General features: G+C 35.6%; 5 protein-coding genes across 10 annotated transcripts; 3 read left to right on the top strand and 2 right to left on the bottom strand.

Annotated features, from left to right (window-relative positions):
• Positions 1–27,527: 27,527 nt before the first annotated feature.
• Positions 27,528–30,274, bottom strand: LOC129237961 (N-alpha-acetyltransferase 30). Its single transcript, XM_054872963.1, has 4 exons — positions 29,888–30,274; positions 28,564–29,812; positions 28,241–28,486; positions 27,528–28,080 (listed from the first exon to the last, which is right to left on the bottom strand). Exons 2-4 carry the CDS (start codon positions 29,581–29,583, stop codon positions 27,916–27,918), a joined length of 1,431 nt encoding a protein of 476 aa, XP_054728938.1. The 5' UTR covers positions 29,584–29,812; positions 29,888–30,274; the 3' UTR covers positions 27,528–27,915.
• A 413-nt stretch (positions 30,275–30,687) lies between these two features.
• LOC129238982 (smad nuclear interacting protein 1) lies at positions 30,688–32,578 on the top strand. The gene is made up of 2 exons (XM_054874234.1): positions 30,688–31,567; positions 31,628–32,578. Exons 1-2 carry the CDS (start codon positions 30,894–30,896, stop codon positions 32,388–32,390), a joined length of 1,437 nt encoding a protein of 478 aa, XP_054730209.1. The 5' UTR covers positions 30,688–30,893; the 3' UTR covers positions 32,391–32,578.
• A 3,614-nt stretch (positions 32,579–36,192) lies between these two features.
• LOC129237127 (protein maelstrom 1) lies at positions 36,193–38,932 on the top strand. 2 transcript variants are annotated; one of them, XM_054871598.1, is made up of 6 exons: positions 36,193–36,347; positions 36,463–36,601; positions 36,694–36,895; positions 36,965–37,114; positions 37,181–37,572; positions 37,634–38,932. In XM_054871598.1, exons 2-6 carry the CDS (start codon positions 36,485–36,487, stop codon positions 38,315–38,317), a joined length of 1,545 nt encoding a protein of 514 aa, XP_054727573.1. In that variant the 5' UTR covers positions 36,193–36,347; positions 36,463–36,484; the 3' UTR covers positions 38,318–38,932. The 2 variants fall into 2 exon arrangements, with proteins under 2 accessions (XP_054727573.1, XP_054727574.1); XM_054871599.1 differs by having other exon boundaries at positions 36,460–36,601.
• Positions 38,933–43,623: 4,691 nt separating this feature from the next.
• On the bottom strand, positions 43,624–58,449 carry LOC129237128 (1-acyl-sn-glycerol-3-phosphate acyltransferase alpha). Of its 4 annotated transcripts, XM_054871602.1 has the most exons (4): positions 58,263–58,449; positions 55,055–56,170; positions 46,140–46,273; positions 43,624–46,086 (listed from the first exon to the last, which is right to left on the bottom strand). In XM_054871602.1, exons 2-4 carry the CDS (start codon positions 55,363–55,365, stop codon positions 45,299–45,301), a joined length of 1,233 nt encoding a protein of 410 aa, XP_054727577.1. In that variant the 5' UTR covers positions 55,366–56,170; positions 58,263–58,449; the 3' UTR covers positions 43,624–45,298. The 4 variants fall into 4 exon arrangements, with proteins under 4 accessions (XP_054727577.1, XP_054727576.1, XP_054727578.1 ...); XM_054871601.1 differs by lacking the exon at positions 58,263–58,449 and having other exon boundaries at positions 55,055–56,301; XM_054871603.1 differs by lacking the exons at positions 55,055–56,170; positions 58,263–58,449 and adding an exon at positions 54,721–54,775.
• An 11,850-nt stretch (positions 58,450–70,299) lies between these two features.
• LOC129238902 (uncharacterized) lies at positions 70,300–71,706 on the top strand. Of its 2 annotated transcripts, XM_054874130.1 has the most exons (3): positions 70,300–70,598; positions 70,701–70,860; positions 70,925–71,706. In XM_054874130.1, the coding sequence occupies exons 1-2, from the start codon at positions 70,319–70,321 to the stop codon at positions 70,718–70,720; spliced, it is 300 nt and encodes a 99-aa protein (XP_054730105.1). In that variant the 5' UTR covers positions 70,300–70,318; the 3' UTR covers positions 70,721–70,860; positions 70,925–71,706. The 2 variants fall into 2 exon arrangements, with proteins under 2 accessions (XP_054730105.1, XP_054730104.1); XM_054874129.1 differs by having other exon boundaries at positions 70,300–70,860.
• Positions 71,707–72,089: the final 383 nt, after the last annotated feature.

Raw genomic sequence — 72,089 nt, 5'->3', positions numbered from 1 at the left:
GCATACTTCAAGAAAGCTGCAAGACATAAAATAATTTTTTATTATTAATAAATCAGCAATGTCTCTAATACACGACAATTTTTCTATTTCGTCTCTGAAGGTGGATCGAAAACTTAAAATTTCTCTGCCAAATGATTCAGATATGTCTTTTTTATAAATCTCAACAAATTCTAGAGCATTTTTTAATAGATCAGTGTCATTTAAAGCTTTTAACGTGGAAGGCTGTAAATCAGTGGTCGCCAACCCGTCCGGTAGCTCGCGATAGGCAATTCTGGTAGCTCGCGCTGCTCACGTTGCAAAAATTCCAAAAGTCTGAAAATCATACCAGTATTAGCAAATTTCAGAAATTTTCATAATAAATAGATAAACAGCGGCAACACTGCGGTAAGCGATTTCGCGCCGACAAACACGACGCGAAGTCGCGTCTCCGTTCTAGGATCGGCTGGAACCGATTAGCGTGTTCGAGAGTTTTTTGACTTTATATAAACGCAATGCACGTCGACATTGCGCTCAGTTTAATACTGAACGGCATTATCAACGTTCTGCGTGCAGCGGTTGGGTTAGAGTTCGAAACATTAAGGCAAGCAGTAGTAAGAACGCGAAGACATACCATTTCCATTCGGAATGGGAAGAACAATACTTCTTCAAAGAAGTTAAAGGCAAAAGTGTTTGTTTGTTATGTAATACATCTGTGTCAGTTCCTAAAAATGGAAATATTGAGAGGCATCATATAACTGTACATTCGAATTTTGAGAAGGCATTCCCGTTAAATTCTGCCACCAGAAAAGAAAAACTGAAACATTTAAAAATCCAGTTAATTGGACAACAGTCAATATTTTTGAAAACAATCGACAAAAATAAGGCTGCAACTGAAGCATCTTATCGTGTTTCCCAGATAATTGCACAAAAGAAAAAACCTTAGAAATAAATACGAAATAGTGTCTGCTATAAAATCTATGCAACTTTCTGCTAATACAGTAATGAGGCGAGTAGAAGTAATGAGCAATGATATTTTTTTACAGTTAAGAAGTGACTTAGATAACTGTATTTATTTTTCACTGCAAATGGATGAATCAACAGATGTAGTTGACACCTCACAGATGGTCATATTTGTCAGGATGGCTTTTAGTGATTTTACAATTAAAGAAGATCTTTTGAAGTTTATTCCACTCAAAGGACATACTACTGGGCTAGAGCTGTTTTCTCATTTAAGAAATCTCATTTCTTCTGAGAAAATTCCAATATCAAAAATGGTAGGCCTGACAACTGACGGTGCTCCAGCTATGGTGGGTTGTGATAAGGGGCTCGTGGCGCTATGTCATAAGGATGAAAGTTTTCCACAATTTCTAAGTTACCACTGTATTATACATCAGCAAGCATTATGTGGAAATTTTCTAAACTTGAACAACGTTATGAAACTGGTGGTGAAAATTGTGAACAAGATTAGAGCTCAAGCGTTAAAAAGAAGATTATTTAAAACTTTGGCTGATGAAATTGACTGTCAATACGGAGAGCTACTTCTTCACTCTGAAGTGCGATGGTTAAGCAGAGGACGAGTGATCAAACGTTTCAATGATGTTCTGCCTGCTATACTCCAATTTTTCAAAGAACGCGATGAACCGATTCCTGAACTGGAAAATTCGACTTGGCTCAGAGATTTTGGTTTCCTTGTGGACATTACAGAGAAATTAAATGAGCTTAACTTGCAGCTTCAAGGCAGGGATAAGGAATTAGCGGAAATGATTTCTGATATAAATGCATTTATTACAAAACTTGAATTTTGGGAACAAAACCTAAAAAACCGCGATACTAAGCATTTTCCTATTCTTTCCGAAAACATATCCAAAAATCTATTAGAGCCCTATGACAGTAAATATCATATGGAAATAGTTTCTAACTTGAAGGAAAACTTCAAAAATCGTTTCAAGGATTTCAGCAAAATTGCTTTAGTGACGCAATTTGTTGTTTCACCCTTCATGGACATTGATATACAACAATTTGCAACTTTTGTTATGAACAACTTTGGCGAAGACATTGCTGTGACAGAAATGGAACTGATTGCTTTTCAAAGTGACTTGACTTTAAAATCTTTAGTTTCAAATACAAAATGTATATGGACTTTAGTAAGTAAAGATAGGTATTCAGTTTTATGTCGTGTTGCGTTGAAAGTGAAAGCCTTATTCAGTTCAACTTATTTGAGTGAATCTTCTTTTTCCAATATGAAATTTATTAAAAATAAATACCGCAATCGGCTTACAGATATACATTTGGATAACTGTATTCGAATGACTGTATCAAATTATACTGCAAATATTAAAAAAATTTATCGATGAGTCAGAATGTCAACCTTCTCATTAAATATGCTCTTTTTATCTGCCCATATTTTATTTATATAATAATGTACTACAGGGTGGCTGATGAAAGCCGCTACCAAAAAAAAAATTGAATAACTTTTTTTCTTGTTAAGTTATCTGTTCCATTTTTATTTTAATTTGCAGATTGATCTTTAAAATTTATTAAAATGGATAACTGGGACACGCAAACAAGAATTTGGATAGTCCGCCGCTATCACGCACTGGAGTCCGTAGTTTTGGTACAGAGAGAGTACAGGCGGATGTTTGGCGGTAATCCCCCGAGCAGATGGACCATAATGAGACTGGTGAATAATTTTGCTGAGCAAGGAACAGTCGCAAGAAGGCCTTATCATCGAAACCCACCAGTTCGGACGGAGGAAACGATCGCTGCTGTAGCTGCAGCTATACAAAGCAATCCAAGGGTTTCAACAAGAAGCTTATCTGCTCAACTTGGTGTCAGCCGACAATCTTTGCAAACAATAATGCACAAAGATTTAGACTTATTTCCCTACAAAATTCAAATGGTTAACAAACTGAAAGCAGCAGACTTGCCGATTCGCTTGGAATTTTGCCAGAAGATCCTGCAAATGATGGAAGAAGACCAAAACATGTTAAACTGCCTTTTCATGTCTGATGAGGCCCATTTCGATTTAAACGGCAATGTGAACAAACAAAATTGTCGAATATGGAGTACTTCTAACCCACAGATACTCCACGAGACGGAATTGCATCCTCTTCGCGTGACAGTGTGGTGTGCGGTTTCTTCACGCTGTATTGTCGGGCCTTATTTTTTTTGAAGAAAATGGTCACACCGTTACGGTTACTGGAGACCGTTATTTGAAAATGCTGAAAGAATTTTTCTATCCAGAATTACGCCGAAAGAGAATTCCTTTCAACTCTGTGTGGTTTCAACAAGATGGGGCAACGTCTCACATAGCCCAGACTGTTATGACAGAGTTGCGACGAAAATTTCCCAATAAACTGATTTCAAGAAACTCCGAATTTCGTTGGCCCCCCAGATCGCCTGACCTTACTGCACCTGACTTTTTCTTGTGGGGTTTTTGTAAACAAGAAGTTTATAAAACAAAGCCAACAAATTTGGATGAACTAAAACAATCCATTCGGGCAACAATTGCGGCTATTCCTGTCGCAACTCTCAAAGCAGCAATGAACAACTTTTTACTAATATGCCGCCCTGTTGTCAACGAGCATGGGGGGCATTTAAATTCAATTATTTTTAAAACTAGTTAAGCTACATTTAATAAAATTTAATGACCTTCAACTTGAAAAAAAAATAAATGAATTCCATACACTAAAAAAAAAGTTATTTGAGTTTCTTAATGTAGCAAAATTCATCAGCCACCCTGTATTACTGTTTTGTTGTTTTTTTAAGTCACTTGTGATTTGCCATTATGACTGCAAAAAATTTTGTTATGATTGATAGGTGTGAACATGGATGTAGTTATGCATAAGTATAAGCACTATAAGTCATAAGTTTATTAATTATAATATACTATATACGTATATTAGTAAAATAAATACATGTATTGTATGTCGAATATAACTGTGTATTATTTAATTTATGTTGGCTTGTGCAAGTAGCTCGCTGTTTATTTCAAAATCTTGAAAGTAGCTCAACACATTGAAAAGATTGGCGACCACTGCTGTAAAACATTGAAATTTTAAACAATTTCATTCATTGGAATGAAATGCGATTTCAGTTGGTTTATAATGATGTCCAATACTCGATAAAATATATTCACTCTGAACAAGCTTTCCGGATCTTGGAGGCGCTCATCTTCGCAGAGCTCGTCAAAATGGCGTCTTACCTTCCTCTGACGAGTATTAGAAAATTCAAGGGTGATGGACCATTTTTCAGCTACACTATTTGCTTCCATCTTCAAATTTTTTAAATTCATGTCGATACCTTTCCAATACTTCTAGGCAGATTTTCAAAGGTTTTACGGCATTTGAAAGATCGGTGGCTTTAGACTGAAGTGCTTTAGAGGCTGCATCGATAGTAAGTAGGATTTTCCAATGGAAAACCAATAACATAACAAAATTGTAGTTTTCGATCTTCTTTTTGAGTGAAACAGCTTCATTTCTTTCATCTGATTTGCAATTTAACAGGATTGTTTTCGTTAGTGCTTTTTGCACTTCAACAAACCGAACTTTTAAAGCAAAAACGGTACTAATACGTTTCATAAGTCCATGTATTATGTAGGTATGTGTTGAAGCGAGATAGATGTAACATTGGATTTAATAATTTGCTTAGACATTGCTAAGTCAGTTTGCTCCTTAACTTCATGAAATCCCAAAAATGTTTCTTCAATGACAAGTGCCTTAGGGATCCCATTATAATCTTTTTCGATCATACAATAACGGTAAAGTTCACACATTTGATCAATTTTTGAAATATCTTGCGTTGCATCGAATATGATAGAGTAGAATGGCTATATTACATGTTGAAAGTGTCAGAGTAACATCAAGAAGTCTAGAAAGTACTTGTCGCCAAAAGGAGTTTTCTTTTTTTGATTATAAACTCTTGCTCTTCATCGAGTGTTCCATGTAGTCGCCACTGTTGATACGTAAGACAGGAATCCAGATGAATTTTTGATGTCTCGTGTCTTTTTATGCCATCTACAATATGTTTCCAGTCATCATAGCCCTCAATCCAAACATTTTGTATATTCTTAGATGCCCGATTTGCGAATAACCAACACGGTTCACAATACGCACTCTGAAGTATTAAAGAATAGGAAAGCCATGTACGTTCAAGCTTGGCACCAGAAAAACAATATAATAATGTTGTTCTACAAAAGATCTATTGTTACTATCTTTTAAGAAAGGGCCATTCGGTTTGCAATGTCCGTTTTCAATCACGAAGCTTTTCACTTGATTAGTTACCTCTTTAAAATTACCCTTATCAGTAACATATGGCGAAGATATAATATTTTTCATGGTAGAATATAATTCACTTTGATTTTTGCCGGTACCTTGTTGTGGTTGTTCTGGATCTGGATATTCACTGATGTTGGGTGCTGCATCTGATAACACTGGTGTACTTTCAGTAAGCTCCAATTCTTCACTTCTGGAGCACTGCTCAATCAATTTCTTATTATTTAAGTCATCATTTTTCAAGTACTGACTAATTTTAGGTAGCTTTTTATTTTTTTCTTCAGTTTCCTTCTTTCTCTTTCGTTTTTCGCTCCCACTTAAATATTTTCTGGAACTAGATACAGGGTGGCTGATGAAAGCCGCTACCAAAAAAAAATTGAATAACTTTTTTTCTTTTTAAGTTATCTGTTCCATTTTTGTTTTAATTTGCAGATTGATCTTTAAAATTTATTAAAATGATAATGAAATGAATTTGGATAGTCCGCCGCTATCACGCACTGGAGTCCGTAGTTTTGGTACAGAGAGAGTACAGGCGGATGTTTGGCGGCGATCCCCCGAGCAGATGGACCATAATGAGACTGGTGAATAATTTTGCTGAGCAAGGAACAGTCGCAAGAAGGCCTTATCATCGAAACCCACCAGTTCGGACGGAGGAAACGATCGCTGCTGTAGCTGCAGCTATACAAAGCAATCCAAGGGTTTCAACAAGAAGCTTATCTGCTCAACTTGGTGTCAGCCGACAGTCTTTGCAAACAATAATGCACAAAGATTTAGACTTATTTCCCTACAAAATTCAAATGGTTAACAAACTGAATGCAACAGACTTGCCGATTCGCTTGGGATTTTGCCAGAAGATCCTGTAAATGGTGGAAGAAGACCAAAACATGTTAAACTGCCTTTTCATGTCTGATGAGGCCCATTTCGATTTAAACGGCAATGTGAACAAACAAAATTGTCGAATATGGAGTACTTCTAACCCACAGATACTCCACGAGACGGAATTGCATCCTCTTCGCGTGACAGTGTGGTGTGCGGTTTCTTCACGCTGTATTGTCGGGCCTTATTTTTTTGAAGAAAATGGTCACACCGTTACGGTTACTGGAGACCGTTATTTGAAAATGCTGAAAGAATTTTTCTATCCAGAACTACGCCGAAAGAGAATTCCTTTCAACTCTGTGTGGTTTCAACAAGATGGGGCAACGTCTCACATAGCCCAGACTGTTATGACAGAGTTGCGACGAAAATTTCCCAATAAACTGATTTCAAGAAACTCCGAATTTCGTTGGCCCCCCAGGTCGCCTGACCTTACTGCACCTGACTTTTTCTTGTGGGGTTTATGTAAACAAGAAGTTTATAAAACAAAGCCAACAAATTTGGATGAACTAAAACAATCCATTCGGGCAACAATTGCGGCTTTTCCTGTCGCAACTCTCAAAGCAGCAATGAACAACTTTTTACTAAGATGCCGCACTTGTGTCAACGAGCATGGGGGGCATTTTAATTCAATTATTTTTAAAACTATTATAGTTAAGCCACATTTAATAAAATTTAATGACCTTCAACTTGAAAAAAAATGAATGAATTCCATACACTAAAAAAAAGTTATTTGAGTTTCTTAATGTAGCAAAATTCATCAGCCACCCTGTATTTTAATATTTAACTTTCACAATAAACTTTACTTTGCCACTATTTTCATATTCAAGAAAATAACAAAATCAAACATACAAATCACCAATCGTTAAAATACTCGCACAAAGAATACACAGTCTGTGAAACCCTCATAAAAAAATATCAAATCCGGGATTCCCCTAACATAGTGTGGCCAACTCACCCCCGCAGTAGCGATACGAAAAAAAACTAAATAGGGAATTCCCCGATTATTAACGCTCACCCGCGCTGCCAACGTTCCGCTCCAAAATATGTAGGAACCAATGGATGCATTTTAAAATGAATAAGAACCTGCAATTATCGGTATTTTGATTGACGGGTTTTTGACGGTCATAAGTAAGTAAAATTACTCGTCTCGCGTGCTTCTCTAAAAATGAATAAACATCTTTTTGTTTGTTCGGTTGAAATGCTTAACGATTTATTGATTGGATTTTAAGCAGAATTGATAAAAATATACTTTTTGCATAAAATAAATTACTCATGTACAATATAAAAAAAATTCTTGAGCTCCGGGCCTGTTGGCCTGCGGCCCTCTTGGGTCGGGGGCCCGTGACATTTTGCCACCCATGCCACCCTATTGTTACGCCACTGCGATTTATTCAACAATTAACAAAGGGCGCTCGGGCGTTCCGGAACCAATAGCAAAACTTTAAATGCGTTCTTCTTAAAACTATGTTTTTTGAACTGGTGATCTTACTTACTTACTTAATTGGCGCGATAACCGCTTACGCGATTTTGGCCGAGATTAACAAAGCGCGCCAGTCGTTTCTTTCTCGTGCTAACCGGCGCCAATAGGCCAAAAATCTTACGCAGAATCTTTCTCTCGAACACTCCAAGCGTCGCTTCATCGGATGTTGTCATCGTCCAAGCTTCTGCGCCATGCGTTAGGCCGGGCATGATGAGAGTCTTGTAGAGTGTTAGTTTTGTTCGACGAGAGAGGACTTTACTGCTCAATTGCCTACTTAGTCCAAAGTAGCACTTGTTGGCAAGAGAGATTCTACGTTGGATTTCAAGGTTGACATTGTTATCGGTGTTAATGCTGGTTCCTAAATACACGAAGTCTTTTACAACCTCAAAATTATAACTGTCAACAGTGACGTGGGTGCCGACACGCGAGTGCGCCGACTGTTTGTTTGAAGACAGGAGGTACTTCGTTTTGTCCTCGTTCACCACCAAACCCATTCGCTTTGCCTCTTTATCCAGTTTGGAGAAGGCAGAACTAACAGCGCGGTTGTTAAGGCCGATGATGTCAATATCACCGGCATACGCCAGCAATTGTACGCTCTTATAAAAAATTGTGCCTGAGCGATTAAGTTCTGCGGCTCGTACGATGCTCTCCAACATCAGGTTAAAGAAGTCACACGACAGCGAGTCACCTTGTCTGAAACCTCGTTTGGTATCAAACGGCTCGGAGAGGTCCTTCCCAATTCTGACGGCGCTACTGGTGTCGAGCAACGTCATCTTACATAGCCGTATTAGTTTTGTGGGGATACCAAATTCAGACATAGCGGCATACAGGTAACTCCTTTCCGTACTGTCGAATGCAGCTTTGAAGTCGACGAAAAGATGGTGTGTGTCGATTCTCCTTTCATGGGTATTTTCCAAGATTTGGCGTATTGTGAATATTTGGTCGATGGTAGACTTTCCAGGTCGGAAGCCACACTGATAAGGTCCAATCAGTTTTTTGACGGTGGGCTTCAGCCTTTCACACAATACGCTCGCTAGAACCTTATAGGCGATATTTAGAAGACTAATCCCGCGGTAATTGGCACAAATTGCAGGATCGCCCTTCTTATGGATTGGGCAGAGCACACTTAAATTCCAATCGGCAGGCATGCTTTCATCCGACCATATTCTGCATAGGAGCTGATGCATGCACCTTACCAGCTCCTCACCGCCATGTTTGAATAGCTCAGCCGGCAGTCCGTCGGCGCCCGCGGCTTTGTTGTTCTTTAGCCGTGATATTGCTATTCTCACCTCGTCATGGTCGGGTAACGGAACGACAATTCCGTCGTCAACGATTGGGGTATCGGGATCTTCACATTCTCTATGACAAGCGCAGCTGTCACCGTTTAACAGGTTCGAGAAGTGTTCCCTCCATAATTTAAGATTGCTCTGTACGTCAGTCACCAGATCGCCGTCTTTGTTCATACAGGACAACGCCCCGGTCTTAAAACCTTCTGTAAGCCGCCGAACTTTCTGATAGAATTTTCGGGCGTTGTTCCTATTGGCCAGCATCTCAAGCTCCTCGCACTCACGTATTTCGGCCTCTCGTTTCTTCTGTCGGATAATACGTCTCTCTTCCTTTTTCAGCTCTCTGTAGCGATCCCACATGGCTCGCGTTGCGCCCGATCGCAGTGTGGTGATCACTGTGACTTAAAAACTGCTTGGTAGATTTCAATAAAGTTTATATTGCTTTTGAAAAACATAAAAAACTCGTTCCTGATCGAAGGATTTTTTTTAATTTCTATTTTTTTTTTTTAAATTAACTGTCGTTTTTTTCTCGAAAATCATATTGTTAATTTTGAAAAAAAACTTCGATCAGGCACAAGATTATCTATTAATAAAACTAATTTCTCTTGTCCGATTGATTTTAGATGAATCTCCAAGGATTTGTGATGGGACTTCTGGAGAAACGGGCTCCACGCAAACAGCGATAACTTTTACAATTATTAATTATTTTTTTGGAAATTTTGCTACAGTCAAGTCGAAACATGTTGTATTAATGCTATGCTTTTAATTTTTGTAAAATAAAGCAATTGACTGGCAACAAAAAAATTATTGAAAATCATCAGTTTTTCGGCCCCCTTAAACAACTCTAATATGGCTCATAGAAATATTGTGAGCTCGTTTATGTTAAAATATGCTTAACTTTCCAATAGAAACGTTAAATGGCGTCTTAGAATACTAGGCGGGGCCGAAATCGGAAATATGTGTAGCAACCCTCGTATATATATTATATAAATACATATTTATGTTCATAGATAAGTTGGTAAAAGATGAAAATACCAAGTCACTATGACCGAAATGGAATCAGAAGCAATCACAAAGATACTTACACTGGCAATGGAACTCCAAGGAAGCCGAGATGTCTGCCTAGGTGCACCTTCCGGAAGATGCTGCAGTAACTATAAGTAAAGGGTTTCCCAATAAGAGGTGTTATTTTGATATTCAAAGAAAAATGCTATTTTTTAATATAAATGATCGGATGTTTATTTCATTATAAAGAGGAAGGTGTGCCGTTAATTTGGAAAATAACATCAGGCAAATGACCACCATGACCACGCTTACAAGACAATATCCTTTTCATGAAATTTTCCATAACCGAATTGCAAAGTGTATCCCCTTGTCCTCGATAGCCTCACGAATTTCAACTTTGAGGTCTTGAACCGACCCTGGGCTGTTGGCGTAGACATTCTCTTTCACGTGGCCCCAAAGAAAAAAGTCACAAGGTGTTAAATCACAAGATCTCGGTGGCCAATTGTGATCACCTCTTCGAGAGATAACACGGTCCCGAAACTTTTCCCGTAAAAGATCAATGGTTTCGTTGCTTCAGTGGCACGTAGCGCCGTCTTGTTGAAAATAAACGCTGTCGAGATCAATACCATCCAATTTCGGCCATAGGAAATCGTTAATCATCTCTCGAGAGCGCATCCATTCCAAAATAACACCTGTTATAGAAAACCCTTCACTATGGAAGAGAGGAAACGATTCTGCATCTTCTGAATGCATCTAATTGTGGCATCGTAATTTTATTTTGGTCTGCGGTGGCCGACAACCAATCCAACCTACCTAAGTAATATAGTTCATTAAAATATTGAAATATTGAAGAAATTCCAGCTTTTCACGCTTGGTAAACAGTAGCGTGCAAGGTAATTACATACGTACACACTTCACACCATCACACTCGATTTACTTTGGACAATTCACACTGGGGTCGCCGCATACAAAACATCGCTCAAAACTATTATATATTAACAGATAAAAGTCGAATAAGATGTAAATTTTATGAAGTTACGATATTTTTTCATTTTTGTATTTATTTATTAATTTTTTTGTTTTGAAATTACACAGTCAACAAAAAGAATTTTTTTCTACTCCCGAACTAAAAGGTATATTTTTTTAATAAAATCAATGAAAGGTTTGCACAATCGTAATCTAATGTTTCCCACAAATAGAGGGGCCTACAGTTTTACGCCGCCTCCTAGCGACAGTTGTTTTACCACTCGGAGGTTTGACATTGTCTGCTAAGCACCTACCGCCATTAGAAAAAAATGCCTATCAATTGGTGTTTCGTACCCGGGGTTTCAAAGCCATACATTTTCGAATGGTATTCACGCACCAACTCATTCTGCTTGGCGCTACTAAGAGACCCGGTCTAATTGGGAGCTCAAAAAAACCACAGCTCACTAATTCCTTAGCGCTTTTCATTTCCTTAAACACCACTACGTCTCAGCACCCGCGTATGTTCAAGCTCAAACCACCTTGCAACGGAAAATAGATTCAACTTACTTGCATTCTTGGTCTATTTTTTTAGAGGAGCGAGCGGTTTATAAGGCATCGCTGCAGACCCTAATTTTTGTCCTCGCCACCTTTCGCCAACTATCCAGTCTGCTACCTGAAACAGTAAAGCAAGTTACTCTCCAAATGCCATCCAGCTCCGGTACCATTTTCAGTCATGAAGAATGCGATGTAGAAAGTTTTTACCGAATGCTTAGACATCGCCATTGCGCTCCGTTGCAGGAAAACTAACGATAACTAACGAGATTTCTTTAAAAAAAATCGAAGAAGATAGTGAGTGTGTTTTTTTCAGGTTGAGAGAAGAATTGAATAGGAAAACCCTACAAATAAGATAACCTTTTTGCCTAAACTTTATCTCTTCATCAATTGAACTCAAAAGCGGTACAAGATATTTAGCCGTTAACGAAGCACAGCCACTGATCTCAACAACAAAATGCTGATTTTGGACATGTAGGGTTTCCGATCTTGGACGATAACAGCATCTGATGAGGCGTCCCTTGGAGTGTTTGAGAGAAATATTCGGCGGAAGATTTTTGAACTTTTGCACGTTAGCAACGGCGAGTATAGCCGGCCATAGAACAATGATTCAATTGATCAGTTGGAACAAAGCTTTTCTAATTACAGCAAATACGGCTTGTAAACTATACAGTGCCTCAACAGTCGGAAGCTCAGTTTAAGAAGAGCTCCTGCGTGTATAAGCCACTCATTGCTTTTGAATTTAATTTTGAATCGTCGCTGCAAATGGCTCAGATTCAGTAGTAAATCACTTTCACATTCGGTCTTAAAGGGTATTCGGAACGAGAAACCATTTCCGAAAGAAAAGGCCCTGCTGAAATAGTCTGCAGATCTGTTTTTTTTTTCTAGAGTGACCAGACTTTAATACCCACTTTTTATTACTGTATTGGAATTGATTGTACTACAGCTTGTCTGGTGTTTTTTCCAAGCAAAAAATTTAATTTGCTTTTAACCCTCGTTGGACACCATTTTTAAAACCTTCGGGTCTGGCTTTTTTTTGTGCTGTTCGAAGGTCCTTTTAAAATAAATTGATAGAAAATTAAAGTAGTAGTCTGGTCAAATACTAATTTTTTATAGATATTTTTTAGGAGTTTTTTTAAGAAAGTAACATTAGATCGTTTTGGTTTTATAGTATGTTATTATTGACATAAAATACTAGTATATAATACAAAAACAATTTTTTTTTACATATTTTTTTGTAGTAGTGTGGCACCAAAGTAAGCGTCTTAAAAAAAAGATAGGTGGCTTATCAACAGGATTTTGGCTCTTCAGGCCATCTGAAACGAAAAAGTTAAACTGATTATTATTCTGTAGGCTTGCCATTCTGGCAGATGCTACAATGGGAAAATGTTTTCGAAAAATAACAAAATGGCGGACATACCTTTTTCAAAAGTCCGCCATTTTGTTATATTTAGATATAATAGAAATTTGTTAAAATCACGTACAAATTCGAAAAGGCCAGTCTGGCCAAACTCGGGTGTCCAATAGAGGGCTAACGAGCACAATTTTCACAATTTTCCATTTTTATGAAATTACTAGTTGATATCTATTCCAAATGGCTATCACAACAAAACGGCTTAACAGATCAGTGAGAAAATTAGTTATTGAAAAGAGCTGCTTGATAAGCAAAATATTGGACTTGAAGTGGCAAGGGCATATTTTTTATTTATTGTTTTATTAATGCACTCTCGTATGTTGTAACAAAGGCAAGACAATTAAAACAGTAAATATATATTTATTAATATATTTATAGTAATGCCAGAGTACTAACTTTGGAGTATAAAGAAAAAAATTAGTTAAATAAAATTTCCGCCTCTATAACTCCACCAAAAATAAAACTAGAAATTTGATATAACTTACGAAAAATGCACCCTGTATTCATGATTAATTTTATTTAATAAATTTTATTATTATTAATAAATTAATTTCAATTAATTCAATTTTTAAAAATCGATTTTTGAGCACTCGCGGGTATGGAAGGGGCCCAGTGTGCATTTCAGCCAAAAGTGTGAGTGCTTACAGCAGAAAAATTAAATTAAAAAATTAGCCAAAACACCATCAGCGCGCTTTTAATTACGAGTATTACTGCAATTGCTTGATAAAAACAAATGTATGTATCTGCAAATTGAGGCAATCAACGCAATAAAAGCAAAAATGCAAATTTTTCCAATTAACTTCATTTCCCCTTTAATTGCACTATAAAACTTTAACATACAAATTTTATACGATTTCAACTATACAAAGGAGCAAATAAGTATTTATATAATTAAATAAACATTGATTACAAAATAAATAAATTTTGAACAAGCTCAACAAATAACGCCAAGGCATACCCCCAAAGCTTAGGATAAGTATTATATTAATCCGGACAAACGAATGTTTTCTGGGGTGGTGCACAGATATCGCAAAAATTTGCTTGTGTTGATCAAAAATACATACACACATATGCACGTATATATCGTCCCCTTAGTATTAAAATAGCCTATAAATTTTTTGATGTTTTGAGAAAATGAATTTCAAACTTTTTGTCGAAAGTAGCTCTCACTGAAATCTCGTTATGTCTGTAAATATTTATTATTTTTTGACTGACGTTTTGACCTACTTTGTGGAACTAGAATTTGACAAAATTTTGACCACATATAAAATCGACGATGGAGAATCCAAAAATTCAATAAAAAAATAATAGCCTATGAGCACATAGGCTATTGTTATACTAAGGGTACGATATATGCATTTTTCCAATAACATGTAGCAACAAAATTGGCAAAAGTAAAAATGTGTGGTCCTATACACACAGTCAACACATACACAAGTGTGTGTACTCGTATGTGCAAACCACCTTGATAAAAAAGTTCCCGGAACAACTGACAGGTGACGTACTAAGTCAACTGATTTGAGTTCAGCCTTTTGTTTTTTTGCTGGGTTGCCACATCTGTGATAAGGTTAGGTTATGGTGGTAGTCGGCCCGTATGACCAACTCACTTAGACCTTACAGGTCCACTGTGCGACACGGGAGCCTTGTTTATTTATTTTCATGAAACCATTTTGCGGCTCTTGAAGCGCAGGATTGGCCTAATCCCCGCGCCAGATAGTTCTGTAAGAGAATTAAAAAAGTGTTTACCTAGACAACCTGCTCTGATTTCAGCTAAGGCTGGACAATTGAAAAGGAAGTGCTCAACTGTTTCTTCCTCTTCCTCATCTCTACAACTTTTACAATATTCATGGGAGAATACTCCTAGTCTCAAGGAATGCCTGCCAAATAGCCAGTGACCGGTGACACAAGCCACGACCTTCGAGATATCTTCTCTTGAGAGGCTAAGCAATTCCTTTGACCTTTTATTGTTTATTTGCGGCCATAGTAGCCTATCTGTTACGCATGTATCTTCATCTTCCCATGACCTATTGACCTCTTGGGTAATGTTGTTTTTTATTATTATTTTACTCGTGGCCAAAGGTATTCCAATGGTACTTTTATCACGGAACAGTTGCAGAGCAGCACCTTTTCTGGCTAGCTCATTAGCTCTACAGTTTCTCTCAATATCTCTGTGTCCCGGAACCCAAATAAAGCTGACTTTGAATACGACGCTAATATCATTTAGGGCTGCTCAGCATTCCTGTGCAACCTTTGATCTTAGTATAGCCGCATTCATTAATTTAATGGCCGCTTGGCTATCCGAGAATATATTTATAGTTGTTTTTGTTACGGCATGCGTATTTAGGTATGTAGCCACTTCTTTTATGGCTGGCTGATAAACGCTGCAGTAGTCTGATAGTCGGACGCATAGTTCCAGTCCTAGTTCTTTCGAAAATACTCCATAGTCAACTTTATCGTCTAGCTTGGAACCATCTGTATGAAAATTTAATTTCCCCTTTCTCCATGGTTTTGGTGGCTGCCACTCCCTTCTTGACATCTGTGATTAACATACCTACTAAAATTTTATCTCCATTGCTTGACATTTGTAAAAGTGACACCGTCTTGAGTAAATCTACACCTCTTCACGCGCTTTCGATTTTTCGCAGTTTTAAAAATGCATTTGAATTTGCAACAACGAGTTTATACTCGTATTAAATATTGCGTTAAACATGAATTCAATGGTGTGAAAATCTTAGGAATGTTAAGAAACTGAAACGATACTCTAAAGGAAGCAGATGTTTACGAGTGGCATGAACGCTTCAGATCGGGAGTCTATCGAGAAAGGCGAACGCAGTGGCAGAACGTCAACATGGAAAGCTGTTGCAAACATCAATAAAGTGAAAGAAAAGTTGATCAATAACCATCACAGAGCACTTGAACATTGCTTATGCACCCGTTCAGGACATTGTAGTTAATAATTTGGGTTTGCCCGAGTTGCTGCAAAGTTAGTCCCAAAGGAACTTAATTTCATGCAAAAAAGAGGCCGCCAAAGACTGGATTTCCAAAGCTGAATTCGACCCGACATTCAACAAACTCATCATTACTAGAAACAAGACGTGGACTTATGAGTACGACACGCAATCTAGATATCAAGAGAGTGAGCCGAGAGCTTCGATTGAACCAAGCCCAAAAAAACCATGTCATTTTCACTCAAAAAAGAAAAGGAATGCTCACGGTTTTTGTGGATTACATTGAACCACGAATTTTTGCCAGAAGATTAGACAGTTAATTAGGAATTTATATAGGCATTACGAAGAAGGCGTTTATGTGAAGAAATTCGCCAAAAAAGAAAGTATTTATGGGAAAACGACTCGTAAATTTTGCACCATAATAATGCACCGTCGCACAGTTCAATCATTATCCGTGAATTTTCGACGGAGAACAAAACGAATACCAGCCAACAGTCATCGAATTCACCTGCGATGGCTCCCTGCGATTTCTCTTCCGTTTGATCGAGTCAAAAAAACCACTACAGTAAACGGCGAAACGTAGCCGAAAGAAGTAATGGGAAAAATCGTAGGCGGCTCTGATGACTATACTGAAAATAGAGTTCCAGAAATATTTCGTGAGTTGTATCAAACGCGGGCATAAGTGCGTTGCAGTTGATGTGGAGTACTTTGAAGGCGTTAATATCACTTTTGAGTAATAAACTTTTATTTTGAATTTTCTATACTATATTCCGGAAACTTTTCGATCAAAGTGGTATGTATGTATGTGCGTGCTTATGTTAATTGTGTTGCAAGGCACGCGCAGCTATCATTACTGGGTAGGAAGTGCTTGTGCGAGCGAAGAGACTTACTCGTATGTAGGGTAATGTAGCGCATGGCTCTATGCATTTCCTTAAAGTTTGATATGAAATTCAAATTCAGGTTAGTGGCAGTTTTTTGTTTTTTTTTGTTTTTGCTTTTGTATGCAAAGTGTTACACTTCCGTTATTTTGCAAATTTCATAATTTTGCGCATACTTTAGCTTTCCGTGCATATTTTTTATGCAGCCTGATAATAAATTGAATCTTCTGAAATAACGGGTGTTTTTTTTCAGCTGCATGAGAACTATCGATATCGCTTACTATGGTTTGACAGCTGAGAATGGCGCACTGTGTTAACGAATTGAGTAGCGGATATTTTAGCGCATATTTCGCCGCAATTGCTTTTAAAGGTGATTTGTCACAAATGCCGCCGGTAGAAGTAAGATGATGTGGGTGACTAATTCGCTAGACATTTTTAAATAACAAAAAATACATGCATTATATTTTTGCAAAGTGAAAAGATTCTCGCAAATAAAGATTTTAATAGACACTTTACTAAAGCGGAATTAAAAACTAATTAAAAAATTATGTTCCTGGGAAATATTATATTTTTTTATTTTTTTTTTATTTTTTAAAAGCTTAAATAACAATAGAATTGCTAAATAAACAAAAAGATAACGCAGCGCTAGCAACGGAGGCTTTCGGCTGGGATATTATATATTAGGTGTTTTTTTTAAGAGCTTGGCAACTCAAAATGATAATACAAAGCAGAAATATGAGTTTGGGAAAAATAAATTTATTATTTTTGCGTAAAATTTTTGCGATTAAAACGGTTTTATGGTCGAACTTTAGTTCCTGAGCGATGTTACGACGACTAAAATGCCGGTCAACTTCGATTATTTCTACGATTTTATCGACATTATCGACATTTTTTTTTAACAGCAAAAATGCCTGAACGTAATCGAACGTCGCGGCTACGAGTTATAGTATCTATTAGGTCAGTCCAATTTTTCACTACTTTTTCCAAAAAAATCTGGGCGTATGGCGTCAATGGTGGCTTGAATATTGGCTGCCAATGCCAAAATATCGTCGATGTTTAGCTCCTTAAATTTTGGAAACTAAAATTCAGTCAACATGGCTCGATAGCGATCGCCATTCACCGTAACGGCAGCTCTTCCGCATTCCGAAAGAAATAAGAACCGAAAATGCCAACAGTATGCAAACTGCACCCCGTAAAATGCACAAAGAACTCTCTATGAACTTCCCCGAACAGATTAATTTTTTTTTTAACAAATTTCCCCAATCTGGAAACGTTGTGTTGGCGTTAAACGCGTAATGATGACTTGCCATTATCAGCGGTCAGCCCATACTTATCGATATCGCTAATATGCATCTAAAGCAACACCCGGTATGAGAACTGAAGTTTGGGACACCTAATTGTCTCTCGTCAGTCGGTTCTACGTTATCGGAAAGTGCCGGATTTACTTAGTCCTACCACAAGTTCTGTTACAAGTTAAGCCCGTCATATAAGTAAATATAAAATTATAATACTTCAATGAAGTTAGTTTTATTTAAACATGTAAATACAAAAACAAATTTATTTTCATTCGAAATGGCCACTATTTGCTTTTACACAAACCTTCAAACGATTGGGCCATTCAGGGGACAGATACCTGTAAACGGCCATATTTTCCCTGATTTTCATTAAAATTATTTAAAATGAAGAATTCAATATATTTTTTTAAAAATTGGCATACAGTTTATTTATACATTTTTTTTTTTTTAATCATTTAAAATGGCGCCTTCTCAATCGGCGGGCATTGTAGCATCAGCGTCAGTGACCTGAATACAAGAAACTAAAATTTTTTTTGATTGCTAATGTCATAATTTCTATATGAATTAAACAAAAATGGAAAAAAAATCGCGGAATAAAATGCTTAAAAAAATGAATTTTTTGGGCGAATTTTCCTACTACTTTTGCGTTGAAAAAATTATTTTCATCTATAATATAAGAAATACTTAAATTTACGTTCTAAAAATTTTTGACATATTTTTAAAGGATTATATTAACATTTTATGAAAAAAAATTTTATTTTTTCGAAATTTTACAGGTATCTGTCCCCTTCAGCTATTGCAGCACTCACGGTTTCCATGGATATTGACGTCAATGCGCCTATCGAAGATTGTTTGAGACTGTCCAAATTTCTGTGGGATCTTCGACAGGCCATGTTCTCCAATTCTGCCCACAAACTGCAGTCCAACGGATTCAAATCTGGACTTCCAGACGGGCAATCTTCTGCGGCCAGGAATATTTTGTTTGCCGCTGCCTGATGATTTTTGCCTTGGGGGCTGGAGCGGAATCTTGCTGGAAGATCAAACGCTCCCCATTGAAGTGAGTACTGCTGAAGTGCTTTACTATGCCTTCTAGGACATCATCCTGATACACTTTTGCCCCGGTGTTAACCCGTTTTTCGCAGAAATGAAGAGATATAACATCTTTACAAGACACTCCCCACCAAACCATTACGGAGGCTGGATGGTGGCCAAGCTGAAACCTTGGAGCAACATTTTTTGCGTCTTTACAAGTTTTAGCACAGATTTTGTCGTTTTGCTTATTAAAAATTTATTCAACAGTGAAAATTTTCTCATCTGTGAAACAAATATTTTCATGGCCGTTCACTGCGTGCCACCAAAGCAGCTGCTTGCATCTATCGAGTCTAATTTTCTTCAAGCGCGCTTTGTCAAAAGATTACCAGTTGAGCAACGGAAGGCTTTCATGTGGGAATCATCTCTAATTAGTCCTGACATGGATCTGGTCGAGACATTCATTGCCCTGGACATGATTTTCTGCTTTCTAAGGAGATTTCTTCTTGTCGAATTCTTTCTCGGACGACTTTTATGGCTGCACTGGTTTGAACCACGTGAGGACGACCACTTCTTTTTCTGCTTGTCACTTCAGATGCTTGAGGAAAACGATTGATGCTGTAGTAACCAATATCGAAATATTAAGTTTTTGCAGCAATTCGTAAATTTCACTTGCACTTCTACCACACTTTTGTAATGCAATCACTGCAATGCGATTTTCCTTATCTCCCCACTCCATTGCTAACAAGCGGAATTTGCCACGAATCTGGGTATAATTTATGAGTAGTCAATGCATACAAATAAAAGCAAAAATAACGGAACTCTTGCTGCGAATTCGTTCGCGTCGTATGATTGTAAAACTGTAGGGCTGTTCATGAAGCAAATAGTTTGTAAGAATTGCTACAAATTATCACGTGTTGGTGTTCATGTACCCAAAAAAAACTTGCAGAGTAGGGGAAAGTGAGAGAGCAAAGTGGCATTTCATTTTGAGGGTAAGTTGCAAGTTTTTACTGAATAAATTTTTACTTGTAAGATTTTGCAAGTGAGAACAACAGCTGATCGCAAAGTGAAACGAAAACGAATTAATTTGCGAATTGCAATTGCTAATGGTTTGTTCTTCATCTGACAGCGATGATGAGATGGAACAAATTATTGTGGACAAAATGAAATCATGTGATTCCGAAGCTCGTTGCTTCGCATTTTCTTTACTTTATTTAGTTTTGTTTTCTTATTTATTACGAGGTAGCTCATGTGAAAAAATTTTAATTTCTGTGATTTTTCCTGCCAATAATTTAATCAGCTGTTCGTCAAACTTGCAAATTATTAGTGGTTTGGCGTTCATGTACTTTTTGGAATATTTTCCGCTTTGCGATAGAATTTTCGGAAATTGAGTTACTGGCAAGTTACTGAATAATTTTTACATGAACACATCTTGTGTCACAGTATTTACAGCAAAACTAAGTATATACGGCCAAGGACTGTCAGCAGCATTCCTTACGCATGTATTTATGCTGGCTACAACAACAAAAACAACTTACCTGTTTGTAATGCATAATAACTATGTTGTTTTTTATAACGAATTTTCACGAGTTTAATTTTCATAATCATTGCTTGAATAATTATTATCATCAACATTTCTTTTATACACCCATTGCTGTAAATATGTAGCTCATTGATATATATATTTATGTATGTATATGTACTCATGTATGTATGCCATTATTATTATATTATATTATATATTATGCATTCACATGATTCTATAATATGTATTTACTACATTTGGATTTATTAAATAATTTAATACGTTTATATGTACTTTTATCGTATTTCCTAATACCAACTTACTTTACATTGCTACAAAAGTTACATTTAACTTATACATATATATATATATATATATATTTAAATATTTATATATAAATGGCGCTGACACCCTTTATTGGGTGTTTGGCCGAGCTCCTCCTCCTATATGTAGGGTGCGTCTTGCTGTTTTTCCGCAAATGCGGGGACCGCCTCGGAACAGCAGTTGCTTTTTTATGCGCTGCGGAGCGCACACTCAGAGGTGTGCCATTGCCTGCCGAGGTGTGACGACTATTCCGCTTTTTGTATAATTTAGTACTTCATGTTCGGAGTTTCGAACCCGGGCTGTGACGAATAGTAGTAATGCATCAACCCCATCGTCTACGGTGGCCGCCTTATTTACTTATTTATATTTAACTTACATAAATAGGTGTTGATTTTAGCTACATACAAATGTTTATGTTACATACAACTCACTTGGACTTAAAGATTATCAGTAATGCTAAGAAAAATTATTTAAGTAAAATTGTCTTAACAAATATGTATATGTATATATAAGTATGTGTATGTGTAACTAAGGAGAAAATTTAATTTATTAATTTAATCTATTTAATTATGTGTCGAATTTCGTTTCACTCTCATTTTATCTTTTTTTACATTGCATTTATTTTATTTATATTTTACTTTATTTCATTTCAGTGTTAATTAACCCCTAGCAAAATCAAAGGTTTTAAAACGCATCTATAATTGTGCAAATTTATTATGGTAAGTCACTACATACACAGCTAAGTCTTCATATTCTTGCGCATTCGTACGCAAATTCATGTAATTCGGCACTTTCGTCGTGCACAACTATGCACAACAATCAGCTAATGAGAATTATTTTAAATTATATTGATAAATGAATAAGCGTTTCTTAACAAAAGAACACATACATTCAACTACTTCGTACTCGACTCATCTGTATTCGCCTCATCTGCGTTCGGCTGCACCACGATTTGTACAAACTATACACAATTCGGTTATTTGCAAAAATTAAGTGCTAATTATGTACGCACGTGTGTGTTTATGTGTATGCCTGTATATATGTGTATATTAGTATGTATAGGAAAAGTAAAGCTCTGCGCCTTTCCTGCTAGACGTCTTTAATGATCCGTAACTCTTCTTGAGACCACCCTTATGTGAATGCTTCTAAACGGTTTTCTGGTTAATCTTCAGTATCTTTACAAAATTTGTGCAATAATTTAGACGGCTATTTAGTATACACGTTCCAACATGATATACAACGCGTTGTCAACTTTATTATTCTCATATGCGTGGTGTTAAACATTTCGCAAAATGCAGGAATCGAGTGAAATTTGTTTAGTAATAATAATTGCAGAAACTTTATTTTATTTATAATTTATTATTTATCATTTCTTGTTTCTTTAATTTTTCTTATATTTATATACTTTTTTTATATTTTTCTTTAATGTGTTTTTTTTATTATTTTTATTTATTTTTTATTTAATTTTTGTTTTTTATTTCATTTTTCTTATTTAATTCTATTTAATTACTTTTTTATATTTCTTTATTTTTTTCTTTAAGGATTTTTTTATTCTAAATATAATATAATAATTATTTAATTATTTTTTTAATGTTTTTTTAATTCTTTTTATTTAATTTCTTTTATTTAATTTTTCTTATATTTATTTTCCTTTTTAAATAGTTTTTTATATTTCTTTAACTTTTTTTTAATGTTTTTTTATTTTAATTATTTTTATTTCATTTTTTTGTTTGTTTATTTTTTAATGTTTTTTAATTCTTTCTATTTAATTTTTGCTTTTTATTTCATTTTTCTTTAATTTTTCTTATATTTATTTAGTTTTTTTAATATTTTTTTATATTTCTTTATATTTTCTTTAATGATTTTTTTATTTTAATTATTTTTATTTAATTTTTTTATCAGTTTATTTTTTAATGTATTCTTTTTATTTATTTTTTGTTTTTTATTTATATTTTCTTCAATTTTTCTTATATTTATTTACTTTTTTAATATTTTTTTATATTTCCTTATATTTTTCTTTTATGTTTTTTTTTATTTTAATTATTTTTATCTGATTTCTTTGTTTATTTTTTTAATGTTTTTTTATACTTTTTATTTAATTTTTTTATTTCATTTTTTTTTTTATTTTATTTTTTGTTTTTTTATTTCCGTGTATAGACAATAACTAAAAGTAAAAATGTGTACAAATTTGATTGCACAATATGCGTATACACGTTGCAACTCATTGTACAACCGCTAACTACGCCCACCGAAAATTAAAACATTTTAATTTTCATGCAACCGTTAGACCAACGTCCAAATCGCTTGTACAACCAACATGCTCGTGTTCGTACAACACAGTTGGAGCGTGTATACTCTGCATAAGAGCCACCACTTTGGTGTTGCATTTGCATACTGTATTGACTCCATTAATAGCACACATTTTTTTGGCCGACTCCACCGTCTTTCCACCTTAGAACGCACTGAACTCATAAATCTTTTCGTATAAAAATATTGGACAAGAAAAAATGTTTGAAGTGGAATTCGAAAGTAAGCAAATTTGTTCTATTTTTCCACCATTTATGAAAAAAAGATATGTAAGTATTTATTTAAAGTGGTTTAAAAACAAAAACAGCAATTAAAACAAAGATGTCGGCACTGTCTCAAAACTCTTTTCACATATCAAGAAAATAAAAGATCAAATAAATGTGCATGACTATTTTTATGTTGATATTTGGTGTGGCCACCTGCAGTATCTATTCCTTTTTTTTTGCGTCATGTTCCTATGGAATCCTTTCCCATTGCTCTTCGATGCACTGCATCAAGTTGTTTGTTTTGTTTGTGAGCGTATTTGGGCAGGAGTATCTAGCGCTTTTGAGCAATTACGTAGCAATCAAGACCTGCTACTTGGGATCATTACAATTGGTATAATGGGGTTTTTTGGATCAGTGAATCCAAATTTATGCACACTTCGTTTCTAATTGTTACGTAAAATGTCTAAATAGATTTCGTTTGCCATGTTGTCTTCAATAATTATAATTTCCCAACAACTTTGCTGCAAATGCAACCCCATACCATTACACTTAGCTTCCCAAATTTCACTGTGGGAATAGTGTTCTTGTTTTTTAGAGCTGCCAGCGGCTTACTCCAAACTCCATTGCATCCATTGAGCTTATAAAACATTATTTTTGTCTCATCACAAAAAAATAAAAACATAATCCTAATATTCCACTGAGTGCGCAACGTGAGTTAGAGCAAAAGAAAGTAGTTTGTCAACATTAGCATGCGCTGGTAATTACTTTTTTCCTGCACTTCTTAATGAAAATTTTGATTATAAGAGAACTCTTCGGACCTACTGTTTCGTGACCTACTTTCACATCCTAGCGAACTTCCAAATCTGCGGCTAACATACTAAAGCTGTACTGCGTTTTTCGTGAATTTGTTTCACTATTGAACTTTCCATCCTTGGTGTGAGCTTTTTTGGTCTGCCACTGTAGTGTTTTAGATCAGACCGATTTTTGTATACTTTACGATTTAGAATATTGTGCGCTATCCTCGCATTAGGGCTGTTCATGAAACAAATAGTTTGTAAGAATTGTTATAAATTATCATGTTTTGGTGTTCATGTACCCAAAAAAAACTTGAAAAGTAGGGGAAAGTGAGAGAGCAAAGTGGCATTTCATTTTGAAGAGAAGTTGCAAGTTATTACTGGATAAATTTTTACTTGTAAGAATTTGCAAGTGAGAAGAACAGCTGATCGCAACGCAAAAATAAACGCGAATTAAAATTTGCGAACTGCTATAGCTAATGGAATGTTCTTCATCTGACAGCGATGATGAGACGGAACAAATTATTGTGGACAAAATGAAATCATGTGATTCCGAAGCTCATTATTTTGCATTTTATTTGCTTTAGTTTTGTTTTTAATTTAGTACGAGGTAGCTCAAGTGAAAATCTTTTTAATTTTTGTGATTTTTTCTGCCAACAATTTAATCAGCTGTCCGTAAAACTTGCAAATTGTTAGTGGTTAGAGAACTGGATAATTTTTACATGAACAGACTTATTAATAGAAAACATTTCAGCCATTTCTTTGGTAATTTACCTTTATGATAATTATAATAAAACAATTGTATACTATTTTTACTCGTGCGATAACCCGGCATTATTGCAACAACTTTTTTTATTGATGCGATGTAATGAACAGTTATAAATCACTTGGAAGTAACTGACCCATCAACTTTAAGTGCAGAAGCAACCAAAAACATACTAAAAAAATGTACACCGTTAATCCTGCGTTGGGTACCCGTCCATCGATTTAAGCAAATAACCTTTTAAAAACGATCCTCGAATAGGGCGAAAAAAAGCCAGACTCGGGTGTACAACCGAAGGTCTCAGATGTCCAACGGAGAGTTAAATTTATGATGTTTGTTTATTTTTCTTCCAGTTTTGAAAACAATTATGAGAAAATGGAAAATATGACGCATTTTGGTTCGTTCCCACGACAGTCAGTTCTACGTAACCGGAACCACCCGAATTTATATTGTATTCGGCCAAGCACTCTTACTTCAGCAGCATTTCCCGTATATGTATGGGAAATGTTTATGCTGCTACAACTACAACAACAACGACGCATTTTTGTTTTTGTTGTTGCTTTTGCATATTACGCGATCAAATAACTATTTTCGTTTACAGGAAAAGGAATTCAAAGTAATATCCCGGTAGTGTAGAATTTTGAAAAAATCGATTTTTTTGATATTTCGAATATTAAGAATATACTTTTACAGCCGTTTTAGCAGGTAGAGTCAGATTCGTCACGCGGCTGCATCAATGGTCGCATTATCCACTCTCAAAACTTTAAACTCAGTTATCTCAAAACTTTTTTTCGGCCTGGTGTTGTCAAATTTTTTTTTTTCTAGTAGCGGGGCATAGCTGCAGTCATACTGATTAATAATTTTTTTAGTTTTTGTGTTTCAGATAAATAGAAGAGCCAAAATGGACAACGCCGTCCAAGTTCAATTTTTCGGAAAGGTCAGCTTCAGCGTCATTTTTAAAATTATTAAAATTAAAACAAAAATTTGTTTTTTTAATTTTTGTAAGTAAAAGAAGTTAAATAGAAAGCCTAAAATATTTAAATATCGTTTTTCATTTTTTTATTGTAAAAAAAATCCTGGAATTTTTTTTTTCATATTTGTATTGTAAAAAAAAATCCCGCAAATTTTTTTCCCCGGAAAATTTTTTTTTTTTTTCATTTTTGTATGTAAAAGAAGTTAAATAGAAAGTCTAAAAATTTTAAATATAATTTTTCATTTTTTTATCGTAAAAAAAAATTCATGAAAATACCCTAAATTTTCGAGCTCTAGACCACCGGGACCCCTTAATTGAATCTACTAAGAAAATAATTCTACTACTAAATATTACATTGTGAAAAGAATTATGAGCCAGACTGTATATCGAATTTTCTCTTTTTTTTCTTTCCATTGCAGAATTTATTTAACGTATTATACACAAACTGTCGATTTTTTTTTTTGCTGGACCCGCTTTGATGTATACCCCGTGAGATATTTCTCACTAAATTCATCTAGTGGCAAATGTTCAGAACTTTTTACTTCACCTAATCTAATATTTCCAACTTTTTTTTAAGCTGATGATTTCATTGTTTTAAGTACACATACAAAATTGTTCAGAAGGCGCGTTTTAGACATGATTTTGCATTTTTCCAACAAAAATAATGAATCCATATAAACAGTTACATGATTTGATCTATTACGTAATATTCACATTCTCAATAGACATACTATTTTTTATATTTTTTTGTTTTGGTGTTTACTTTCAAATATTTTCTTGCCTTAAATTTAACGATTTTCTTTTATTAGACATATTTTTTATCTTACTACTGACACAACTAAATATTTTTAATTACACATGCAAATGTAGCTTATTTTTTACAAAAATTTGAATTGCTTTTGTGTTGTCACATTTAAGTAGCATTTTATTTTGCTTATATTTGCAATAAAAATAGTTTCCTTGTTATGAGAATTATCACTGTAAATATTTAGACTTCACACGGTTCCTGCAGGGTATTGCAGCGGAAGTTTATTTCTCAAATAGTAACATAAAGAGAGCGCCTAAATGTACACTTCATTAAAAATAGCTCTAAAGCGAAAATTAGTCATTTACAAATTATAAATTGAAATTATGCAATATTGTTTTATTAAATTTTTTTATTAGAAATTAGAAAGCTATGACTATGCGAGAAAAATTTCCGAGCATTTCAACTAGATAACAGTTAAAAAATGGTTAAATATTAGTAATTAATTTATTTATTTACAATTTTTTGTTCAAGTAGCTCTCGTGGTTTGTGCTAGGCAGCACTTTTATTTTTTTTTGAAAAGACATTATATTATTGCAGGCTTTGTTGAAAGAATTTTATGCCAATAACAAAAAACAAAAAGTCAGTCAAGCGCAATTGAAATAAATTAATGAACAAATTTATCAAACACATGACAGTAATATTAAACAAAGTATATTAAAATTACATAAAAAAAAATAGTGAGTGAAACATGAAACGAACATTAGATGTTCTGAAAAATCTTCAACATAAGGAATTCAAACATTCTGAAACACTTATTTATATAGCAATTAATAAATCAATTCGTAAACTATGTAATTTGAGAATTTACCTACTAAAAAAACGACCACAAAAAAAAACGAAAACTAATTTGACATACAATTCTTTTATTTTAACGTCGTTATTAAACTTAATAACTAAAACCCAAAAATAAAAGGTACAATGCGCAAGTTGTTATGAAACGCAAAACCCATCCATTGCGAAATTGACTGATACTACGTTCTCACATTTGCATTAGCCACGTGCTGCCATGTTTCAAAAGGTAATCAAACAATTAATATAGTTCATGTAATTTTTTATATGATTTTCGAAATGTTTTGGTTTTTTTTCTCGTTTTTGTTTTAATAGCTAAAATGTCAACGTAAACGTAAAAGAGACCGTCTCAACCGAATTTGATTCGCATACGAATTATTACAATATAATAAAAATATTTATGTGTGCATGCAATCTGGCAATGAAACTTTAACTAAACACAATCTCATCTGAACCACAATTTTAAGCGCAACGCATCGACACCATTCAAATAGTAACGAAACAAGCGTTTATCACGAACAAAGCCCAAGTTCTCGTATAAACGCAACGCGGGCACATTACGCATTTCGGTTTCCAGTACAACTTCATCGGCATTGTCGGCGAGCATGGCCTGCAAATTACGTTGTGGAGAATATATATATAAAAAAAAATGTATATAAATATAAAATATAACTTCATAAATATAAAATATAATATATATAAAATATAGCATCAGCTTATTCGTTATGGCGATATTTCTAAAAAATCCGCATTTTATATGCATTATGTACCTCAATAGCCCTTTGCACCAATGTTGTGCCAATTTTAAGTTTTCTATATTCCTTGCGCACCGCCAACATGGCTATGTAGCCGCGTCTCACATTCATATGCATGTCAAGTTTGCAAACTATGGCACCAACATACTCACTGCCATGCGCTGCCAAAAAACACAATTTCGGCCAATTGTATATGAAGTATCGATACGTGTAAATGGAGTATGGCTCCGACAATTCAGCCTGTATCAAACGCATTATGTCCTATAGAAAATTCATTTTTAATGTAAGCATTCCTTTCTCATATGCTATATGTATATGTCATATGTATACCAACTCACATGCATTTGCAGCTCCGACTCGTATTCTTTATACTCAATATGCACATTACTCAAATCTAAAGCGGGTGTTGTGGCGTATGTCGGCTTTTCTGCTGACGCTGCCATAGCATTTGCGTTAGCTTGCTGTGCATCGTCTTCGTCCTGCTTGGCAGTGTTGTTTGAACTGTGTATTGCAGTGGGAGGGTTAGCTTTTGTAGTGTTGTTGTGTACTGTTATAGTTGTCGGCAATTGGTTTTGTTGTGGGCAGGTGTTAGGCGTAGATACTGTTACAGTCTTCCCGAACACCCTCGCCACAGCGTCTGCATCCGGCGGAACTGTAGTCAAAGTTTCAGTTTCGTTATTGCTAATCGTTTGTTTGATCGTTGATAATTCAGTATTTGCAAATGGTGCACACTGTTGCTGGGACTCTTTGCAATGCAATATATTATCTTTTTTATTAACGCAAACCTGAAAACCGTTTTTCAATTTCACCTCAGCTACTTCCGATGTTTGGTCAAGTGCTTCCATTGACCTTGTTATTGCTGGAGATGATGGTGCGTCAGTGCTGTAGTTACTTGTCTGATGTGGTTCTTTGTTGATTTGTTTATTACTTTTACTTTTTGATTTTTTCACTGCAACACACGCTGGTGTTTCAAGTGATGATTGCTGCTGTTGTGGCTGCGCAATTGACACCCTCGTACTGTCGTTCGTATTATTAACGGTCGAGGGTGTATGGTGCCCATTCTGAACAGCATGACTACTAACTTGATTGCTGCACTTTTCATTAACACCATTCATTTGAAGTCCATCGCCTGTAATATGTAATTGTTCTAATTTTTCTGATATTCCGTTAGTTGAAACCATGGCATCGCCACTGACTTTGTCGAGTTTTTGACCATTGTTCACGTCTATCAAGTTGTCACTTGGTGAAATGTTGGCAGAGCCCTTTCCGTTCGCTTTTTTATTCCTTTGCCTTTTCTTCGGTTTTTGTGATGTATCTAATTTTTGCTGTTCAGCAATGGCACTTGCGGTATCATCCATTGCTTTTATAAATGAAAAATTACACAGAAATTGATTACAGCGTTAAATTAATGCAAGAGTTCCTAGTTCCAAGTTAGTTGGCTAATGAAATGCCGATATTTTTAAAAAGTTTCTTTGTTCCGTTCTTATTTGCTATTTGTTGCTCAATTTTTCAGCACTTCTTCGTGTCGCTAACCACACCAGCACGAGTTTGACACTTCCTGCTTCGAACACTTGTACTTTGCTTTGCCTACATAGAAAGACGTAAAACGAGAAATTTTGCAATTTTAATGTAAATTTTGATTGGCATGAAGGATTTTATTACCTCAAAGACTTATATATGCCGTCCCTATTGTAAACAGACTTTGGTACTTCCACCAGCTTGTTGTCCTCTTCTTTTCTGATTTCCTCAGTACTGACTTATATCCGAAGTCACCCTTCTTTGCCACCTTCTTCTTCACCTTTTATTACTAATGTCTATCCCCTGCTTTGCCCTGCCTTCTGCTGACTTCCATCAACTCGACCCTTGATCTAACCAGCCGCTCCCAAATTCTAGTCCTGCATTTCAGTCAAGCTATATATATTCTTATTTAATTCCTAAACAAGTTACATTAAATTTCTCAATTAAAATTACTAGCAATTTTGACTTTTCGTAAGTTTTCTGAAATTTTCACTTTCCTCGCGAGCTGAACGTGAAAGACAAGTTCTGCCTTGCCAGATGCCAAGCTAATAAATTCATCAAAACTCTGAAGCATATATGTACAATTTGAAGTTTATACAATTGTTGGAGTATTTATCAATTGAAGTTTTAAAAAGCATTATACGAAGGAAAAGCATTTAAGCATAAAAGAATATAGTAACAAATTAATCATAAGAAACGAGTAGTTTAGAGCTAACCGTTTTTTTAAAAGGTACGAATTCGAAAAATATGGTAGCATACTTTTGATTTGAGCAGTTAATAGTTGACATCTGCTATGACATAAGAACAGGTTTGTTAAACTTATACCGTTATTAGATACATATACATAAGCTTGATATCTTAAAAATTGCAGAAGGAAGTTATAATGTTATAACTGTATAATTTTACATTTTTTATGCAGTTGATATTATTTTATTACATGAAACTGTTGTTATTATACTCAGAATTAAATATTTTTGTTTTCGTTTTAATTAAGATCACCCTGTGCTAAGAGCAAGGTATTTCGCTATCATTTGACAATGCAACGCTTCCCATTTGCTGTCACTGTCAACGCCGATTTTATTCAGGCGCAAAATATTTACATTTCTCGGATACATTTGTTGAAATAATTATAAATTATTATAAGAAAATAATGTCGAAATCTAAGAAGTCGGACAAGGACAAATGTAAGGATGACGATTTGCAATCTGATACTAGCAGTAACGAGAGCCATAGTTCCGAGTCCGAGTCAAGGCATCGCAAGCAAAAACGTATGAAAGGTGTCTCAACACATTCAAGCAAGAAAAATCGATCCAACAAATATTCGGAGCAGCACGAATCAAGTAGCAGCAGCTCTACCTCAACTTCTGGAAGTGATTCATCAGACACAGATTCAGAAACTGAGGAGCGTAAAAAGTCAAAAGGCAGAGAGAATGGTAGCAAAAAACGAGAAAATGTTTATGAGACCACAGAACGAGGGCAGCGTCGACGCCAGCGAAGTCGCGAGCGTGAAGAACAAAGTAGTGGTGGAGAACCGAATGTCTCCAAATGGGACAGTCCTGATAGACGAACTCGACAACGTAGCAGAAGTAGAAGTCGGCAAAGACGCAAGCAGAGTAGGGAACGTGACAGGAGTCATGAACGCGATTTAGAGCGATCGCGTAGTGATCGTTATGAGCGAGGAAATAAAACACGCAATGAATACGCAGAAAGAGATCATTTACCGGAAAGACGTGACTATCGAGAACGTTATGCAAATAGAAATCACAATGGTCAATGGAGAGATGATCGAATTAAGGGATATGACCGTTACAACGAGCGCAAGGAGTAAATAGCTTATATTTGTTTATATATCATAATATAAAATATCAAAATTAATTAATTTAGACACAGTCGTAGCCCGCGTGCTGTAAGGGAGCATGGCAGGCCGCATGGTGATGAACGAATTAAGCGAGAGCCCAGAGAGCCCTCTAGGCAACAAAATTCACCATCCAAACGTGGCCGGCCACAGCGTAGAAATTCACGTGATGATGATAGCAAAAACTATGAATGGGGTGGCAAACGAGCAAATGAAAAGCAGGATGCAAATCCGACAAAAGAGGAGCCAATCGATAAAGAGAAACCAAATTTTGGCCTAAGTGGAGCATTATTGGAAGACACAAACAAAGTGAATGGAGTTGTTGTCAAATATGCTGAACCACCGGAGGCAAGAAAGCCAAAACGTCGTTGGCGTTTATATCCGTTCAAAGGTGAAACGGCTCTTCCTACATTGCACATACATAGACAAAGCTGCTTTTTGGTGGGGCGAGATCGTAAAGTGGCCGATTTAGCTGTAGATCATCCCAGTTGCTCAAAGCAACATGCAGCGCTACAATATCGCCTAGTGCCATTCGAACGTGAGGATGGTTCACAAGGTAAACGTGTGCGGCTGTATCTAATCGATTTAGAATCAGCCAATGGCACATTTCTGAATAACAAAAAAATTGAGCCGCGCAAATATTATGAACTAATTGAGAAAGATGTTATCAAATTTGGGTTTAGTACTAGGGAATATGTATTATTGCACGAGAATAGTAAAGAAGATCAAGAGGATGATGACGTATTTATTAAACCAGAACCTGAAGATGTGCCTGACGGACCAAATCCTTGAGCGCAAACAGACCAGCATAAGCAACCCGTTAAAATACCAGACGATACCCAATCAAGAGTATAATCACTGCATGTTACATACATCAATGGTAAAGGGTCATTTTGATCATTCAAATAAATAATTGATATACCAACTTCAAACGAACTAAAGTAAAAATTGTACATTAAATATTGACCCTGTATTTTAAAGGTAAATGTGTACAAATTGTATTGCTAGAAAAATGTCTTTAAACATTTTATTTTAATTCCGTTGTGAAAGTTTTTAAATTTTTTAGTGGTATTCATTTAAGCCTTTAAATTTCCCTAACGCATAAAATTATACTTCTGCATGTGCCGGTACATGAAGACACTTGACAAAAGCTTTGTGTAATTTTAATCACACAGCTGTGCGGTTTTACCAGAGAACGTTAATTCCATGTTCTCTGGTTGTGCCTTGTATTTAGTTATCGTAAAAAAGTTAATTTCGAGATTCACTGTTAAAAATTTCGGGTATGAAACAGTTAAATTTCCCTTGAGTGTACCCTTGTTTTTGCTACGAAATACAACAAATTAATTATGTACTTATCAAATAAAAATACAATAGTTTTTGTTTACACTTTCTGACTGGGGTAATTTATCGATAGCAGAAGAAAAGGGTAGTTTGCAAAAGATACTTTAAATTAGGGATGTGGCATAAGTGCAGACGGAAAAAAATAAAAGACATAAACGGGCATGGTCCGAACTTATTTTAAAGGCACATAACATTTATTATACAAACGAATAATATGGATGTTAGAGGGACGGAAAGATGGAAACTTCAAAACCTTAAAATGCTTTTATTTCTTTAAGTAAAGGGGTTTCCAATAAGAGGTGTTATTTTGATATTCAAAGAAAAATGTTATTTTTAAATATAAATGATCGGATGTTTATTTTATTATAAAGAGGAAGGTATGCCGTTAATAGTGGAAAATAACATCAGGCAAATGACCACCACGACCACGCTTACAGACAATATACTTTTCATGAAATTTTCCATAACCGAATTGCAAAGTGGCTGCCCTATGTTCTCGATAGCCTCACGAATTTCATCTTTGAGGTCTTGAATCGACCCTGGGCTGTTGGCGTAGACATTCTCTTTCACGTGGCCCCAAAGGAAAAAGTCACAAGGTGCTAAATCACAAGATCTCGGTGGCCAATTGTGATCACATCTTCGAGAGATAACACGGTCCGGAAACTTTTTCCGTAAAAGATCAATAGTATCGTTGCTTGTGTGGCACGTAGCGCCGTCTTGTTGAAAATAGAAACATTGTCCAGATCAATACCATCCAATTCCGGACATAAAAAATCGTTAATCATCTCTCGATAGCTGCGGGCTATTCAAAATAACACCTGTTATTGGAAAACCCTTTACTAAGACGATTTTAACGAAATTTGTATCATTCTATAGCTACATATGTATATATTTAAATGTATATATCTCTTTACTTTTTTATATAAACGACCGGCGTAGCCGAATAATTTGGTGCGTGACTACCATTCGGCAGTGCGTAGATTCAAGTCTCCGTGCATGAAACCTTAAAATGGTAAAAAATATTTTTTTCTAATAACGGCCGCTCCTTGGCCAACCTCCGAATGTATTTCTGCCATGCAAAAGGTCTTCATAAAAAATATCTGATATTCGGAGTCGGCTTCAAACTGCAGGTCCCTCCATTTGTGGAACAACAACAAGACACACGCCACAAATATGAGAAAGAGCTCGTCCAAATACCCCAAAAGGGTGTAAGCGCCAATTATGTACATATGTATGTACGTATATAACTATAAAAGAAAAAATTATTTAAAATCAATTTTTTTTAAATTGCGAAATTAACATCACTTGAAAATTTATTGCTTAAGTACTTTACGAAATACTGGAATTTAAAAGTTTTGAAACTTCCACTTTTTCATCCATTTGAAAATTAACCGCTTAAATACTTTATGAAATACTGGTATTTTAAGGTTATGGATTTCTAATTTTGCCTCCATTTGAAAACGAATCTCTTCAGTATCTTACGAAATACTAGCTTTCAAATTTGAATTTTTTACTTTTCCGCCTACTAGAACCCACATTATATGCACAAGAAATGTTATACGCTTTTGGTGAGGACTCCGCCCATTTTTTAATTTTTGAAGTGAAAACTTCTTTAGAATCGTTGGGAGTGATTTGAGGCTCGATGAAACGAAAAAGCGACACTCTTGGCTACGAAGCGTTTTATGTGGATATACGTATATGTGTGTGGCTGCGTACTGCTGAGCCACGCTAGTATAGTGAGTACTGTAGTATGTATACTACACTACCTATTACTTGCTTTGGTGTTTAGTTCAAGCGTCATACGTATGTATGTTTGTATGTATGCTAGTACGAATGTGTGCGCGCCTGCGTATTACGGAGCCACGGTGAGCGAGAAGGCATTATGTATACCTATACTATACTACCTAATACTTGCTTAGACCAAGCGTCCTACGAATGTTTGTGTGTATGTTAGTACGTCTGTGTAATATACGCGTTACGACGCTCATACTAGCAACCGCGTGTGCTGTACTGCGTCCGTATTTTTATATTCGTAAATATTTTCATTTTTAAATATTTACCGCGATTATACCGAAAAATAATGCAGAAAAGTGTCGTGAATATCGACAGAAAAAAAAAACAAAAAGAAAATAAAACTAAAAACCAGATTGAGCAATGGAAAAACAGTTTTAATTGTGGCAATTTATATTTCACCGAATCAATCAATAAATAGCATCACGGAATTCATTCACGAAAATTTAATAAAGTATACACCAGAAGTATCGGGGATTCTTAGAAAAGATTACGATAAAGTTCCAATGATTTTAAGTGGCGATTTTAACGTAAATTTTGCATTGGACACATCGGTTCCTTTAATTGACGTTCTCAATACAACATTCAATTTAAAAATGTGTAACAATCGCACTGAATCGACAACACGATCAAAAACAACCATTGACGCGGTATTTCAAAGATATGTTGACAACATCGAAACCAAAGCATTTGTATCATATTTTATCTATCATAAGCCACTCGTATCATTTGTTGAAATTGAAAACATTGAGGATGAATAATAATAAAATGAAGAAAATAAAATATGAACTTTATAGCAATATTATAATGAACCTATAATTATCCCGCTGCTAATGATGCTTTCGTCTCATTCTCTCTCAGTTTGTTTTACGGAAGGTTTCACTTCTATCGCGTCTAACCGTTAGACTGGTATTTTTTTTATTTGATTGAGGAGTCGCTGGGAATCTAGCCAATCAGAAACACGATAAATTTCCTTCCTTGTATATCTAAAAGGAACTTAATCGTAATTTGTTATAAATGCTTGCAATCTTGGGCTTTGGGAACAGCTAACATTTCATTGTAATTTATTTAACCTGTTTTTCTTAGACAGCTCTATTTACTGTGCTGAATTAATTTCAAGCGATGGACTGTCGATGCAAAACCGGTTTTCAGCCAAATATTGGATTCACCGTGCACGTTGGCTGAATAATTATGATAACGATTATCAGATGTTCATGCTTACTTTATAATGTCAAAATAACAGGGAAGTTTTCGTTTTTTGCTTAACTTTAAATTTCATAGCAAATACAATTTCCTTTTTCGGCACGACGCACATATGTATACGACATTAACTAAAAAATGAACCTTTGAAATTGACGCATATATACGACATAATCACTTAACAGGTTAAAATGCCCGAGTATGGCAGCTCTTTGGTCCCGTTGCAGTATTTTCCCCAGCCGTCAAATTGACATTAAAATTCATGTTCATTGCGGCAAAAGTCAATTCCAGTTAGTGCGTAAAATTTATTTGCTTGTCAACAATTTGTTAATTGTTTCACAAATTGATAAACCAAAGAAAAGTTTTTGGAAAGCTTTATTTTCAGCTAAAAAAAGAAAACTTATTAATTTAGTGCAGGTATTTTATACTTAAGTTCGTTTAAATTATTTGGATTGCACAGATAATTTAATAAATTTCGTTTGAGGAATTTTTAATTGTCCCTGAAGCTCAAGTAGTTTTTATTTCATAGCAGCATTAAAACGATATATTCAAAAATGCGGAAAAATAAAAAGCCGAATGGTTTTATTACGTTCACTAACGAATGGAAGTCAAAGTATGGTAAAAGGATGACTTTGAGCCAAGCTACGGAAGAAGCAGGCAAAATTTGGATTGTAAATATGAACTTTTTTCTTGATTTATTTTGCGGTAGTGTTGAAGGCGTAAGTTATGTTGCTATAGCCTCATTTCCGTTTTTTATATCCAGTCGATGAGTATGGAAGAACGCAGCCCTTATAATGAGCGCGCTAAACAAGAGAGATCTAAATTAAAATCTGCACCACCGAAGCTAACCTGCACAGGGAAACCCTTAGATCAAGTGGAAAAAGATTTACAAGTGGCAGATCAATGGAATATTCAGATGAAACGAAACATAGAGATGGTGGTGCGCAATAGTGTCAATAATGACCGTAAGCTAACAGGATTTTCTGATAACTGTTTTGCATGTAAATGACTTAACCTCTCTTTTTATATTCTAGAACTTAAAACGCAGTCATATTTTTTTGTAATGGTTAATTATTTTGTGAAATCGCTCAGGGGCGATAGCTATGTGCCAGCCGAAATATCTGTTGCTGAATATTCATTGCAGGAGGGCGTTTGCCGGAAATATCATACGTTGATAAATCCTGGTATGATGCAGGATTGAGAATTTTTTGTATGGCTCTTAATTATTTACGTTTTGACTTGCTCCAAAGGTCGCAACTTGTACGGTCTGCAGTTTGATGCGCAAGATCATGCGGACCGCACGCACAAGCTTCCGCTGCCACCAAATGCTTTGGGTGAAGAGAATTTGGGTCTGATTTATAATCATGTATTGGACTTTGTACGCGACCCAGAAACTGGGGATTATCCACCCATTTATACACATCGTGATTCAATACCAATTGTTAAGTCTGTATTGGACTTCCTCAAAAATTCCAGTTCAACTAATGTTGAATTGAAGGTGTATTCCATACAATACCTTTTCTTTATACTCAAGGAAGCTACAGCAAAAGAGGGTGACGTACGAAGCCCAAAATGTCACTACATAACTGATGCCTGCTTTGACCGTGATTTTTACGAATATCAAACTGATATTGCCTGCAATGTGAGTGTTATTTAAATTACTAAATTGTTTATTCAAAAGTTTCTTTTATTTTCATTCACAGAAACATGAAGAAATGGACAAAAGTAAATATTGTACACAATCGTGTGTAACCCGCTGGGGATACATTTTCTCGGATTTTATGTGCGGTGACGTCGCTATCTCTGTGGTAGAAGGACGGCACAAACCGATTCGTACGGATGTAGACCACAGTGGCAATAACAATCCGGCACCACCGAGTACTTGCTTCGATACTGAATCACAAATTTCTGGAAATAGCGAAAGCACATACGCCACCAGGCCATTTTCTGAGAACAGAGTTTGTTATGATGACCACAAAACATTTATGTCGGCACATTCAAGTGCTATCGGTACCTCTACGAACAATAACCAGACCAATGACTTTCCTTATTTGGGAGCTAGAAAGAAAACTTCAAAAATTACTTCAACTTCGCCACCAAGAAGCAGTCGCTGGAACACGGAAGGGTTTGATGGCAGAACACTGGATCTTGATTTGTGCGAAGGTGGGAATCCGTGGTCAATACGTTCGCGTGATGTGCCACGCGAACCAGATACATCGCACTTCGATATCAATTACACTCGCGACGAAACCACCGACAATGATAGGCCTGGAACTTCCAGTGGTTATGGACGTGGAAGAATGCGTATGAATCATTCTGCCACTAGCAATACAACTGCAGGCTCGGGACGTGGCAGGCTATGGCGAAATCCCGACTACCGCAATTGATTAAACAAAGTATCTAATCTAAAACTATGTTTATACAATTAATGTATATCCAAATAAGGCGTAGAGTATTAGTAAAAAGTGCGCGTATTTCAATATTTAATTGTAAGTAAAAAAATTACAATATATCGTTACATAAACATGCACAAAGAGTCCCTAACCAACATGTTTGAAATTTAACCGAAGCAAAATCCATTAAGGGCAATCACAACCCGTGCATATGGCCTTGATTGTGCATAATTCGCTGCATTTGCAAAATTTCTGTTGCCATGAAATATGAATATGCAGGCATATATGCAGCGGATTGTGCTGACCCTTATAAATTAAAAAAAAAAAAGGATTTTGGATTAGCTGAAGTAGTTTTGTCGGAGCGTATTTTAATACAGATACATCTACAAATACATACATACATAATACAGCAGATAATGTAAAAAAAAGCCATTTCGATAAAATTTCTGCTTACATGCTTTGTGCATTTTGGGTAACGATAAGTACGCGAAAAACACTAAATTTTTACTTAATTAATTTTCATGTTAGATCTGTTTGAGTAACTTGACTACAATATTCATGTACAGTGAAATGTGTTTATTAAATAAAATGCCGCACACTTAAAACAAATTCAAAGTCGTACATCTATTTCCTAGACTTGGACCTCTTATAACGGTATTTATTTACTAAATTTATATTTCATGAAATATATTTGGAGCATCGGCTATTAGGTGATTTCTGGTTTACAAGTGAATTTCCATTTCATGCACCAGGTGGTTGGCTTTGGAGTAGCCATCGGAAATCATTGTAGCGCGCTTTAACATGCAGCTTCTAGTGGTTTTGCCTTTATTAACTAGGTACTTCTGTCTTTACTTCGTTGAATGCTATTTTTGCCCGCTTTTGCCTAATCCATAAAAAACTGGCCGCTCTCTATAGTAGTGATATCAGCATAATTTATTTAGCGGTCGGATCAGACCACAATCATCAGTGCAAGCGTGAATGTCGCATCTCATTGTTTGTAGATGGGTACTCATTGTCGTTCTTAGTACATATGGAGACTCCAATGACTCTTTCGGAACCATTTTGGGGCACTTCATGTCGGTTAGTATTCAAACCTCTTTACACTCAGGAGTTACGACTGATTTCTTCTCGTTCCCATGACAGTCGGTTTTACGTAACCGGAACGACCCGAATTTATATTCGGCCAAGGATTGTCACTCCAGCAGCATTCCCTGTCCATGTATGGGGAATATTTGTGCTGCTACAACAACAACTGCTTTCTTCTTTAATTTTAAGATGATGGCGTACATGCCTTGCTGGGGACCCGCGCATCACAGGTAAATGCTCTGCTTGTGAAGGTACCCAAAATTGGACTAATCGGGTGGATCAATGCAATTCGTAGCCGTGGCGAGCATACGCCGGATATCAAAAAATAAATGCCATTATTATTATTTCAAGTTCTCAAGTTCCTAAAAAAACACCCGATATATACTAGTGGCAATTACACAACGTCTAAGAATAGTTCATGAAAAAAAACCTGCATCCATAGATGACCCTGCGCCTGCGTTTAAAATCATAAAGGGTGTTTTTTTTAGAGGTTAGGTTTTCAAGATAAAATAAAACGTATATAATTTAATGTTATGGCCAAGAATTTAGCTTTATTATAAAGATAAGGGTTTGCCATTATGTTTTAAAAATGATTTCGGGCAAGTGGCCGCCGCGGATGGCTCGAATAAATTCCAGCCGAGAGGCCCAATTTTCGACCACTTTCATCGTCTCGGGCTTATTTGCGTAGACAAGCGACTTCGCATAGCCCCACAAGAAATAGTCCAGCGGTGTTATATCGCACGATCTTGGAGGCCACGCCACAGGTCCACGGCGCGAGATAATGCGCTCAATCGATTGTTGCGTTGGCTGTATGGCATGTAGCGCCGTCTTGTTGGAACCAAAGGTCGTCCACATCAACATCGTCCAATTCAGGCACGAAAAAGTCATTAATCATGGCTCTATAGCGCTGTCCATTGACTGTAACATTATGGCCGGCTTCAATTTTAAAGAAATATGGACCAATGATTCCCTCTGCCCATAGAGCACACCAAACAGTGACTTTTTGAGGATGTAACGGCGTCTCAGCAATGGCTTGTGGATTATGTTCACTCCAAATGCGACAATTTTGCTTATTGACATACCCATTCAACCAAAAGTGAGCTTCATCGCTGAACAAAATTTTTCATAAAGTGGATGGGCACATCAATTGCTGCGCGCGATGGTGGATGGACTCATTCGGGTCTTCTTCGATACTCTGCTCCACAGCAGCAATAGCGTCTTCGGTGCGCACTGTACGACGTCTCTGAGGATGCGTATTATCCACTAGAGCAAACGTGGTGCGAAACCGGTCCATGGTTAATCGAATTAGTGACTCTGATGGACGATTATGTCGACCGAATATTGGACGCAGCGCGCGAACCGAACCATTATTTTCGTAATAAATTTGCACGATTTGCAAACGTTGTTCAGGTGTAAGTCTATTCATTATGAAATGGCAAACCAAACTGAGCATAAATCAAGTGACAGCTGTCAAAAAGACCATATACGAAAAAAGTAGTGCCAACTTGAAAACCTAACCTCTAAAAAAACACGCTGCAGAGAACGTTAAATATACATTAACGTTCTCTGGTTCTTCTCAGCTCTTTGGAATCTGCCTTATCGACCTAAATATAACCAGAGAATGTTAACATTCTCTGCCTTTACACGCTTACCTTTTTCAGTTCGTACTTTACTTCGTACGGATTATAGAAAACTGCCGACGTTTTTTGTTTTCGTTTTTTTTTTGTTTTGCTGTAAAAGAAGACCGACTCTCTGCATAGAATTCTGACGTTTTCTGGTTTACATTGTTTTTGTCAAACAATAATAAAAACAAGTTTTCATATTTTCATTTAAAGTTTAGTTCATTGAAAGTACAAAAAACAGATTATTTGTTAATTAGAAAGACTTAACGGTCCAAATTTTAGAAAACTGTTGTGTTAGTTATGCCATACTTTATATATTTACAAATGCCATATTTAATAAAGGTACCAAATCAAAAAAATTTACAATAACAAAAATTACATACGGAGGAAATTAATTTAACTTAAAATATATTTACTTGTGAAATTAATTAGGCGGTATATACACATAGAAATTAATAGTTAGTCAAAAAAAAACTGACAATAAATGTTTAACTATTACATCTATAAAAATACAAAGTACACATTCGCTTTAACGGTTCGTATTTTAATTCGGAATGTAGCGGTGACCGCCGATGCGAGGTTATACCTTAAAAATACTGTTCTTTCTTAATCGGCCAATGGCGACTACCGCATTCTTTGGTACATTTTCAAGTAAAATTTGTATGAATTTAAATAATGAAAAATGAAATGCAGTGATGTAACATAAATAAATGGGAAAATATATAAATTCAACTAAATTAATATAATATGCAAAAATATTAATAAAAATAAAATGTATATTAAAAAAAACAACAAATATAAAAAAAATTAAAATAAAAAAATTTAAATTAAATTAAATTAATCGGAATAATAAACTAAAATTTAATTTAATTAACTTAAGCAAAATTAGATAAAAATAAGAGAAAATAAAATAATAAAGGAAATAAAATAAGTTTTATTAAATTAAATTAAGTTTGGTAAATCAGAATAAAGCAAATAAAACTAAATTAAATCAATCAAATAAAATAAAATTTTATTTAATCAAAGCTAAATTAGATAAAAGTAAAAGTAAAAAATATAAAAAAGGAATTAAAATTAAATAATGTTAAGTTTTATTAAATTCAATTAAGCTAAGTAAATCATAATAAAACAAATGAAATGAAATTTTAAATATTATTTAAATTTTGATAAATATTATTTAAAAAAAAAAAATAATAATTGGCGCGTACACTTCTGTTAGGTGTTTGGCCGACCTCCTCCTCCTATTTGTGGTGTGCGTCTTGGTGTTGTTCCACAAATGGAGGGACCTACAGTTTCAAGCCGACTCCGAACGGCAGATATTTTTATGAGGAGCTTTTTCATGGCAGAAATACACTCGGAGGTTTGCCATTGCCTGCCGAGGGGCGACCGCTATTAGAAAAATGTTTTTATTAATTTTGCTTTCAGCGAGATTCGAACCAACGACCTCTCAGTGAATTCCGAATGGTGATCACGCACCAACCCATTCGGCTACGGCGGCCGAAAGTAAAACAAAATTAAATTGAATAATATTAATATTAAATCAGAACAGAAAAAGTAAAATAAAATTAAATTAAATTACTAAAAATAAAATAAAATTTAATTTAATTAAGCAAAATTAGATAAAAATAAAATAAAAAACGAAAATTAAATCTAAATTAAATTAAATTAAGCCAAGTAAATGATAATATAAATAAATTAAATTAAATTTATGATAACAAAATAAAATATAAATAAAAAAGGAATGAAGGGAATAAAATTAAATAATAGTAAGTTTTATTAAATTAAATTAAGAATATAAATAAAATTAATGAAAATAAAATAAAATTGTATTTAATCAAGCAAAATTAGATTAAAGTAAAAGATAATATAATAAAAAAGAAAAAAATAATAATATTAAGTTTTATTAAACTCAATTAAGCTAAGTAAATCAGAATAAAATATAATACATTTTGATTAAATTAATGAAAATAAAATTTCATTTAATTTAATAAAAAGGAAAAAAGGAAATAAAGTTGAGTAGTTTATTAAATTAAATTAAGAATATGTATAAAATTAATGAAAATGAAATAAAATTTAATTTAATTAAGCAAAATTAGATAAAATGAAAAAGGGAATAAAATGAAATAATACTAGGTTTTATTAAATTCAATTAAGTTAAGTAAATGAGAATATAAATAAAAAAATAAAATTAATGAAAATAAAATAAAATTGTATTTAATCAAGCTAAATTAGATAAAAATAAAAGAAAAGAAAATAAAAAGAAAAAAGTATATAAAATGAAATAATATTAAGTTTTATTAAATAAAATTAAGTATAATACAATTAGATTGTATAAAATACTAAGGTAAAAGAAAAATGAGATAGAATGAAGTGAGATGAAATAAAATAAAATTAAATAAAGTTAATTACCTTAAACTAATCAGAATAAAAAAATAACGGAAAGGAAATAAAACAAAATAATGTTAAGCATAATTAAATTATACTAAAACAAATTAAATTAAGTTAATAGGAATAGAGCAAAAAAAAATTAAATTAAACAATGAAGTAGAAGTAAAATAAAACTAAGTTCACTTAAATTAAAAATTAGCACAAACAATAATAAATTATATTACTTTAATTAATACCTCATTAAAATATCATTTCGTTAACTTAATCATCTCGAAGCATCTACATTTAACGTGTAAGGTCCAGTTGTTAAAATTTGCTTAAACTACTGCCGTTAGTTGATTATGCATTTGTAGATTAAATGAGATATTTCAAATACATAAAATTCATCACGTTTTCACTTGCAATTCACTTGTTATATATATGTATGTGTATAACTACAAATTTCGTCGGCTTAATTTTACATAAACGCTTAAATCTATGCAAAAATATTAATTGCCAAAAAATTGCTACGCTCTTGGCTAACTAAATTAAAAAAAAAACAATGAAGGTTTCGTTTCAAATTATACATATACATTATTAAACGAGTGAGTTTGTCTTATTCATGGACATAGTATGTACAATGTGGCACAAAATTAATCATCCTGAACTAGGCAGCTGCAGTATACAAACATACAGGCAAAGGAGTGCGTAAAGTTCAAAATAAAGATATCCATCACCGAAAATAATTTGTTCTTATTGAGCAAAAAAGTTATTCAAAAACAAACTTGGATGATTAATTTTGTACCACCTTGTGTATTTCGTAATATTTTTTGTAGAAAGGCCCTAACTAAGGAGAAGAAAAATAAGTGCAAGTAAATTTGAGCGGAACAGGAATAAGGCTGCAATTAGTGGTGCCGTAGCCATAACGCCATAGCCGCAACATTAGTGCATTTGTCGATTCGTCATGCCGGAACCATAAACAGCAAATATATAAGTAGAATTAATGACAACATTTGCATTTTACGAAGCGAAGCACCATAACGGGTAACATATTTACCCACGTTTCCTACCTTCTTAGTGCGTTTCGCTATTTTTAAGTTGTTGATCTGTCAAAATTTCAACCGAAACGTTCCCACGTCGGTCGGTTCTACGTTACTGGAACGACCCGGATTTTCATCCGGCCAACGACTGCCACTCCAGCAGCATTTCCCGTACATTTACGGAGAATGTTTCTGCTGCTACAAGAACAACAACAACATTTTTGTCATAAAAACACGGATAATTTTGCACTAAATCAATTCGATTTTCGTCGTTCATTTCTAATATTCAAATTTTTATCGCAAATATCAAAGCAAATGTAAAGTATTTCACAGCTGCTTAAGGGGGAAAATCGAAATTTAATAGATACCTACGGCCAAAGTTATGGTTACGGCGTTATGGTTCGGCACCTATAATCATTTACAGTGATGGCCATATGTTTGAACAGAACATCTGATTACTATGGTTACGGTTACGGCTAAGCTACGGCAACACTAACCGCAGCTTAAATCTAATGAGTTCATTTGTTTTCAATGCTTATATTAACGTTCCATGGTAATGCCATACTTTTTTGGTGAAGGTGTATTAAAAGCTGTGTTAAAAACTCAATTTGGTAAAAATATGATTTAGGGCCTTTCCACACAGATATACTCGTATGTACATATAGAATGTGCTGTTAGAATGTCATTTCGTGAAAGCACAAATAATACACCCGGTTTATTTGTTTACATTAGTAAGCTAAACGACTTTAATACTGTTGCTGTTAAAAAGTCTGCAAAAATTGCGTGTGTGCGTATGTGGGTGTGCGTTTACCACTGACACCTAATTTGTATACTCTCTTATTTTGCCTAATGTGTCGCTCCTAATGTGTCGTCTCTAGCGCAGTTGCTTTTTGCTTACTACTACACTTGTACTCCTCCGTCGCCGCCGCGGCCGCAACGATAGTATCGCATGGCAAACGGTGCTGCAATGAACCAGCCGCCGCAGCCGTCGTCGCAACAGTAGGTGTTGCATGAATTATTGTATGCTTTTTAGACTGCATACCAACAGTAACACTACTACTACTGCTACCGCTACTACTACCGTTTGTATTGCTACTGAGACTTTCGCCCGTGCTGCTGGACGACGTTGCATTTAAGGGCGATTGCTTGATCGTCTTGTAACGCGCCAACACTTCGGCCGAGGTTTGTTTTAAGGTTAACGCCATTTGCCGGTGTACGCGCTCCATTAGCTCGGGTAGATCGTCCTTTGTTAGATTTGTCGTGTTGATTGGCGGCAAAGCGGTCACAATTATATTGCCCGCATTTAAAATTTTCATTTTATCATTGAGAAAACTACAATACGAACTGAAGACTACCGGCATTATGGGTATTTGCTCATCGATGGCCATGTGAAAGGCGCCTTTCTTGAAGGGATGCAATTCACCAGTGTTCCGGCGTGTACCTTCGGGATATACCCACAATTTGATACGCTCCATCTTCACACGAGTATTCACAGCGTTGAGTGTATCGCGTGCCTTTTCGCCACGCACACGATCAATAAAAATAAGACCGGCCAGCCAGGCGGCCAAACCGAAGGGCCAAGCATAGAAGAGTTCACGTTTGGCTACCACTGTGCATTTATTCATTACGTGCCAGATTTCGAACATACCTGTGGGGGAGATTGAGGAATTATTAAATAGTAAGTTGATATGCATTTTTTACCCAGTATATCCAATGAGCTCTGATGATTCGCCACAATTATGCAAGCCTGATCCTTTTCCAGATGTTCTTTCCCACGCAGCTCCCAGCGTAGGCCAATCAAGGTTGAGACGCGATGGCAAAAAGTGCTCGCCCAACTGCAAGTAAGAAAGTACGATATACATACATACATAAGCCAAAATTTAAATTAAAAGAAAAGAGTTAATTTCGAAGTAAAATAGCGCTGATTATAATAAAAAAAATGCTTAGAAATGTATTTAGACATTTGTATGTTTTATATGCAGTACAGAATGATGAAATACAATATAACACCGATCGAAAGGGAATTTTTAGAGTAAGTTTTATATGACGTCATTTTAGATGTGCTATAGGAGAGAATTAGATGACAGGTGTCTACGATGCACAGAATGCAGAGGTGTGGCCAACATCAGGCCGTTAACCGGTTGAGCGATTTTGAAGGAATCAGCTGATTTGCTGATGTAGCCCAAGGCGAATTGAGTACTGAAGATGGCGCCATTAAACAACATTTTCTTTACTCTGACGTCAGCTCCTTTCGCAATACAAAACAAACGAACAAAACAAACAAAAGTAGGAGAAATTGCATGTTTGTGCATATTCAGGGAACGGCTTGGTAATATTGTGATTTTTGAGATTAAAACTTAACAAACTAATACAAACGAAGTGCCGCGTGTTAAACTGTATAAGCTCAAATTAATAATAAGCCTCCAAATGTAGTTCGTTTGCGTTTTTATGCGGAAGACGTCGTGGTTAGAAAGTGTTTGCGTATAATTTCTTGTGTTTCCATACCTTTCGCCTACTCTTCTTCTTCACAAACAAGTGATTCCCTCCCTTTTGTTTGTTTATTGATGAACTCGGCGAATTCGGAAGGCGCAATCTTCTTCTCTATCATTCTTGGATGCAACCGATAATGTGACGGTGGTTTGTTTACGACAAAACTGAGTTTGTGTTGATGATATAAGAAAAAATCAACATACCCAGCACTCAAATTAATTCGCTGCCATCTGAACAACATCGAAGTAACATTTTTTTATTTCTTACAACACTAACACATTCTTGGTTTGCTTGTAAACAAACCGATTCATAACCTCGGCTACGTCAGACCATCAGCTGATTCTGTCAAATTCGCTGAGAGCCGGATAACGGTCTGTTAGTGGCCTCACATTCTCAATTCTTTTTACTATGATAAAAATCGACATCAAATAAAAAAATATATGATAAGCCCGCCCTGACTGTTTTTACAGGATGCCGACATTTTTATTTTTTTTTTTTACTTTCGTGAAATGCTCTCATATTAAGTGTTTAAACCCGATTGGAATAGTAGTCGTGTTTGTAATAGTTATTCCGCGCTCGTTAACGCCATAAAATGATCTATCACTCGAAAATTGTGAGAGCAAAGTGACAGTTCGATGGAAGAGAGACGGCCAGTTTGTGCTGAAGACATTTTATTTAATTGAAATTTTTATAAGCAAAGAAATCTATTTTTTATGAAACCTCGCATTTTAAGCACTTTTTCCTTGTCCTGGTTTGATATTTGCAATTTAGAGTCCGAAAACGAAAGAATGGAAAGTTTATCGACAAAAAATATATTTATGGTAATATTATTACTAATATTTATGGTATTTTTTTTTTTGAAAACACCAAAATTTGTAAACAAACTCAGCTGATATGTCTTCTTCGAATAGTTTTTGCAAGTGATGGATAATTTTCCGTTCGTTAACTTGCTGCCTTTTGCTTCTCTGTGAGAGAGAATTTTCGCTTACGCTCTATATTTGGATTGAGGGCCAGTGATGTTTAGTTTTTTACTCCACATATCGTATAATGTACCCATATATGTATTTACATACCCATATTTCTACAACGGTTGTTGACTTTTTTGTTCAATTGAATAGTATTTGTTTCTAGCCCCAATTTATTTGCCAAGCAATTGACGATGCAAACGATACGCTCAGTTACTTATTAATTAGACTGTGCTACAAAAAAAAAAAACGAAATACACCTGACAAATTACACACTGTAGGTTGTTTATATGGTCGAATAATGCATAAAAATATTTTTGTTATATTTTTTGTACCCTCCAATGTTTATTTATTTATAAAAAAACCGTTTTTTCAGACTTTGCGCGGTAATCTACGGATATCTCAGTCATTTTTTCACCGATTTTCAATATTTTATATGTTTTGACCTCTCAAATGATGTCAGACCTTTCAAATGATGTACAACAAGTATTTATTCAAACTAGTTAGATGTGATTTTTATTTGATTAAACCTGGAGAAAGTGCTTTTTTTATCATTTTTTCAACTTTAACAATTTTTTATTGCATAATTTTACAACAAAATCAAAGATGTTTGTTAATATTCTTTGAGTGCATTTATAAACGAAGAAATTAATGTATTACTTTCAATAATCGGATAAAAAATTGCGTAAACTACGCTAGTTTTCCGTAAATAGAAAAAAATGCCTCGAATATCTATCCATTTGTGGAACCATAGTTTTTGTCTTTAATGATTATTTACTTGGAAAAATCACTGCATTCTTTATGTATTGACAATAAATGTTTGACAATGACAATTTATCATAAATTATAAATGAAAGGTTTACGTGAAGCAGTTTGTGAAATGTCTAGATAAAGACAGTGAAGCTTTTTCACACTTAAAAACGACTTTCCCTAAGCTGAGTGATGCCAAAATTAAAGAAAGTATTACATTTCAAATAAAATGAAAGTAGCAAGTAATCGTCTGAAATTTTTAATTATTAGAAAATTGATGTGCATATTCCATGGAAATATAACCTATTGTATTATTGTATAAAAAATTTTCCGTTCTTGTGCAGGGATATTCGTTGGACCGCAAATTCGCAAAATCATGAAGGATGGAAATTTCACTGAGAAACTGAATCCGGTGGAAAGAAGAGCATGGATGAGTTTCATTTCTCTTTGTGAAAACTTTTTGGGGGAAAAAAGAAGTGACAACTACGTTGCCGTCGTGGATGAATTTTTACGGGCCTACGGAGACATGCGATGTAGAATGTCCATCAAAATTCACTTTTTGCATTCACATTTAGACTTCTTTCCGGAGAACCTTGGAAAATTCAGCGATGAACAAGGGGAAAGGTTTCATCAAGAAATTGCGTCAATTGAAAAACGTTTCCTCGGAAAAAACAAAATACATATGTTGGCGGATTACTGTTGGTCGCTCAAACGCGAGACGAGCGATTCTTCTTTAAATCGACGAAGGTCGGGTAAACATTTTTAGAAAAAGTTAGGTATGTAAAATCAACAAAAAAATTTATATAAAAAACAGTATGATTGTTCTTTTTACTCCAAGTCAGAACAACTTCATCCCAATTTTCAAAGTTGACAAAAAATGTATGACCAATACATTGTAGACACTGCAATACACATGATGGGCCATATTTTCTATTAACGAAAAACTAGCGTAGTTTACGCAATTTTTGTCCGATTATTGAAAGTAATACATTAATTTCTTCGGTAATAAATGCACTCAAAGAATATTAACAAACATTTTTAATTTTGTTGTAAAATTATGCAATAAAAAATTGTTGAAACTAAAAAAATAATAAAAAAAACCACTTTCTCCAGGTTTAATCAAATAAAAATCACAACTAACTAGTTTGAATAATTACTTGTTGTACATCATTTGAAAGGTCTGACAATATCCTTTTCAAAACATATAAAATATTGAAAATCGGTGAAAAAATGACTGAGATATCCGTAGATTACCGTGCAAAGTCTGAAAAAACGGTTTTTTATAAATAAATAAAAATTGGAGGGTACAAAAAATATAACAAAAATATTTTTATGCATTATTCTACCATATAAACAACCTACAGTGTGTAATTTATCAGGTGTATTTCCAGTGTTGCACGGTGTTAGTAATGATTTATATGCATATGTGCGTGCATGCATAGCTACATATGTATGTGTGTATGTAGGTAAATATTAAACTGAAAATTAGTTGCAATAAATAATCGAATCAATTTCATATTTGTATGAACATTACGAGCTCGAAATAAAATTTCTGTTTTTTTTTTGTTTGTTTTGGTTCATAACTCTTTCTCTGACGTAAAAGGTATAGACTGTAAACAATAAATCTAATGAATGCCACTAACTGAGGTCGCTTTAAGAATTTTAATACATCGTAAAATAAACAATGAAAATCGATAAGCTGTTAGAGGTATGTGACTAGCCAGCAAATACAGATACTAAGTGCCTCAAGTACAATGCTCGATGTTGGATTATCGCCAGTAGTGCTAACTGCACAAATTAAAAACAAAACCACGAATTTACTTTGCCATTGGACAGCTAGCGGTGGCTTGCAAAATTCCATATAATCCATTTGATAAATATAACTTACGAATGATGGTTGGTTGGATGGTTGGTTTTAGTGGTGATTCTTCCAGAATCCAACTAGCGCTTCCGCACCATTTTGTTGCCACATCCTCGTTACCAGTTATTTACGGCATGACTATATCCAGTCTGTGCGGTTTAAGAACCTTATTAGGTTGTTGACATCTAACCCCTACAGTTGTTCGAGACTCTCGCACAGCGGCCTGCCCAGGGTTAACATTCTGTCCTTCCATAGGGAAGTGGAAGATTGTTTCCTTTTTATCCAGTTGTTTACAACTGTGACAGTATGTGTTGTGAGGGATGCCCATTTTGGCTGCTTGTTCTCCGAAAGACCAACAGCCAGTTATGACTACCGTTAGTCTCCAGGCATCCCTCTCACGAATGATAAAATACAAGATTCTGCCCATCAGAGAGGCATGACGTCGCACTGGTGCATTGCCAGAGAAAAATGTGAAAATGTCTTTGATGTTCTCATATCTAGAGCAGAGAAAAATATATCTGTAGGTAAAAAATTTAAAACGAAAGTTATCAAAGAAACCGTCACTAAATTTTGTAGCAGTCTTGAATTTCGTTTACTTGGTCGTAGGAGGTCGTTCGTTTATGCCCCATACTGCCCATTTTACGTATGTTTAGTAGGTGCTCGGGCTATAGAGAACTACTTTGATAGAGTAATTTATGTTTAAAAAAAAAAACCCCCACTCATCTAACACCTCTCTCCCTCTGGATCCAACCCGTCGAAACAGCCAGTTTCCTGGGCCTACCGTTAGATGAGCTAGACGAAGACGACCGGTAATTACACCACACTGACAGGGCGAAGATACTGCTACAACAACAACAACAACAGTAATTTATGTTTCTTATTAGCTTGAAGACACCCACAAAACAAGGCCGGCAAGAGGAGTAATTAAAATTACAATAAACAACAACAACGTTTTGTTTCGGATAAGTTATCAAGAATGATAGGATACAATATTTGGCCATCGCAAGCAAAATTGTGAGAGTAACTTTCTCTGCCACGCTATAGGTGAGGTGGGGTGTAAGGCAGACCGCCTCCGCGTGGTACACCCTGGGTAGCGCTAAATGATCTGCGGCGTCAACGGCCTTCGTTCTTTGGAAACCTGAACGGTGACAAGGTAGCGGATTACAGACGGCACCGTCTGCGTTTGCTAGATTAGTGGCGCGGTAGACAGCACCAGCAAAGGGCTTTCCCTACTTTTCCTGGGGCTTCGGGGGTATCTCTTCGAGGACTCTCCACTAGGCAGGCAGGGCAAAGTAAATGGTCCTTCTCTGATCTTCGTATGGCTACCAATATCCTGGAGCGCTATGGCGGCCAAAATGATTCTCAGTTATCTGAGAAGCATTCCCACGACAGTCGGTTCTACGTAACCGGAACGACCGGCCAAGGACTGTCACTTCAGCAGCATTCCTCGTATATGCACAGCACTGTGGGCCAGAAGACCAAAAAATTTGGCCAAAAGTCATTGAAAGATTTTTCAAAATGCAATATAGTATCATCATAAAGATAAGTGAAAGTAGTTATTTTGTAAATGTTATAAGTTTTAATGAAATATTTAAGCTTGTATAATAAGTTAATATAAGTGTAAGGCTTAAATGATCACCATATAGCTATTGTTCTAAACTGTCACTGTTTTACTGAAATGTAGTATTTGTCATTAATTATATTGCATTTTCTCATTAGTTGCAATCATGTAGTATGCGAAAATAGTCAATAGCTGAAAAAATAAATCTGATGTTAGAAATATTGAGAATAATTGTGAAAAATTTTGTTTTTTTTTACTACTTGTTAATACGCCGATTGAGCCTTGCGCAAAACTCCAGAAGCTATTAACAATTTTTTTACATTAACGTCTTCAGTAGTTCATGTGTAACAAGCTAAAGGTGCGGTTTGCTGCGGTTTTTCATTTTCTTTTAAAAAAAAATGAAGTTTTACTGATCTATGCGCGAGTTGACTGTATATCAATCATTTGCCAATAGGGTGTAAAAAGTTAACCAAGTATTAAGAGTCACACAATTTTAACTTATTTAATTCATAATGACTTCATTGAAGAAAAAAGAGGTTCTTCAAATTATGTTAGGCAATAATGACATGAATATAACCGTTGATTCAATTTTAACTAAAATTGGTATCAATAAATCAGATGTAGGTTGTAAAGGATTGGAACGCTTGAAAAATGCTTTAATTAGTTTAAAGTCAAAAAGAAATGCAAAATATCAGCATTGCAGTAGGAAAATAGCTGTCTTTGAGTCACAAAATTCAGAGTGGTTGGATTCTGAATTTACTATTCCTGACTTAGACCTCACAGCTAAAATAAGTAAGACTGAAATACTTAAAAGAGGTCGTCCATCGCTCGATTTTGCAGAAAAATCTACTAGATCGAAAAGACGAGAAGTGTCTAAAATCAGTGAAGAACATGATAATGATCGTCAGAAATCGTTAATGGCTACTAGTCATGCGGCACGAGTTTCAGGGGAAGCAGATTTGCGATCGGTACTTAACGAACTTTCAAAAAGCGAGGAACAGGCTAAGAAAATTAGAAAAATAATGACAACACCTTTTCCTACAATAGAAAAGAAAAGCCCAGAAGTGGCTTTAGCATTTCTTTTCGATAATTCTATGTCTAAACAAGTCTATCTGAATATGCGATTAGCGACCAAATCTAGTGGAGCAGACATTTGGCCTGCGTATAATGCGATTAGAGAAGCCAAAGAAAAGTTAAGACCGTCGAAAGAGTCAATTAAAATTTCTGAAACGTTAGCTGAAGTATCACTTCAAGAACTTTTAAACCACACGGTGAATAGAATAATAGAACTACAAAGAGAAGTTTTACAGTGTCTTATTCAAAAAAATAAAATTACTGAGCTCAAAACTGTTCTGATGTGTTCTTGGGGATTTGATGGGAGTAGTGGGTATTCGCCTTACAAACAAGGCGTTACAAGTTCGTTACTACACTTATCCCCTTAAGGCTATCAAGTGAAGTGGATGTAATTTTGTGGAATAATGTTACATCTCAATCTCCAAGATTTTGTCGCCCTACACACACACACAATCTGATGTAAATGACGATATTTGACCTCGTAGAGCAAGCAATTAGTATTTACCTATTTTTAAAAAAATGTATAAAAAAAACCAATAAAATAATATTTAAAAACTTAAAAAAAATTTAAAACAACAAAAAATTAAAAAAAAAGAAGGAGTCTGAAATCGCACTGTAACCTCCTTGTGGTAGATTCCGGAAACATACAAAAATACAAAATACGATACAAAAAAGCCCGAGTAACAAGTTTCAAATTAATCAGATAAAATTAAAAAAAAAAGGTCCGCATAAGGGATTCGAAATTTTTAATTTCTAAAATCTGGCAGCAGATTCGTAATCAGCGCCCCCAAAAACCCCTAAATACCAAATTTGGTGAAAAAAATCCAAGTTTTTAAATTTCATGTCCGCCATATTGGATCCGCCATTTTGAATTGTTGAAATCTGACTTCATATTTGTAATCAGAGAGCCCAAAACCCGTACATAGCGGTATTAAAAGTTATAAATTGTTGGTGTTTTGGGAATTATGAATTTTGGCCACTTATAAGGGTCTCCTGGCCCACTGTGCACAGGGAATGTTTATGCTGCTACAACAACAACGACGGCGTAATCTCTAGGGAGGAATGGAAGAGGGTAGCGCCCGCCATCTCCGCAGTTTTTATGAGGGTAGTGAGGAAAATCCCTGCATTCTTACGTTCATTTGTCCGAATATTATAATGTAAACAGTAAAATTAAAAAAAATAGTAATTTTTAGATTTATGCAAAGTTGAAAATTTTGAGATTTATTCAAAGTTGAAAATTTTGATATAGAGTTTTTGAAAATAAAATATCTTGGGTTCTTTTTGACACTTAATACTTTCTTCTGGAATTTATTTTTTTGTTCAAAATGTTTGGCAAACACTTTGTTTTTTGTTTTTACTTTTAGAAAACTTTTTGTTAACTTTTGCAAAACACAAGCCTCAGATTTTTTTGTTTCAATAATAGACTATGCCCAGTAATTCCTGACAGTTTCATAGTGGCATGCCCATAACTTTTCATGTAATATTTAAATACAATACGTACAACGAACTAATACAAAATTGACAAAAATAAGTTCTTGCGGGCGAAAGGAGTATGTATGTATGTAGCTGCGTCTCTCTTACCTCCCAAAATTTCTCTCTATTACTAAAAGCGCGTTAATTACACTAAAACACTTAATTGTCACCAAACAAAAGTGCTGTCTGTCGCACCTTGAAACTTTCGCAGCGGTGAAGCGGTTTCAAAAACCTCCCAATGTGTCATACCACCCACCAAGAGTCAACCAACTGACCAAGAACAACATTATTATCGATTTAGTTTTGGCTGCGTATAACAACGAGCGGTAAATCAAATTCCCACTACTCATGCCAGGACACATACACACACACGCTTACTTAATTATTTGTAAAATAAACACTCTGAATGCTAAGCAGCATAATCAATTTTTTTTATACTCACAGCAAATTTCGCACATCGAACGGTCGCAGCAGGAATGCCGGTATCAGGATGATGGAATTGAAGGACACAATGCCGTAGTAGATGAAAAATTTGAAGTAGTAACGAAAAATATGACTATTCTCGTAGAAGAACGGAAATGGTAAGAGTAGTAGCAAAAACAATACAAGCAACTCTATGTACGAGGTCATCGTGAAAAGGCGAACGAACACCAAATGGAGTCTGTAGCCAAGTGATCGGCTTGCAAATGTATAGCTGCTTGGCGCGTTGTTGTTAATTTTATGTTTGGTGCAGTGACAACTTTCGTTGTGCATATATTTATAGGTAAACAGCTTGTATATATATATTTGTAATTACTTAGGTATATGAATTGTCATTATTTGCACGGCCTTGTGTGGCTCGTTAGCAGCGTTCGCTTTCGCGGTCGATTACTATACAATAGGTTTAGTGCATTTGGCCGAAATTTAGCCCCACCAATTTGCGAGTGGTTGAAACTTTTGTAGGCGTAGGGAGGTGGCTACGGCTGTCATACGCTTTTCACCCGCACACTCCTTAAGTGTAATAACTTTATTTTATTTTCATTTATTTTATTTTGTTTTACATATCTTAACACGGGTAATTTTTTTACTAATTTATAATTTTTTGCAGGTAGTCACTTTAAGTTTTAACTAGATTGTGCTTATATTTAGTCCTTTTAACACATACTATATATGTATGTATGTTTGTACAGTGTGTGCCATGAATTACTGCTAGGCTGTGCGCGTCATTGTTTCCAAAATATTTAGTTGCTCTCTGAAGTTTACCTTTGATGATTGCTTTGTTGTGTTTATGAAGCTAATTTGAAAATTGTGTTTGAACAGCTGCATAATTTAAGGCCCATTAATGTTTTTATTTTTTATTTTTATTTTTTTTTCATTATTTGGTTTATATGTCACGAAGTGCGATTTCACTTCACCTCCTATGATTAGCTTTCACTGCACTGAGTTTAATAAATCGATTTTAATTCAACTCGCTCATACTCGTACATAGTTTGTAGGTGAGAAATGCACAATATTGTTGTAGTCATAATTGTTGCACTTGTTTTTGCTGCCTAACTGTGCGTAGGATAGAAGCAACAGACTTTGTGCACGCACGCGCACTTGAGAGAAACAATACAAAATAAAAACTTACGAAGATTTTTTAAAGTTAACGGAACTTTAAAAAATAACACAGAAAAGCGTTTTTTGGTAAAAATTCAGTACGCTCGACAAAAGCAGCACTTCAATTTGTCTAAGGAATTTAAATGTTCGTTTTTATATACATAGGTTTTTATGAATTCATAATATTTCAGCACTTAGCCACCCCTTTGCCCCACCATTTACAGGCCCGGAGCCATTTTTTGGCCTAGAAAAGGATAACTTCTCCTCTCTTATTCAGCAAGCAGAGGAAATGCAAAGAATACCATACAGGGGCAATATACCGGATTTATCGCAATAAAAATCAGTTATAGGAAGCTTTGAGCAATTTAAAGATTGCATAGAATTAAATAGGAATAATTTTCGAATCATCACAGGAATTCTAACAGGACATTGTAAATGGAAATAAACTCAATAAAATAATACAAATTTATTGGAAAACAATTTATTGAGCCAGTTGGACTCAGAGTATTTCTCTGAGGAGATGTAGGGGGCACAATTGATTTTTCAAGTAGCAGTGCTAAATCCACTCATAGTAATATTAATAATGACTCAAGAATACTCAAGTCGAACGGAGTTCTGAACTGATGAGCCTAAATCATAACACAACAAAAATGGCGGCCACAATGTGTTCTCTTCAGCCGGTTCTACATCACCGGAACTACCCAGATGTATGTTCGACTGCGGACTGTCACTCCAGCAGCATTGGAAAGTATGGGAAATGTTTGTATTGCTCCAACAATGGTAGCACCCACAACAACCGAGCACGAGGGAATTCGTATGTTGCTACACTAACAACAACCGCTGCTAACGGAAGCTCACTGAGGTTGAAGGAGCGGAAAACTGTGCCAATCTACTACATCGAATGGGCTGTCATAGAAGAGTTCTCTCAAACCAACATATCTAGCAGTGTTTTCGCTTGGATCATACCCCATCGAAAAATTCGGCATCGAAGAAAGTCACTAAAAAAATATGTAAAGCGCTAAAACAAAAGCAACAGTAACAACAATTTCAACCAGTGCCAATTAGGTGCATAAGTCCTGCATTAAAGTGTAAGCTTGTGCGAACAGGTGCATATTTTCATATTACATACCTATTGAAGTATGTTTGTATATGCATCGAAATATTTTGATTGTTGTATACATACATGCATACATAAAATTGCATTTACCCATCAGATTAAGCAAACGAAAATGCAAGTTACTTCCTAATACGTGATTTTTACTCAATCACATAAATCTGGACTATTTGAGAGGCGCGACATACCGGCCAATTGAATGTAACAAAAAAATACGGTACATAATCACTACCATAGCAAACCCAGTCATATTATTCACAATTGTAAAGAGACCTCCTGACGTCCGGCAACAGATTGTGTTGTTGGTGTAGCAATTTCAACGGTATGTAAATAATAATAAACTGGAGACTACAATGATGAGAGAGCGCAAAAAAAGCACAATAATACAACATAATAGGAGACAGAATAATGTGAAAAAAATAAATAAGTAGGGGTATAAGGATGACACGAAAAGAAAAACTAACACAAATTCATACCCGCTATAGCAATTACCAACTATGGAAAAACTCTCAATAAAAAAGGAGACTACCGGGGTTCGAAAGGATGACATTTTGTACACATGTATACATACATACGCACATATTCTCGTAAACATACATAGCTCGGTAGAGTGACAGCATGCAGCGAAAAGTGACAAAGTCTTATAGGGAAGAACACATTCAATAAACGAATTCCGCCAGATGGGAGGGTGCGGCGGTGTATACATACTTATGTATGTATGCAAATGCATACTACATAGATGCATATCCATGCATGTGCATATTTACACAGTTGTATGTAAGAAGATCAAACCACAACAAAAATAAATTAGGGCACACTCCACTGTACATAGCTTTGTTGAATGGTAACACATAGTGAGGAAATTTACATGCACCAAAAAGTATAATATTCAGCTGTAAAAATTTCTCAGTATTTACATATTTGTTGTATCATTTAAATGTCGCTTTGTTTTCATTACATTTGCTAGTGCTTTTGTATAATATTCACTGTTTTGATCGATTTTTCGCACAACACGATTCTTAAATAAGTATATATTATATGTATGTATGAACATGTATACTATTATTAGTAATTTTCACACTTTTTAACGTTGCGCTAACAAATTATAAACCTTTCTTGTTTGCCACAAATTTCGTAATTGATTTAAATTAAACTGTTTCGTTATCTGCATTAGTATCGCACTCAGAACATTATATGCCCACAGCCGCCAAGAAGCAGCCAACAACATTGACAACATCCAACAACACCCAACGATTCCGACTGTTTATAATCAACTGATTAGCTGCAGTGTTGCCGCACTTCGTGAAAAAATTAAGCCCAAACAAAGTCAAGAATTTAACGATATGACAGATAATAAATAAAACAGTATTGCAGTATTTAACAAGGTGAAGTCCAAATAAACAAGATTGGCGTCCTAAAAAATATGGCGCCATATTTTTAATGAGTTAGTGCGTTGAAAATTACATCCCTAGCTGACTTCCAGTGAAAGCTTGGAAGCGAAGTTATTGCGTCTAAAGTGTCGGTATGCTTATGGCATCAGTACAAAAATTAGTTTCGAATAAAGGGCTAATATGAAATTTTGTTTTAAAATCGATAAACGTTTACTCAAACACTTGAATTGATGAAAAAAGTTTATAGCGATGATTGTCTATCTCGTGCCAGAGTTCAGGAGTGGTTTACACGTTTCAGAGGTGGTTATGAGAACATAAATGACAATGAACATACGGGCCGCCCAATATCAATAATCACCGAAAACTTCATCGAAATAGTTCGTAAATTTATGAAAAATTAACCGAAATCATAGTTGAAGTTCATTCAAGGTCAGCACAAGTTAGCTGAGGACCAAAAATTGCTCCAAATTCAACATTCGAAAGACCTCATTAAAGAGGCGAGAAAAGACGAGAACTTCTTTTACATACAACATTGTAACTGGTGTTGAAAAGTGGTGTTTCCAACATGAACCTCAAGCTAAGCGTCAAAGTGCCGAATGGAAGGCCCCAGACGAGCCACCACCCAAGAAATTGCCTTTGGAGAAGTCAAAAACCAAGTCGATGTTCATTTGTTTTTACGATTCCAAGGGAATTGTCCACAAGGAGTTCGTGCCAACGGGTCAAACCGTCAATACAATTTTCTAACTTTGCATTTTGAAGCGTTTGTTGCATCGCATTCGTCGAATTAGCCCTGCATACCGCGAATGTGGAAGTTGGCACTTATTGCATGATAATGCGCCATCTCATCGATCCACTCTTGTGACTAGAAATCGCATTTTAACCATCAATCACTCACCGTATTGGCCTGATATGGCTCCCTGTGACTTCTACTTATTCGGAAAATTTCATTTGGCCATGAAAGGAAAACGTTTTGCTTCCGTGGAGACCATCCAAAAGGCTTGTACCGACATTCTGAAGGACATTCCGCTCAATGATCTGAAACACTCTTTCGAAAAGCTTTTAGATCACGCAAAACAGTGTATTGAGGCCAGAGGAGACTATTTGGAATAAATAAACTCGAAGTTATCAGAACAAAGCTCCGGTCGTTTCTATTTTAGCTCAGTCTTGTTTATTTTGGACTTCACCTTGTATGTCTTATAAACGGTTTTCGTATTTATTTTTAATCTTGAACTAATATTCATATATATGTTTTTTATAACAAATGTATCCATATTTACATATATCAACAAAAAGGTTTTCTCCAGCCCTAAAAATTAAATAGTTAAGTTGAAAAATAATGTACTTATATTAAACCGACTGTACTTTGCTGGATTAAATTCTTGTGCCAGTCTCACCTGTCCACTCAGCAGAAATTAAAAAAAAAAATAATAATAATCAAGGTAACGACAAAATGCCTTCTATAAATGCGACGCAATACTTTTTAATCAAATTCAACATAAATTAGTTAACTATAATAATTTAGTTTCACTGGAAAAAAATCCCTCAAATTCGCTCGTAAATGCAGAGAACGTAAATTACGTTCTCTGGTAAATGTATAACTTTAGGTTCTAATGGCATCACTGAATAGCGGAATGGTATGTTCCACATGTGATGCTGCCACTGTAAGTGCAAGAGGAGTTGAATGCTGAATTAGGGCCTGCGATTTAAGTGGATATATGAATTTGTTTGTAATAATTGATTAAATACGGTTTTTAGTTTGTTTACAAGTGTTAGTAGAGCACTTAGGCGAGCTTTTTAAATTATCTAAGTATGTTTAACATGTAAATATTACTGGCAAGTATGAATGCAACCCTGGAGCAATACCAAATTCTGCTATCTTCCGGTTCGTTAGCAGAAATATGGAATGAAAACGGATATTCCCGTTATGGTTCGTTTGACTGAGTAATCAAATTAATTGAAAAAGAGAATAAGACACAATAAACAAAAAAAATTTAACAAAATAATATAAAATAGAATAGTAAAAAAAGAGGTTGTCTGCAAAGTCGGTTTACTGACGATAGTTTAACGTGATAACGTCATAAGAAAATACTGATTGAATGGTTGCATTTTTCAAAAGAAAATTTTAATTTTATTTGTTTGATACATATTTTGTATGGATATAGAGAATGAGTTGACATTAACATAACATATACTTTAACATAACATAACATAACATAACATAACATAACATAACATAACATAACATAACATAACATAACATAACATAACATAACATAACATAACATAACATAACATAACATAACATAACATAACATAACATAACATAACATAACATAACATAACATAACATAACATAACATAACATAACATAACATAACATAACATAACATGCTGTTCAAGCAAGGTAACGACGCATGAGCAAGATAACGACGCATTTTTTGATGCGTGCAGCCGGCTACATAGAATTATTAGACGTTATCACGTCAAAAAATAATAATATTTAACATTAAAACAACAGGTATTATTAACAAACTTGGATTTATTTTAAATTCTTCAAGTAAATCAAATTAATAATAATCAATAAGAAGGCATATGCAAATACAAATACGTGAATTTATATATGTACATATGCGCATATACATACATATATACGCTCACTTAAGTAGGAGAGAGCAAGATGTCGAACGTTGCCGTTCGTTTGCTTTGTTTGCTTTGCCGTTCGTTCCGCGCTTTCGCTTGCAGTTCATTCAAGGTAACGGCAATGAGCAAGGTAACGACAAATGAGCAAGGTAACGGCAATGAGCAAGGTAACGACAAATGAGCAAGGTAACGACAAATGAGCAAGGTAACACTAATGAGCAAGGTAACGACACCTTTTTTCGTGCGTGCAGCCAGCTAAATCGAATTATAAGACGTTATCACGTCAATATTTTGACAACAAACTAACAGGTTAGAATGCACAGACTAGTATTGTGAGGTTTCGTATTGAATTATCGGCTCTAGCATGTATATTACTGGACTGCCGGCCACGAAAGTCTTGTAATCCGCTAGAGCGCGCTGCGGCTCGAGTAGGCCTCAAAAGTCGCTCTTCCTGGAGTCAAATGCGGCAGAAAGACCGTACTTTCAGCGGAGAGATCAAGAAAAATTCAATAGTTACCTATATCTTTTATATGTCGTAAATACTCGTACTATTAATCAAGAAATAGATTCGATTTTATATTTACCCAGATAAGTAAAGTACCTACCTACTTATTTTTAAACCTGCGCTAGTGATGATGATTCAAAGTTGGCAGCTGACTCGTAAATTTTGTATAGTCGTTTTTTTCATTTCCCACAAAAAGTTTGACAAAAAATGTTGTATGTATCGTAATCCATGGTTTTCGTATTTTCACTTTATCCAGGACCTCCCTGTGTAATAATCATCAACCAATTCTTATAATCTGTATCCTGTAACATTGCGTTCTTACCAAACTTAACTAAAAAATATTTAAGATTATCATGTCTGGAGAACCCTCCAGAGACAGAGATGTAGGGAGAAAATGGGAATCCGGTGCGTCAAAAAGAAAAAGAAAGGCTGAAACTGTTATATCCAACCACGCTCTGAGTTCCAGTATGATGAAATTTCTTAAAAAGCCTTCTTCAGGTGCCACTACTTCAGAGTCATGTGATGAATCTTTATTTTCTGAAACAGAATCAGTTACAGAGTTCAATGAAACTTTTAGTCAAATTTCTGATACAACTTTACCTTCAACATCGAGTGAATCTGCTGTGACCCAAATTTCTGAATCCAATAAAGAGTTAGTAAGTGAGTATATGTGTGAGTCAGAAAATCAAGAGCAAGAAGTTCATTTAAGCGAGCCATTAATAGACCTAGATCCGGCGAAGTGGGTATTGCCACTAAATGATGCGCAGCGCCATGACTTAATTCAAAACGGTCGCGATCAAGACCTAGAGAAATCTGATGAAAATTACTCAAAACACCAAAGTAAAAGAAATTTTTCTAAATTTCATTATACTAGAAAATTGAGTAACGGCGAAACGCAACATCGCAGATGGTTAACTTACTCCATGTCTCAAGATAAAGTTTATTGCTTTCCATGTAGACTTTTTTCACAATTGCAGACACAGATAGTAAAAGAAGGATGTTGTGATTGGAATGATCTGAGTCGGATACTGCAAAGACATGAACGAAGTCAAGGAGTGCATGACTGAATGGAGTGCATGATGAAATAGATGGAACTCTTTAAAGGAATCAAACACGGTAAAACAATAGACGAGGATAACTAGAGATTGATTAGGGAATCCCAAAAGTATTAGTATGGTTTGTTTGAAAGACTGATGGATATAATAAACTACTTGGCCTCACACAATTTGGCATTTAGAGCTCATCGCGAATCCTTGAAATTGAACAATAGTAAAAATTCTGACAATTTTCTAGACTTAGTTAAGTTGTTATCTAAATATGATTCGACATTACGGGAACATATGCAACGTATTAATGAAAAGCAACTTAATCAACATTATCTGAGCCACGACATCCAAAACGAATTAGCTGTTTTAATGTCTAAATTAGTTATTAACGAAATTATACACAGGGTTAAACAAGCAAAATACTACGCCATCTTGCTCGATTGTACCAGGAACGTAAGCCATGTTGAACAAATGTCAATAATATTAAGATTTTCCAATTTGTCAACTGGCGCTGTAGAAGAACATTGCATTGACGTCGCAGAAGCAACAGGAGAGTATTTAACAAAATCAATGTTACAAGAACTGGAAAGAAATGGTCTAGATTTCCAAAACTGTCGAGGACAGGGATATGATAATGGCGCCAATATGGTCGGAATTAACAAAGGTATCAGAATAAGAATACTCAACAAAAATCCAAGAGCATTCTTCACACCACGCGGATGCCACAGTTGGAATTTACTTTTGATAGATGCAGCTAACTCTTTAACGACAGCCAAAACATTTTTCGGCTTTATCAATAAAATCTATGTGCTGTTTTCAAAGTCAAGCAAGCGTTGGGAGATAGTAAAAAGTAAATTAAAATTGACTTTACAAACTCTGTCTGAAACGAAATGGGAGAGTAGAATCGAAGCAGTAAAAGCAATATTTTTACAATTTGATGATGTCATCGAATGTGTGAATGAACTAAAAAATAAATCTGATGATACCGAAACTCTAAGCGACAGTGAAGCAGTCCTAAAGGAAATGTTAACTTTTGAGTTTATTGTTGCCTTACACGTGTGGTATGAGGTTTTGCTACGTGTAAACAATATAAATAAACTATGGCAATCGGTTCAAGTCAACTTGCAAGTCGCTATTGAGACTTTACGTTCATTTTGTAGCTGAATTCAAGAATTCCGAAATTCAGGATTTGAAAGAAGCGTAACAGAAGCTAGATTATTTGTGGAGAAAAGTACTTATGAAATTCAGTCTCAATTTAAGGAAAAAAGAATAGCCAGGAAAAAAGAATGCTTAGTTACGAACATACTGATGAACCAGTTGAATCTCCTGAAATGCAGTTCGGAGTTAATTATTTTAGCACAATGGTAGATGCTATAATAGTCGATACCGAATGTCGATTTACAGCGCTCAATGAATATTTTGAGCAATTTGGTTTTGTTTATCATATCAATTATTTGAAATCTATGCCAAAAGAGGATCTTCTCAAACATTGTACTGATTTAGGTACAAGACTTCGGGAAGGCGAAAATAGTGACATAGAGCCTTTCGAACTATATGAAGAACTTCAGCTTTTAAAAACTAATTCACTAGACTCTATCAACGACGCGAAACAACTCATCCAATACATTTTAGAAAATAATTTAGAAGAAATATTATATATCCAAAGGTTTATATTACAATTAGAATCATGCTCACAGTTCCGGTCAGCACAGCTTCCGCTGAGAGAAGCTTCTCAATGTTGAAATTGATAAAAACCTACTTGAGAAGCACAATGAGCCAAGATAGACTATCCGCGAGTTCTGTCAATCGAAGCTGAAATAGCGGCTAGACTTAACTACGACACAATCCTGAAAAACTTCAGTGACGCTAAAGCCGAAAAGTTCGACTATTTTAATTTCTGTGTGTAATTATTTTTTGTCATCATTTTATTAACAATAAAACTCGTTATACTCATAAATTATTTTATAATTTGGCTCACTTAACTTTACGGTTTTTTTTTCATTGCGAAGTAAGAGGCCTCGCGAAGTTGATGTCGCCGACGTACACATTTGGTCTAGCGCCGCCAATGTTCGCCAGGCCACTTCAATACGACTAGGCAAAGTGTATTTATCGAATGTCAGTAATAAAGCGCCAGTAGGTGCCCGCGAGCCATTGTTTAATTTGGTGAATTTGTGAACCGCAGTAACGCCTTGATCTTTAAGACTATCAATTATTTCCCCATCAACAAGTTGGCATATAAATGGAAAACATATAGTGAAAATACAACAGCACCAGCGCCAGGCAGATATGTAGTGGACAAAAATTTTTCGGCAATTTTTTGACTTTTTACAAGTATTAGTAGACTACCATCTCGAAGAGCTGTGATTTTGTTAACATCTTTACTAATTGATTGAATACCTTTGTAGACAGCAAAACAAGATGTGGATGAGATCGGTTTAGTGTCGTCCTGAGATTTTAAAACCAGATACTTAGGATCATCCTTCTTGGTTATAGGTAATTCCGGGAACACATCAAGAGTTGAGGTTATTGGTTTTTTCCTTTTGCTTTTGGGAGATGAGGGTAAAGGTGCAAACCTATTATCCCCCAGCTTGTTGGCCCCAGGGGGCATTTTGATGGAATATTTCGGTTTTGTCAAAAAAAATTGTTGTAAGTTAAATGCTTTAACAGAAATACAAAAAAAGCACGTGGGAAAACTTTAAAAGCAAACTTAGGTTAAGTAGCGCAGACAGAAAGAAGCAAGTATAAAGCACAAACGAATTAAATGCGACCGTACGGTTTGACAGCTCGGTAGCGAATGTTGTTTCTAATTTATAAGATTAACTTGTACCAAATTTGGATTCTTTTTTGATGCCTTTCCTCTCGTAACTCCACTTTTTGACGTGATAGCGTCTTATAATTCGATTTAACAGGCTGCACGCACGAAAAAATGTGTCGTTACCTTGCTCATTAGTGTTACCTTGCTCATATGTCGTTACCTTGCTCATTGCCGTTACCTTGCTCATTTGTCGTTACCTTGCTCATTGCATTGAATGAACTGCAAGCGAAAGCGCGGAACGAACAACAAAGTAAACAAAGCAAACGAAAAGCAACGTTCGGCATCTTGCTCTCTCCTATTTAAGTGAGCGTATATATGTATGTATATGCGCATATGTACATATATAAATTCACGTATTTGTACTTGCATATGCCTTCTTATTGATTATTATTAATTTGATTTACTTGAAGAATTTAAAATAAAACCAAGTTTGTTAATAATACCTGCTGTTTTAATGTTATTATTATTAATTTTTTTTATTATATATGAAGGAAAAAATGTATGGTAATATTTACCACATACCTTATAAGATATGTTGTATACTAATATATGTATATAAACATGCATATACATATACAATTTCGCGCAATTTTCAAAAAGAACAAATCTATATGTAAAGAAGCATACAAGTCATATGGACATATCAAATATATGAATTTGTTCCGTACGCAAGCAAATGTAAGCTAATGTGCTTGAACTGCAAGCGAGAGCGCGGAATGAACGACAAAGAGCACAATCGGTCAACGCGTTCGGCAACGTTCGACATCTGGCTCTGTCTTACTTGAGTGAGCATATATATGTATGTATATGCGCATTTGTATATAAATTCACATACTTGTATTTGCATATGCCTTCTTCCTGTGTGCATGGTAACGAACCAATTCTGTGTTGAGAATAAACGATGATAGGAAAAATAGGAAATGAAAGGGAGTGTTTCAAGTGTAATGTGTCTTGAGAAAGTCAAATCGATGATGATGCCTCTTAGTGTTGTTGACTTATTAACGTCTGATGCACAATCGAAATTGAAGATATCTTTCATGAATTTGATAAATGTTTCGTCATTTTTCACGTTTGTCTAAATGTAACTTGACCTATTCCATTGCAATTCCATTTACCTCCTCCTCTATATCCATACAAAATATCTATCAAACAAATAAAATTAAAATTTTGTTTTGAAAAGCGCAACCATTCCATCAATATTTTCTTATGACGTTGTCACGTTAAACTATCGTCAGTAAACCGACTTTACAGACAACCTCTTTATAGTTAAGTTTGGTAAGAACGCAATGTTACAGGATACAGATTATAAGAATTGCTTAATGATTATTACACAGGGAGGTCCTGGATAAAGTGAAAATACGAAAACCATGGATTACGATACATACAACATTTTTTGTCAAACTTTTTGTGGGAAATGAAAAAAACGACTATACAAAATTTACGAGTCAGCTGCCAACTTTGAATCATCATCACTAGCGCAGGTTTAAAAATAAGTAGGTAGGTACTTTACTTATCTGGGTAAATATAAAATCGAATCTATTTCTTGATTAATAGTACGAGTATTTACGACATATAAAAGATATAGGTAACTATTGAATTTTTCTTGATCTCTCCGCTGAAAGTACGGTCTTTCTGCCGCATTTGACTCCAGGAAGAGCGACTTTTGAGGCCTACTCGAGCCGCAGCGCGCTCTAGCGGATTACAAGACTTTCGTGGCCGGCAGTCCAGTAATATACATGCTAGAGCCGATAATTCAATACGAAACGTCACAATACTAGTCTCTGCATTCTAACCTGTTAGTTTGTAGTCAAAATATTGACGTGATAACGTCTTATAATTCGATTTAGCCGGCTGCACGCACGAAAAAATGTGTCGTTACCTTGCTCATTAGTGTTACCTTGCTCATTTCTCGTTACCTTGAATGAACTGCAAGCGAAAGCGCGGAACGAACGACAAAGCAAACAAAGCAAACGAACGGCAACGTTCGACATCTTGCTCTCTCCTACTTAAGTGAGCGTATATATGTATGTATATGCGCATATGTACATATATAAATTCACGTATTTGTATTTGCATATGCCTTCTTATTGATTATTATTAATTTGATTTACTTGAAGAATTTAAAATAAATCCAAGTTTGTTAATAATACCTGTTGTTTTAATGTTAAATATAATATTATTATTTTTTGACGTGATAACGTCTAATAATTCTATGTAGCCGGCTGCACGCACCAAAAAATGCGTCGTTATCTTGCTCATGCGTCGTTACCTTGCTTGAACAGCATGTTATGTTATGATATGTTATGTTATGTTATGTTATGTTATGTTATGTTATGTTATATTATGTTATGTTATGTTATGTTATGATATGTTATGTTATGTTATGTTATGTTATGTTATGTTATGCTTTGTTATGTTATGTTATGTTATGTTATGTTATGTTATGTTATGTTATGTTATGTTATGTTATGTTATGTTATGTTATGTTATGTTATGTTATGTTATGTTATGTTATGTTATGTTATGTTATGTTATGTTATGTTATGTTATGTTATGTTATGTTATGTTATGTTATGTTATGTTATGTTATGTTATGTTATGTTATGTTATGTTATGTTATGTTATGTTATGTTATGTTATGTTATGTTATGTTATGTTATGTTATGTTATGTTATGTTATGTTATGTTATGTTATGTTATGTTATGTTATGTTATGTTATGTTATGTTATGTTATGTTATGTTATGTTATGTTATGTTATGTTATGTTATGTTATGTTATGTTATGTTATGATATGTTATGTTATGTTATGTTATGTTATGTTATGTTATGTTATGCTTTGTTATGTTATGTTATGTTATGTTATGTTATGTTATGTTATGTTATGTTATGTTATGTTATGTTATGTTATGTTATGTTATGTTATGTTATGTTATGTTATGTTATGTTATGTTATGTTATGTTATGTTATGTTATGTTATGTTATGTTATGTTATGTTATGTTATGTTATGTTATGTTTTGTTATGTTATGTTATGTTATGTTATGTTAAAGTATATTATGTTATGTTAATGTTAGCTCATTCTCTATATCCATACAAAATATCTATCAAACAAATAAAATTAAACTTTTCTTTTGAAAAATGCAACCATTCAATCAATATTTTCTTATGACGTTATCACGTTATGGGTTGGCGAAAATCCTCCACTGAACCCTCCCCGAGGGTGCCAGCTGGTAATAAGTACCACAGTTTTCCTATTTTCAGGAGGTACTTAGCTAAGCTAAGGGTACTATGGGTAGGGTTCGATACTCCTCAATAGTACAGCACTACTCAAAGTACCTTTAACGTGGTCGGGGGTGAAGGGCTGGATTAAGGTGTGATGCGACCCGTGCCGAGAATCTGTCAGGCTTGGGGCCCTTCTATAAAATAACCAAGTCTCGAACGGAGCTTACGGATAACTGGCGCCCTCCGTAATAATTAGCCTTACCCGTGTAGTTCGGAGCTATGCACGGGCGGACATCCTTTCTCCGACACTCGTGGGTCCAAAATGCAAGCAGACTTTAAAAAAATAAATAAAAAAAAGGAGATCGGTCCTCCCTCTAATAGACCGACAGGAACTAACAGTTCCGCAACAAGAGCAACGGTTGCACCGAGCTCAAAGAAAACGCCATCCATCGGCTTAATAAGTCGATCAAAACACGCAACGACAGCCTCAGCGAAAGCGAGGACAGCTGACACGTACTCAGGACTGGACACAGGTCCAAGTACAAGTAGGGGGGCACTGGCCCGGCAGTCAACTGCGATTCAGCCCCCAAAAACGGTCCCGACCGGAAGCAATGCTACTGCTAGCTCCGGTACCGAAGGATGGCCGCTTGTGAGGGTGGTAGACCCAGCGAAAGCGAGCTACCAGGATCGCAGAAACGCGGCTAGGCTCCTAAGGAGGGTGCACGAAACTCACCCAAAGGAAAGTGAAATGACACAGGAGTTGAAAGAGGCGATTGATAGAGCGAAAGCGATCATTCCTGATTTCAACCCTGACTTCAAGCCAACACAATCGGCTCCGAAACGACAGCGGTCCTCGGAGGAAAATAAGCCAAACGCAAAAAGGCACAAATCAATGGGCGTGACGCCCAGAAGATCATTTGCGGAGGTTGCAAAAGACCGCCTGATCATAGGAGTCCTGGACGAGAACCACCCAGAAGGTATGATCCCCAGGGCCCAGTGGAAATGGATCGAGGCCGAGCTAACGAAAGTGGCACTGAAAGTTATTCTGGAGAACCCCGGTCCCCCGCCTGCGTGCGAAGACTTAGGCTGGCACCAAGGCCAGATAAAAATTATAGCTTGCGACGATGAGAGATCGGTTCAACTGTATAAAGAGGCCATCTCCAAAGTCGGCGAAGTGTACCCAAATGCCAAGCTAGTGGTCGTGGACAGGAAGGATATTCCGTCCAGGCCGCGAGCAAGGGTTTGGTTACCTTCAACCGTCGAAGACCCGGATGAGATTATGAAGCTCATTCGGGTCTGCAATCCGGACATCCCAACGCAGGAATGGAGGTATGTCAAAACTCTCACCAGCAAAAATAGCGCGGAAGAATCGAAAGAGCAGAAGCGCGCCACCATGCAGGCTCTCCTGCTCCTCACAGAGAATTCAATCGAACCATTAGCGAAATGCGATGGGCATCTGAGATACGGTTTTGTAAAGGTGAAGCTTCACATTTACAAAACAGACACAGATGCAATTGAGTTCCTCGCCACTAAGGAAGGTGAAAAGCACATGGGCGAACCAGAACCCATGAGCGAAACCGAGCCAATGAGCGAAGACGACCGGCCCACCGAAGAAGAATACGCCTCTTCAGGCTCAGAAATGGGCTTAGGGAGGCTGTACTTCGAACGGGAGGGTAAGTACCACACACAACAGCGTAAGTATTCCGAAAGGGAACTTTTATGCGAAAGCAAAGAAGACCCAGACATTACGCTAACAGCTGATGCATCTTCTACAGATAAACCTTCATCACTGTAAAGAAGCCTGCCTTGCCCTCCTGGAGCGTCTGGCAGAAGATCAGCCGGACGTAGTCCTCATCCAGGAACCCTGGGTACGGAATGGCGAAATCTGCGGTCTGAGGACATCAGGGTATAAAGTATACAAGACCAATGGTGAAGGTACTAAAAGAGCATGCATAATGGCAAAAGCACATCTTAATATATTTATGATTCAAAATTTCAGTAACGCAGATACTACGACGGTTAGCTGGGAAGTGAGCGGAAGCAACATCTGGCTAACCTCGTTCTACTTTGCCGGAGACGACACAGGTCCACTGCCGTCGCCGCTAATAAGAAGCCTTGTGGAAGACTGCAAAGCACACAACCGCAAACTAGCCCTAGGAGGTGATGCCAATGCCCACCATACCGTATGGGGGAGCTCGGATACAAACGAACGAGGTGAGTCTCTCTTTAATTATATTATATGTAGTAAGCTTTTAGTGTGTAACAAAGGCAACGAACCTACATTTATTACGCGCAATAGACAAGAAGTTCTTGATATTACGCTAGTTTGTCAAACCCTCTACGAAAAGATGACGCAGTGGAGGGTTCTGAATGAACACTCTTACTCCGATCATCGTTACATAGAAATAAAATTTGGGGGAAAAAACTCACGGGCCCCGCCCGCCAGCAGGAACTTGAAAAAGACCAACTGGCATATATATAAACGGGAACTTAAGGAAAGACTTCCAAACTCCCAAAATATTAATATTGAAGACAGAGAATCATTGAACGAACACGTACAAATCCTTACGGAGGTCTGTAGAACTGCGCTAAACAAGGCTTGCCCCTTAATTAAGTATAAGGGGAAGAAAAAGCCGCCCTGGTGGTCAGAAGACCTGTCTACACTAAGAAACGACAGCAGAAGACAGTTTAATAGAGCGAAAGCGACACGAGAGAGTAAAGACTGGGACTGCTACTACACTAAGCTAAAAATTTACAAAAAAGAAGTTAGGAAAGCGAAAAGGTCTGGTTGGAGAACGTTCCGTGGAGAAATTGAAGGAACCACAGAGGCCTCCAGACTGCGTAAAATCCTTTCAAAAAAACACTATACCACCGGATACCTCCAAAAACCGGACCGGAGTTGGACTACTTCGAGTGACGAAACTCTGAAGTTGCTAGTGGACACACACTTTCCCAGCAACGAATCACCTAACGTGTTAATCAACAATGGTACAGAAAGACCAAACTCTGACATTGAAGAAATAATCACTGAAACTAGGATAACCTGGGCAGTGAACACGTTCAAACCATTTAAATCACCGGGCCCAGATGGATTATTCCCGGCCCAAATACAACATTCACTAAACTACATCATGGAGTGGTTGACGGCCATATTTAAGGCCGCT

The sequence above is a fragment of the Anastrepha obliqua genome, chromosome 2 (genome assembly GCF_027943255.1).
Source record: "Anastrepha obliqua isolate idAnaObli1 chromosome 2, idAnaObli1_1.0, whole genome shotgun sequence".
NCBI classification, from domain to species: Eukaryota; Metazoa; Arthropoda; class Insecta; order Diptera; family Tephritidae; genus Anastrepha; species Anastrepha obliqua.
The sequence above is the reverse complement of the archived record's forward strand: the minus strand, read 5'-3'. Positions and strand labels throughout refer to the sequence as shown.

Bases quoted from the DNA above. Each gene is read 5' to 3' on its own strand.
- LOC129238902 (XM_054874129.1), top strand. From the start codon at position 70,319: ATGCAGGCTCTCCTGCTCCTCACAGAGAATTCAATCGAACCATTAGCG.
- LOC129237128 (XM_054871602.1), bottom strand. From the start codon at position 55,365: ATGCACAACGAAAGTTGTCACTGCACCAAACATAAAATTAACAACAAC. The intron at 46,274-55,054 runs GTGAGTATAAAA...TCTTACTTGCAG, and splicing joins TTCGATGTGCGAAATTTGCT to TTGGGCGAGCACTTTTTGCC. The intron at 46,087-46,139 runs GTAAAAAATGCA...TCTCCCCCACAG, and splicing joins GAGCTCATTGGATATACTGG to GTATGTTCGAAATCTGGCAC.
- LOC129237127 (XM_054871598.1), top strand. From the start codon at position 36,485: ATGCGGAAAAATAAAAAGCCGAATGGTTTTATTACGTTCACTAACGAA. The intron at 36,602-36,693 runs GTAAATATGAAC...TTTTATATCCAG, and splicing joins AAGCAGGCAAAATTTGGATT to TCGATGAGTATGGAAGAACG. The intron at 37,573-37,633 runs GTGAGTGTTATT...TTTCATTCACAG, and splicing joins AAACTGATATTGCCTGCAAT to AAACATGAAGAAATGGACAA.
- LOC129237961 (XM_054872963.1), bottom strand. From the start codon at position 29,583: ATGGATGATACCGCAAGTGCCATTGCTGAACAGCAAAAATTAGATACA. The intron at 28,487-28,563 runs GTGAGTTGGTAT...AATTTTCTATAG, and splicing joins AGTCGGAGCTGCAAATGCAT to GACATAATGCGTTTGATACA. The intron at 28,081-28,240 runs GTACATAATGCA...CGTAATTTGCAG, and splicing joins TGGTGCAAAGGGCTATTGAG to GCCATGCTCGCCGACAATGC.
- LOC129238982 (XM_054874234.1), top strand. From the start codon at position 30,894: ATGTCGAAATCTAAGAAGTCGGACAAGGACAAATGTAAGGATGACGAT. The intron at 31,568-31,627 runs GTAAATAGCTTA...TAATTAATTTAG, and splicing joins CGTTACAACGAGCGCAAGGA to ACACAGTCGTAGCCCGCGTG.